We start from the raw sequence: 72,089 nt of genomic DNA on the forward strand, positions 1-72,089 counted from the left end.
TGTACTGCTGCCTGAAATTCAAACGAATTTTGTAAATTTCGCCTATGTATGTTGCTTGCGTGGAGTGGTTGGGGCTTGGCTAAACCGTTAATTTGACTTTCGTGTGTTCACCGTGATATATGCAGTCACCTATGAAGTTATTTTCATTTTTATTGCATGAATAATTTCCAATATAAAATCGAAATTTGTGGACAAATGTTTTTTTGTCGCTCATTATGAAATCGATGACGTCATTTGCGAATAGCCTACACTATATCTTAAAAATGAAGTTTTAGTAGATGACTTGTACTGTGTCCATAGCTACGTGGTATTGCTTAGTATAGTTTCGTTTCAGGTTTCTACGAATTTGACAGAAAAAGTAAGTTTCTCCAGGATTGTGCTGATTATCATGTTCGCATTAATGGTGTCTCGGAAGGATTCGTAAAAGTCGTCCCTGAGTCATGGAAAGGCTATACATTAGGCCCTATATATGACCTTGAAATCTGGCTCTCCGGGTAAATCGACGAACGACACCATACGGCGTTTCCATAGTATAGCAAGTACTGAGCTGGGCACTTCAATTAAATCTAGTCAATAATTTCTTGACTTTAGTGATCGTTTACATTCCTTTGATAAATATGCGGACCGCATACCGTGTCTCGATGAAATATTTTGAGGTGTGTTTTTGTCAGCCTGTGACCCTACTTTCTATCCTCTAACGATCATGAATACTTGTCCTCTTGTCTGAAGCCGAACACAAAAACGGTGCTGTTCCGATAACCCGACCTACCCTACTTTTTACCTGCCGACCCTAAACATTTTAGAGCTACGTAAACACTGAAGTAAAAAAAAGAAAGAAAACCCGTAAAATCACGCGTTCGTTACTTGGCATTTGATTTTTGCTTGAACAAGGATGTCTTTTATGGTTTTTTTTCTTTCATATGTATAATACATTTTTTGGAAATGTTGTGGCCAGTGTTTGATCGCCCTGAACCCCTGAAAAATGCATATTCACACAATAAATATTTTGGAAAAAAAATCCCTGCCGACCTACGTACCCTATTTTTGAAACCCATGTTATCGGAACAGCAAAATATTATGGGATGTACAGGATAAAGTACAGTAAAAAGATTAAGCATGATAAGATATTTCAAACACATTCAATCATTCTTCATCGGAGTCGTGCATTTTTGTTTGTAGGCAGTCGGTTTATCTGCTGTTTGGAAATTCCCCGGTCACTACCCAGCTATATCCGGACAAACAACATGCACACGGCACTAAAACCCTCCCCTGTCTGTAATCGTGACCTATTTATTGCAACGTTCCACTTTAGCAGAGCCAATCATTGCGCTCTTAATTCTACCACTAAAATTATTCGATGGTTAATGTTCTAACGTAGTGGGTTATTCCCCGTGCAAGGACCAATGACAAGTCACTTCTGAAAGCACAAATACATGGCAATCTCTTTGATCAGCGTGTCCGGGAAGTCTTTCGACTGTTATTTCCAATCAATCATGATCAAACAATATCCTTGCACAAATGATACATGTGTTTACTTTGTCAATATATATCAGCGAATGGCATTACTTCCCATAATTATTTAATTCGTTGTGTGACGGCATGTCTCAAGCTGATGTTATCTCAACAGTCACATATAAATTGGAGCATTATTTTTGCGTTGCAAACATTTTCTCCTACAATTTGGCTGGCGCTTCCTGCAAAATTGACCCCCTCTTGACGTCAACGACATGCAGCTGCCGAACGACAATTCATTCGCCTTCGGTGTGCAATACGTAAAGGTCGACAGAACAGAGTCGAATGCAATACGGGAATGTAAATTTGACAAATTAATTATCGTCTTAATGCATTTGGGCTACATTATTTCGCGCAAAAAAGTCAACGTGAAACAGTGAGCGGTATTTAAAAGCACTGATACCAACCGGCTCAGATACGTTAGAAGGTTCTGGGACATCGACAAGACTGTAGGCTGTGAAACTAGTACGGCAAGAGCGTACATCCGACGAGAAAACAAAACAATCGCAACGGCCATTTTAACATTCAGGCGAATTATTTGACTCAAAGTTGTATTAAAAATTGGCCAACTACACATCACGTTGCGGTCATCAGGCAAAAGAAAAAATGCGGAAGGAAAGTACGGAGCACCATTCAACATTTAGAATGAAACGATTTGGGTAGAACGCGCCTCGAGGACAGATAGTCGGACTCTCGAATTTATATTATTCTTTTATGATCTACCACTTGTAGGGGCTCATTTCAAGCTCTTGGAGATAGAAAAACGTTCACAGTCTTAATTTTTCGAAAATCCAAAATTTAATTTAGCTCCAAAATTTGTACGGTGAATCCGATTATTTTGTCGATTTGGTAAGAGGATAGTTGACAGTTTCATTCAGGAAAGTTTGAGCAAAAGTTCAAGTCTTTCACTTTAGAGGCGCTTACTACCTTAATCTGACAGGTGTCATGTGTTCTGAAATAGATATACTATCATCCCACGCAAAAAAAACCCAAGTTTTGATCAAGCTATTAGGCACGAGATGATCAGGGACATTCGGTCTGCCGCTTTATACGCTTGCTAAATGTGCTACAGGTAAGATGCGTCTTATCCGGACTTTGGTTGCTAATTACGAGGACACGTGGTTAATTCGACATGAAAGAAGGTGAGAGTGCAGATCGAATTGCATTCGCCTTTGGCAAGAAGGATATGCAGTTGCCGAGAGGCATAAACTATTTCGTAGCAGTGGTTGATCTGGGTGCACCATACGATAAAATGTATCTCACCTATCTTAAGGAGCCCACGCATTGTGTTGAATAACTAAATGTTTTGATAGCCTAGGGACCCTTTTAATTTAAATGTTTAAGTATACAGGAATGAAATGCAGCCGTTAGTTCAGTGGCCTACTCGTTGCCATTGCAATACTACTTGCGTAATAAGGGCTCCCTATGAGATGGTGGTCGATATTGCGGTGAATCCGGAATGCAAGGTGTCAAGGCTAATCACGGTGTAATGGATCTTGCGGTGATCCTTGTCTATCTGCAGTCACGACACGGCTTTGTTTGATGTAAGTTTCCCTATATGCGAGAGATTATGTCAATGATAGCTGTATTATCTCGAGGTGCGATTTTTCTTTAAATGCACTCACGCTTTTGCGGCACTGATCGAGGTGTCCAGGAACCATAATTTGATGGCCGATACAATAGTGATATTACTCAAATCTTCCCTGTTTTGAGGACGAGAGTGGAGACGGTGGTCAACCTTGTAACTTTTTGGTTTACAACGATGGAAATCCATAAACTGGTATTGCACCGTTTGGGTTTTTAATTTTCTCGAATGACGTATTTAAGGCAGCGACTAAAACATCTCTTCATAGACAATGACTTAAGTTTCTTTGACACAAGCCATCAAATTTAGTGTTGCAGCGTGCATGGCAACGCATTTGAGTTGTAGGTTAGGGGGAAACGTGGTATTATCATGTGCGAATTCTTGGCGCAAGTTTGACCAACACAAAATAATACCATGATTTTAAAATGCGTTTTTTCCGTAAGGATTTCAGTATAATTGTTTCAGCATATAGTGATTTCACTTCACAGTTTTACCAACTAAGTCATTTCGTACATAATCACTAGTGATAATCTTTTTCTAACACGATACTTAAAATTCCTCCGTTGCCAAGCACATTAAGTACACAGCGTCTATACCTGTGACCTAAAAGTAACCTTCAAATTTAACCTGTCTTACTCTTGTTTCAACTGATGGAACGTTCAAATGCAACGGCGAAACTCCAAGCGCAGGTGTCATTATAAATAGTGAAATTTATTGTAATGGCACCGGCCGGCATATGTAGAGCAAGACCTGTTGCTTAAGGTCATGGCATTATTGTATGCTATTCAAATCTATTGACTCTTACAACTATTGATTAAAAAAAAAAACACTTCCAGCCATAACTGAAGCAGCTATGATAGTAAACATACCGTTATGAGTACCAGGTTACACCTTTTTTGAAGAGCGGGTTAAATCTGAACAGATGGCGCTGCATAAATCATAAATGGCCCCATTGTAATACAGTCTTCCAGTTTCTGATTAAATAATCGTATTCTGTCGCTTACTTTTCCACTGGGCTTTAAATGCCAAATCAATTGATTCATAGATAGGTAAGAGCTATTTTAACCTAGTTATCCGTGCAAATTTCTCAATGATTGATTCCATTCACAATATGTAATGCCTGTTCCTTGATTATTCAGTCGGTTCATGTAGCTCACATTGAAAATAGCTTGGCTTTATTTATTGATGCCATGATACCCCTTCCTATTGATGACTGCAAATGGGTCGGGTGGGTCGAATCTAATTACCTTCTGTTTGTATTAACGGCGGTTTTTAAGTGATCAATAGGACTTCAACAAGTCCGGGAAATACAAAACACAATAAATAAACTATATCTCTCTCTCTCTCTCTCTCTCTCTCTCTCTCTCTCTCTCTCTCTCTCTCTCTCTCTCTCTCTCTCTCTCTCTCTCTCTCTCTCTCATGCAAACACACACGCACGCACGCACGCACGCACGCACGCACACACACACACAGAGAACCGTGTATCAACGCCGCATCCTTTTAATACTTACAAGAAAAATAATTGATCATTACGCCAAAAAATAATAGGTATGTTTCTGGTCATTGACACATGGCAAAAATGATGCGATGACGCGGTTTTTTTAATTTTTTTTTATCTTGGTGGAATTTGATACATTTATCCCTTTTTCCACAGGGGCAAATGAAAAACAGTTGACGCGTACACTGTGAAATGATGCTCTATGACCAGAAACAAATCAATTTATTTTTTTTCCTAACTCTGAAATTATTATATGATTGCGCACTTATTATCTCTTTTTTAGGCGGAAAAACGTGACGTTCACTCGTGTTGACGCTTTATTCAAAGAGTCAAATGTTCAAAGAAGCAACTTGTTCTATGTTTTTTTTTTCATTTTACAATCCGTCTTTAAGTTAGTGATATCACACAGAAGGGAATGCCCCATACTGAATAGGTCTATTTTATCTTTCAATGCAGATCTCATTACTTATGGATATGGAGGTAAAGCACTGAAGGAATCTACGATTGTATAATGGCCTCAAATGAATTTTGATGATTCGTTCACATACATGCAGGTAAGCATTGTCATAATTTCAATAACTCACAACTTACGAATAAGCCATCATACTCTTGAAGTACATTCAATATGTTAATTTTGTCTAACAATTTGTTCCACCCGACATATTTCTAGGTGTATCTGAAGTGCCATCTACACACGACGTTAGGTCAATGAATCTTATAATCACAGAAACAACGAATACACAATGTAGTAGCGATATGATGGAGGAATAGTCGATATACATGTTTATTGAGTTATTAGGATATACTTCCTTTATACCCGCTTATTATCGTCAATCATCATTGTCATCATCATCAACATCATTAGCTACTAAAGCAGCCAATTATCGAAAGGTTAATTAACAGAGCATAGGCGGCTTCTGCCATAGCGTCAGTGGACCACAGTTGGACGCAAACCGTGATAATAGAGGTTATTACCTATTATATCATACCAGTATATTGATGTCGCAAATACACCGATCTGATTGGTCGAGACGCGAAAAGAAACATGGTATATTGGTGATATACCACGGCAGGCATGCACGCGAGCTCTCAGCTTGAGTAAACATCCGTTTTTGACCTCTTCCTTAGCGATGTTTAGTATCAACATGAGAGTTAATTTTTGCTTCGTCAGACAAGTCGAGTATCTGACCGAGCACAAACTACATAAATGCTGATACAACACAAGGGATTGGCGATATTTACCGCAGTTTTCTGATGAGAGGCCCATCAACACAAAGGCCTATATGCGATTATTTTGTGGGTGGGCGCTAATTTTGATTTTAGTTTTGCTTGATCTTTACCAGAGACATCTCAATTTGCCTCGCCCCATCACTAAAAGTCACTAATGAGCTGTAATAATATTTCAGTTGTGTGGCGAACAAAATACAAATATTGAGGATTCTGGCTTTCCAACTTCAGCCATTCACAGTAGACGCCCCTACTGTGCTGAAAATAACTGCTGGTGCAATGATCCTGAGATAGACATTGATACATTGTAGCAGTTTATGACTAGCTGTTTTTTTGTGTTAATTGTTCATCGGTTTAGTTGTACTTTTATGGATGCATATGTGTGTAAGAGTACGCCTGTGCGTTGTCTACGTCATTCATCCATTAGCATGTGAATTTCAACAGATATTCCAGACTATTCCCATCTTTCAGGTAGGAATAGCCGAGACTTTGCCTAAAACATTTATACAGGTGGGTAATAAGTCACTCGGCACGTGGCCAATGGAGAAGTTTCAGATTAAGATAATTCGGATGCAGAATTTGTCAATATTTCATACGTTAACGATGTAGTTTTGTCTATTTATTTTTTTGTTCGATGTGAGCAGATATTATCCACGAGTTAAAAGATTTTGATTCACGAATATCATTACACTAATGCATCTATCTCTATATACACCTATTTATTCCGCCAATCAGCCCGTCCATTAATCCGTTCAAGCATCCACTTTTTCTTTCATGATTACATTCATGTATCAGATCTCGATGGATAACATATACATAGGAAAATTCATACATAGATACATACATACATACATAGATACATACATACATACATACATACATACGTATACACACATACATACATACATACATACATACATACATACATACATACATACATACATACATACATACATACATACATACAGACAGACAGACAGACAGACAGACAGACAGACAGACAGACAGACATACATATAGACATACATACATACATACATACATACTACATACATACATACATACATACATACATACATACATACATACAGACAGACAGACAGACAGACAGACAGACAGACAGACACAGACAGACACAAACAGACACAGACTGACAGACTATAACTATATTGTAGCTATTCCTATCACGCCATCGATCTTGTATAAAGCGTGTTTGTAGGCTTGCCCTGATGCTAGTGTCAACATTCGCCCTACTTTACATGTAGTACGATGACGTACTTGCCATCTCAGGACAGTGAATTTTTAATACACGATAAATGGAACATTTGCCGAACGGCGGAACTATACAATGGCTAACAATTCCTATCACGCCGCCGATCTCGTATAAAGCATGTTTCTAGGCTTGCCCTGGTGGCTAGTGTCAACATTCGCCCTACTTTACATGTAGTACGATGACGTACTTGCCATCTCAGGACAGTGAAATTTAATACCATTTTGTGGCCTTTAGCATATTGAACCGCGCACTAGCCTGTGGTGGCAGGTAGCAGGATGTAAATAGAAATAGAAGATCGATTGCAATCTACCGTATTATTTACGCTGTGAAACGTGGTCATGTCAACTGGTGATGACAATATGTGTATCTATTGAACGATTCCAAATGTCTCCTCATTTACGAGTATATTGTTTCTTTTATGAAATGAAACCATTCTTCCAATTGCTGTCACATTCGTAGTTTTACTTGTTGTCTGAAACCATGATCAATTAGTGCCAATAACATGATTTGGTATCATTTATGCAAGGATAGAAACATACATGGAGAAAAGTAAAATTGACACGAAACAAAGACAGTCAACATAAGTCACGATTAAGGTTGTTTTCGCTCGTGTGAGTAAAGCAGACTCTTTAGTTATTTCCACAATTCGAAAGGAAAATCGTAAAAGCATGCGTACACAGTCTCCATATTTGACACTATAACTATTAGTGTTGACGAATTAATTCAAGTCCTGTCTTGAATGCAATCTTGTACAATAACAATGGTATATACTTGCACATATATTGCCTTAGTTGAGAAGCTAAACACAGGGCTGGCTTCCTGCTGTTGGAAGTTGAACTGAAACTTAAGCTGATACAGACAACTCAATAGTGTAGAGCTTTACTAGCTTAACCAGTGCTTTTGCTGATAGAACCCCTTTTTACATAGTTCCAAAACCTTCATCCAGAAATAAATCATATTCTATAATTCAATGCTGAATTTTAGGTTCTACTTTGGTAATGTCACAGTTCTGTACAAATCTACAGAGTAAAATTATAATCTTTTTGAAAAATTCAACCCCCACTTGGTTTCAATCGCACCTCCAGATAAAAATGAAGGTTCCCTTAGAATTATACATAAGTTTATGCTTTCATTTTTCTCATTCTGGGTAAAATATCTTTGACATTACCTTCACGGGGAAAACGATAATCCGATAACTTTCAAGTTCGGTTTATAACCTCCAAGGATGGTCTCATTCAACTTGTTTTTGCATGGCGACATGCATGTGTCATTCGGGGCTGATTTCTCAGTGTTTGGGTATCATAATTTTTCGCTCCGACTACTAGTTGTAGTTTTCAATGGAAAACTTTGACTGCTTTGCTCAATTGATAAACATATCCAGTTCTTTTCATATTGAAGTGCCACTTATGTTATTATTTTGAATATTGTCACTACAACAGTAAGCAATTGACGGGTGTCCGAATCAATAATGTGCAACTATTGCTATATATACTGTTTGCGAAACCGTCGAATTTGATGTCTTTAGCATTGTTCAGACGCCTAATAGTTTCAGATAAGTGCAGTATATCCATGCCAGCAACAATAGAGAGATCACTGAGTGTTCCCTTTGGGACAACTCAATATCAGGCTATTCCCTGGCAAAGCAGGTCGTCCAGACTGAAAACATTGCATGTAGGTCACAATATAGGTCAGGCCCTCTGTACTCCCATGTCACAAATTTGTTTTTCGCACAGGGCAAGAGAAAAGGTCATACATTAGAAAGGTCACTGCGGCTACAGTCTCCATCCCTATACATATTTGCAGCGAAGATTGAAACTGCGAAGAAAGAATTAAGGAATCTGAATTAAAGGTACGGTCTCACAATACTTGTTCTGTTATATGTTTCGAGAATGCTGCTAATCATAGCAATTTCCTTCGAATTGTGAAAATGTATTAGATGTAATATGTTAAAAATTGATGTAATACACGGCTTTATCAACGTATACCGCGTATTTTAATGCTTTTACGGCTGCAGGGTGCAAGTGATGATCGAGATAAGATTGATAAGATTGATTTTATTCGGGTAAGATCTAGTGGGTCTTTTACTAATGAGATTGTTATCATTCAGGTAAGATTTAGTCGGTCTTTTAACTCCTCTTTTATGACTTGATTTTTATTGTATTTTCTTAATTTAGTTACTCGCACCAGCTCGTACCGCTGTCTCTTTTAAAGCCCACTTCGATTTTCTTGTGAAATCTTCAGAGCTCCACTCGAGTCGAGTCGAGATGTTATAGACGGCCCAACACTTTTGTATGTTAGAGGTGGTAACTAAGTGACGAGATAGTTCAATTTTAATGAAACTCCTTCGCAACATTATTTATCTTATCGGTTACGTTGACAGAGTCGATTCGTGTACAGTTACTTAGTTTAATTTACTCGCTGAATGCAAGACCTGATGACATTTTACGGATGCGTCAGTTTAATAATACTTGATTTGAGTTTTGATCTACTTATTTGAGGCATGGGAGTGCATGTCTTCCACGCCATGGACCTACATACATCACGAGGGATTGTCGTATCCAAGGTATTTATTACCATAACAGTTGCGCATTGTTCCTTATTCTCAGTACTAGCCTGGGGTGGCAAGTACGTCACTATCCTGTGGTGGCAGGTGACGTCATTCAGTGGTCTGTGGTGGCATGTACATTTAAGGCATACAGTATCTTTTTATACGGTAAAATTGAACTGAAAACCTTGCCACAAACACAGTTGCGATAAAAAATTAAAGAATTTGCACAAATTTAGAGAAAGGGAGGAAAGTCACCAGACAAAGTCAGAAATCGTTCGTGAAGACCTTCCTATATAAATTTGCAAAAGATCCACTTACAAATAACAGAAACCCATCTTATGCAGTATTCCTCTAATATCTATGAAGGCAGCTGTAAATGGGATAAAATTTTCCTAGCTCAAGAAAAATAAGGGCTTGGAAGTCTAAAGACGAGGTTCAACTGCAATAGGTTAATTCATTCTTGAAGGACAGACAAAAATGGCGAACAAGAGCTAAACACGCTCTTACAACATTTGTCAGTCTCTATTGCGGTATTATGATTAAATTTAACAATAATCCTCAACGAAAAGTTATTACCATTTAATGAAACAAAGCTTTACGTTTCACCCTGCAGTGTAATTCTTCCATAATTACACTTAGACGGGATTTCCTCCATTTTATGGTTTTGAATCTCCAAATATCCCATTTTACCATAGAAAGGTGGTGGCCAGGGAGACTATGTCAATGACAGTCTGTTGATTGAAATTGCAAACATGCAATACAATAGGACGAACATTTTTATCGAAGTCAGACCTGTTCACGCCGAAAGGCTGCTTAAACTTATTGATTGGTTTTGTTTTCGTAAGCAGAGGAATCAGATATTCGGCGAAATAAGTCATGGTCTTTGATACTTCCCCATTGACACATAGAGAATTATCGCATCATTATTTTTATATATCTTTTTGTTTTAACTTTACTTAGTCAAGCAACAAAAGTGGTCACAGTAGAAACACTGGAAACATTTTCAGACTATTTTAATGACAAAGACCTCTGCAAACCATACACACTCGAAACTTCCGCAGGTGCAGTGCATGTGCACGTAAATAATACCCTGGGAGCACTCGAGATCACGCAGAATAACTCATCAAGCTTATCGACTGATTTATGATTGCAGTCACAACTACATGTATTTCGTTGAAATTATTGGTGATTATGTGAAATAACCTGACGATTCAATTGAATCTGATGCTTTTTTCAAAAACAAAACCATTCTTCATGCTTAAAATTTAGTTAAATGCGATTGGTGAATTTTATGGTACATATGTCAGCTTGGACAAGTAGACCCTCGATGAAAGGCTCAGTGAATATTCTAGCCAGCTGCAAGCGTGTCAAGATTATGAGACTTAAGACTGATGAGAATCTCTTGCGATATTTTGTTTATTTTGTCGTAACCAGTCGTTTGCGCAAATTCTATATCAGCGTGCCACGCTAAATTAACTGCTACAGCTGTCGCCTCACAAATAGATTAGTCGAAGACAGTAATGCAATTGTCATGTTTGCGCACGTGGGTCTGTTTGTACCGTATGGTCCATTTGTATTGCGGGTTTACCCTATTGACAACGCAGAATGACCTTCATTATTGTATCTTTGACATAGGAGCATATTCAATTCATATCATGTTACATTTGTACGAATGTTTTAATGTTTTGCTCCAGCTATGAATATTCACAATCAGAACAAATCAGTCAGTTGTTGTACGAATTCTTCTGCGTACTACAGTCATCGAATTGACATCTATAGGTCCCTCTTTGTGATCGTTGATCCATACCGTAAATTATCTAGACAGAGGAACTTAATCGTCCATCGACCATAAAAACAGCCGCTGAGATAGATAATGTGTTGCTGAACACGTTTTTCGCTATAGAGAAGTTTGCCGCATTATCTCATGACCAGTCTGTCTGAACGGAATAGGCCAATTCCTCTTTCGCCTTCGTTATCGACAAAGCCAAGACTTCCTCTCATTTGACACAACATTCTGTAGCACCAACTCTTTACATTGTACATGTGTTCTATATATACTGTTTCCTTTTGACGCTTGCAGTCATATTTCATAGCTATTCCTTTCAGATTGATCATGTATCCGAATCGTACTTTTAGGCAGGCAAACCTATTACGTACGATCGTATGACAGCAAGCTTCCTTCTCATCTTTGTTCCACATTTTAACGAAACGTTTGAGTAATTAAAGCGCTAACCTTCCGATCGGAAAAATTTAATGTGAAAGACGTGCACTAATCTGCTGCATGTTTTTTTGTCATTTACTATCGCTGCGTATATACATGTACATGAACCGCTATCACCATGCAATCGGTATAGAGGCTGACACTTTTTGGAATAGCAAACATGCATGGAGCAAGAGATATTCTGATCATACGAATTTGATAAAAAATGCTACATATAGGTTTGTCAGGAAGGATGTCAAATATAAGACATCGGTGTGTTTTATCTCAAACCACGCCGTTCAAGCCCTGTGTGATTTAACTGGATTCTTAGTTTAAGACGATTGGAACTAATTTGGGATAATTGGATTTTCATATTTTTCAAATTTCTCAAAATTGTTAGGTGCCGTATAGCTGAATGTCGCAATACAAATTACACATAAAAACAATTGTATTGCTTAAAAAGAAAAGCAGATACGCTAAAATTTGCAGATTAAATAGACATTACTTCACTATCGAATTACCCAAAATCAGTTCAAATCGTGTTATTTGTACAATCTTGGCATCTCTAAAATAAACAATATGAGTAGTAAAAAGATGTCAAAATCGAGGCCAGTCAAATTGAAAATTTAATACACGTTATTGAATGAATTGTAGACATCACCTGACGCCATCACATGAAAACATTCCCAATATATAAAATGTGTTACCTACTTTATTGCGATAGATTTAAGAACAGATCGTTACCTATCTACTTTACGATTGAAATGATCGAAATCAGCACAATGTCGTTATATAACTTCGTTAACCTTTAAAAAGTCTCTATTTCGTTTATTCCCTACCATAGTGTACTCTATATCTGAAAAACGTCATAGTAATCTAACCGAATGAACTAAACTCGCCAACTCCATTTTTCTACATTTGAAAAAATTGGAAGAAGGGTTAACAGCCTTAGATACAGCCGTAGTGGAAAGGAGCCCTAGGGACTTGTCATGGTAGCACATTAATTATTTCAGTCTAGTGGAATTTCGTTTTAACCGTAAGACGACGGCAACCAAGTAGGCTCATGAAATCATTTCCATTATTGCTCAAAACTGAGCATTGGCCAGTCTTCTAGCTTTTTAGCATTTTTATTTTAATAATACATTGCATTTCCTTTGTTACTTTATTATATGTTTCATAAGTAAATTCATTTTTATTTCAATAGCAATTTTGACTTTAGATTTCTTTCCAATTTTGAGATTCGTTTTTAAAGTTAGATTCATTTTTCAAAATAAAATTAATTTTCATTTCGAATTTCGAATTTCAATTTTGATTTTTTTTTCTCGAAATTAAAATAAATTTCGATTTATTTTTCAATTTGATTTTGATTTGTAATTGCAAATGAAATTCATTTTCGTCTCAATTTTAATTTTGATTTTGCACTGATTTAAAGAGTAAAGTTGTCCCCACTTTAAGTTTCGTTCTGATTACATTTTGATTTTGATTTTCAAAATTAAAGCCATTTCCATTTTTTATTTTTATCTTTGCTCCAATTTTCATTTTGATCTATGTTCTGATTTAGTTTTTATTTTTGTTTCAAAAATTAAATTTACCCTAGTTTTGATTTTCACTTAGATTTTAACTTTCGCTTGCGTTTTGATTTTATTGTTCACTTTAAAATCAATTCCATATTCATTTCCATCTTTCAATGTTTTGACCAATCTGCCGATGTTACTATCTAACACGATATCGTTGGCCCGATGATCAGACTGAACAAGTTAATCAATGAATAAGTTTGGCCAGACATCCCGCATTGCATTGTGTTCCTGCTTCGTCAGGAGCTCATGTCCTGAAAACAGCGGCTATGTATATCGATGACTAGGACGAGGCGTTGCCGCAGGAGTATTGTACACGTCTTTAATCAGGTAGCTGACTCCCCGAACTTAAGACGGTGCTGAAAATTTTGTATAACGATGTAATGAACAGAATACCAAGCTTGAAGGTGTTTTTGTCACCCATCGTACTGAATAATTGGACTGTGCCTGACAGTCGATGGAGCATCCAGAACTCACTGAGATTTTAGTGAGTTACGACTGACACAGGATTCTATCCTACTAAAATAAACTTTAAAAACCCACCCAATTTGAATTTTTAACGAAATCTAAATCTGACGAGAAATAAAAATAAAAATAAAATCGAGTGTTAATTTAGCTTTAAAATAAAATGAATTTAACTCTGAAAACGAAAATAAAAACGGAAAGGAAACCTGAAGTCAGAATCGCCGTCAAAATTTAACATTGTTATAAATGACAAATAAAGTTATCACGGAAATGCAATTACTTTTGTTGATTTGGAACTATTTGGGGATAATTGGATGGTGAAGAAATGTCGATGTATAATGTACAAATGTTATCTCATCTGCTTTTCTTTTTATATTACACACTTGTTTTTATGAGTATTTTAAGATATTGCAACATGCAGCTATATGGCACCTAACACTTTTGAGAAATTTGTAAAATATGAAAATTCAACTATCCCAAATTAGTTCCAATCGTGTTCGTAGTTCACCAAATAGAAAAGAAACTTATCGTAATATTTCTGTATCTCAACCCTAAATTACGATTTTGCTGAAAGAATCGTACGCTGTGGCTATCTGAGATACTGTTAGCAACAATTTTATTAGTTTAAAATAACGTGCTAGTGCGAATTGTAAACGTGCTTGTACATTTATGGTTTTTTGGGGGGTTGGCTAGAAGTTATGAGTTTGGAAAAGTTCTACAATCTTACCACGATTATTGCAACTCTTAAGGGAAGCCTTCCTCAGAGATAGGAACATGGTCCCGGTTTCCTTACCGGGCGAGTTTTTTAGTCGAACGTAGGTCGAAAGGTTGAAGAATAATACTATAGTCATAGGATTTTATACTTTTAAGTAACATTTTAGTGACAGTACTTATAGTGCCGCTATCGTACTTTTCGCCCTTACGAAAACATGTATTAATGCCACGTATTTGTAGACACTGAATTTCCTATGAACGACAATGTCATGTGTTTTGTTGTTAAATTTACATTTTGACGTTTGCCACTGTGTACTCAAAACTTTTCTCAATTTTCAGATAAATGGAAGCTAACGGGGAATATTTGTTGCCATAGGATTTACTATGATAAGACAACAACTGCTGATCTACGGCGGGAACCACTTTGAGAACGGGTAGTGATAGACTACTATTACAACGGAGCAATTTGCCATCGGACGCTTTGATATTACCCAGAAAGTATACTGAGGAATCAGCGAACAATCCCAGCGGAATATCTGGACATGACCGGCCAATATGAAGTTGAATTATATGAATTTGACTGTCCATTTGACTGACCAACGTTCATTTGAATCATTTTCACTCAGTCGCAAATAACAGAATTTTGTGTGATTTTTTACAAAATGACCGATGATACCGATATTACATCGTCTTGCTTCCTGATCAAGAACCAAACGTATCACAAATTATACTGGTCATATATAATGTAAAACTGTACTATCGGCGTGGATCAGGAGAATATTGATGAACAATCCACCTAGTCCTGCTATATGTACACTTTTGACTGTGAAAAATATAACAAACATGCAATCAAAACGCGGTGCAAGTGAAAGGAGCAGACATGCCGATATGACGTTCATACTGATTGGATGGTCATTTGAGAGGTTAAAGTAAGTTTGCATTTTTGTCTTGCAATTTCATCTTGTATTTTGTTGTCCAGTCAATTTCTGTTGTAAATATGTTTGTATCAAAATAATCTATGAAAAGTCAACTTGGACTTAATTATGCTTTCGCGGACAGTGAATTTACTTCGTGTTTCTGGATATAGCCGTTCAAGCACGGTCAAAGTCAGTGTATCAATTTCGCACTTGCATTGGCCTTTACTATGTTTGTGTGGTCATTCACTTCAAACTAAACGTCGACTTTGCGTAATACCTACACTTGTTACCTTCAGTACCTTTCACCTGGTGACCAATAAGTCATGAAAAAAAATAGATTGCTATGTCTGTACGCAAATAGAGCCATTTAACTTTAGAAATACACAAAAGAACACAAGGGACAAGCAGGTGGTGGTTTGAAGACGATTAATGTACTTCACCAATGTCTGTAGCTCGGTACTTGTAAATAGTCGTAGCTTGACGAACTTTGAACAAAGCTCGTAACAAGGCACAGTGGAATGCTAGTGTACGAACAGCCACTCAAGTAGTTTGTGCGCAGTGAAGATTTTTCAGATCAACAACTTTGACGGAAAATGGACTGACCGTTCCCACCGTAATTTGTATCTGCCTCGATTCAGCACAAAAAATCTTCACATTGACTATTGCGAGATTACAGTCGTATGGTGGCAAATCCCAGTTTATTGTATCGACGGCTGTCCATACGAAAACAGCAGCCACTAAATAAACTTTGCATGCATTTACGAACACTGAATATTTTGACAGTTTTTATTCGAAAACCGTCCGTATAGTTATGATGGTGAGAAAAACAACACAAGGAATCTGGCGTATTTTCTTATTGAATTATTTTGAGCAAACCAGTTTGAGTGAAAACAATCATTCACATGCTATATACACGGTGATCCTTCAAGACTTCGCAGGTTTCTAGACGAAACGACTCGATCTCATTTAACTGTGTCCATGGTCAAGTACTCTAGCATAGAAGGCAGTGGGAATACGTATATGGAAAAGGCACAATACCCGGCAGTATGTAACATCCATCGTTAAGAAACAAACAGTGTAAACTTTGAAAACCTTGAGCCACATTGTTCTGTATCCCGACGTTCTCTCCCTATCTATTCCCCGAAGACGGTGAACAGAATATTTGTTTATGTTTTGTGATTGTCGATATTGTTTTTTTCTTCGAAAACAGTGATCCTGTTACCTTTAACAGTTAGTTTTAAGCTATCTAGAGATGCTTGCGTTCACATTATTTAAAATAGTGACAAAATTAACCATGATGATTTATTTTTGGATGGCATTTTCTTGTTAATACATGATAGAAGCCGATCATCCACAATTGGGCGAGCACTAAGTGTCGTACGATTTCTTTTTAGCGTAGTTCATCAAAATCATAACGAAATAATATTATCATATTTAGTAGGATATTTTTCACACAATTGTTTTTTTTTTATAATTTTAACTTCCTCGGATTTCACTCATAGTATGAGAATAAAGACAATTTTTCCGGCATAGTCTTCGGGGCAAATTATTGACTTCCTCTTTCTCAGTTTCAGTGCTCATCTCATACACTATGCAAATGACGAGACCCTATGCAATTTGTGGCCGAATGACAGCGTCGATTGCTCCGACGTTGTATGCATAAATGTAGGAACAGTCTGCTACATTCACGATGCATCTTATCACTTAGAAACGCACAACTCTACACTTTTGATACCGTCGATGTTTTTTCGTCCGTGAATCTTATATGCCGTTGAAAAGTAATTTCCATATTTTACTTAAATGTCAGCGAATGAGGCATTCTTATCAGAACTTTTTCGGGTAATTGTATGGTTAGAACTACATTTTAGTACCATTTACATCCAATACTAATGTCTAGTATTTGTGGCAGCGTCATTGACTAATGTCGTAATAACAGTCCGTATAGTAACTGTTGTAAAATTATGAGTTGTAACGTACATGTATTTCGCAAGTCGTCGTTTGTAGAATAGTCGCAAAGCGTCTAACATCGTTTGTGTTCGAAAGTAACGGGTCAGTAGCTCAACGACAGACAGACGTTGCGATCGAAAATCGGCCGAACTAGAAATTTTTGCTTTACTGTATAGGGCTTTAGCTCTAGCACGACAGGCTTGACTTTGAAGCGCTTCTAAATAGGCCCGTAGCGTGAGTCCGCCCCGGGACTCTTGGACTTCGCGTATCACTAGTAAGCTGAACCTCGGACTAGTCACATATAGATGGTAGCTAGCTTGAGTCTAACCTTACCAATTTATGAATTCATGTACACTGGTAAGTGTTTAGACAGAAATACCATGGATACTAGTCAATAGGAGTCTCTGCTATCTCTTATCGGTCATTTTCATGACAGACAAACCTGAGTTTGAACGTGTACTTTGCTTTTAAATACACTCCTTGATAAAAGTTCTGAAAACATGAGAAATTGCATAGTGTCTTCTGAATTTGTCGAGCTTTGTCCTGAATGTTCATTAAAGATATCTGAAATTTTCAATGTTCTTTTTGTGAGCTATATCGATCGAAGTTAAAGCTGCTGTCCTTTATCCCTTGGTCTCGCATTTGTGCTTGCGTTAACAGTAACTATAGTACTTGGTTTTCCTGTGAAAGTCGTATACACTTAAAAATCATACTTGTTTTGTGATAAATCTGACAAAAAGTCTTAATGTTGCCCCTTTAATGTCGTCTTTGGAGTAAGTGGTATATAAGATCAAAAGGAACGTGATACTATTTCACTCATTCGTGGTCTGCCTGTATTACTGAGATGATATTAAGCATTGGACAAAAATCAGTTAGAATTCGTAATTATTTGTCGTTTGTGATTCGGACGCCATAATTCATTTCGATGACTTTGACTGACCATTACCTACATTTTGGTGACCGAAAAATACATCATAATGTGCTTTACTCCGGCAAGACTTAACACGCGCTCTCTAAAACTTTGAGAAAGTTTGAAATGTATTTGAAATAAATTCAACAAGATGAATGGCGCCTTGGTCCTTGTGAACGTTCCTAAGATATTTTGTAAAAAGTTCAAAGTTTGCATTTCGTCAACTTAGGCATTGCAACAGTTTTTGTTACTCTATTTACGGAGCACTACGATTGGTCGAAGGAAAATTGAAATGAAATCTACATACGTGGACAAAACTACTATTTACACAAAGGTAGTAAGATTCAATTAGGGTGGATCCCATAAAATAGTCTACAGAGTAAACATTGTTTTACTTAAAGTTTCTGTTTTGCAGATAAAATACACTTGAAATTAGAAGTTTTGAAACCAAAATTAGGTTGAGTTATTGGAAAAATACAAGCATACTCATTTTGACCACCCCTCAATATGTTATAATGTCCCACTTGATACCATAAGAACATTAGTACCAGTATACATGATTCTGTTCCGTACTCGGCGAGTGAGAGAAAGGTAAGGCATATACGATCCTGATTAGCATATTGATGCTATGCTGTTATAGTTACAGTGTAAGTGTTATGTAAGATTTGTGCGACAATACACCGTTCCGATCACTTTTCATAGATATGGGAGGATTCATTTTCGATTGTGTGTCAAAGTTCAAATTCGATTCTGTAGCTGTATGTATACGATACAGCAGAACATACCAGACCTTCAAGCCTGTCAACAGTCAGGGGTGAACCACCACATTGTATCGATAGTTCACACCCTTCATTTTAATGTTTACGAATGGATCTAAATTTAGTATTACATGCAAATACTAAGTTTTGGACGCGGCCTAATGAATAGATTCTGAACTTTAATCCTTGTGTGCGCATGGGTGTTCCTTTCGCCTGTTTTCAAATCCTCTCAGAAAGGCCTGGGTATGTGTCTATCAGATCTGGAACGATGTCACTCCCCTGTGCAAAAACAAGCCTTGAAGTTGGCCTCACAAAATGGTTCGGGGACGTTAAGTTAGTCATATTTTGACCTCTGTTTCATTTTGCAAAATTGCAGAAGGATCATGAACATAACGCTTGCCAACTTATTTCCCTAAGCCATTCTATCATAGAGTGTAGCCAGCCGTTGCACTGCAACTTTTCATGTCAGGGCATATCAGTACATGTCTGGATCAAAACAAGTTTTTATCATCATTCACCGTGTGTTTCACCATTTACCGAGTAAAATGCTTCTGACTTTCCCTCGTATTTGCTAATTTATTTGGTCTTAAAACTTTAAGTAGATCAGAGCAATGTGATTGAAACTCGAAATTTATGTCGAAGTTGTTTTCGTAAATTATTTCCTTATTTCTTTCAACGTTACGCGGCCATTCAAAAACAAGTTAAGGTTCCAAGACAAGAAATTGACCTTTTTAAGCTAATCATTCTCTAGTGGTTAATAATCTCAGAACCCCTGTAAATTATATATTTTCGGAAAGCCTAGATATAGAGGAACATTTTGGTTACCATAGTGTCATAATATTTGCGTAACTATCACGTGACATGTAATTTGCATAATCTTTCATAAATCAGTTTTTCCCATGTTTTGTTTCAATAGTTTGCGATATGTGGCTGAAATTTGTGTGAGTGAAAGCTATCCTAAGGATCTTCCAAAGTTTGTCTCAGAATTCTTTAAACCTTCTTAAACAATTTTTATGTTGTTTTCTTTAAAATTGTGCTCATTAATACTAAGCAAGTAATAAAAAATCTGAGACATATTTTGGAAGACCGTTATGACAGCTTTCATTCCAGTAAGTTTGAGTTAGATATTTTGAAGAATTGAGACAAAACATAGGGAAAACAAATTTTTGAAAGGTTATGGCAATTACCTCACACGTAATAGTTATGTAAACAATAGTGACACTGTGGATACTAAAATGTTCCCCTATATCTAGGCTTTCAGAAAATGTACAAATTACGGGGTTCCGAGCTTATTAAGCACCAGAGAATTGTTAGATTAAAAAGGTCGATTTCTTGTCTTGGAACTGTAATGACAGTCAATACAGCTAATGCTTTCATCTTAACTTGAATATTCATCGATATGCATATGAGACTATTGAAGAAGGTTATCTGATTTTCCATCGCTTAAGCTAGTGCACGCCTCGAATTGCAACACTTAAACTTTTGCTAAAACTTGTCATGAGAAAAGTGTAAACCATGCCTCTTCGAAATCAAGAAAACAAATCACACTGTTGTACTTGGAATTCAAAATGGCCGCCTTCCCTATGTTAACGCTATGGGAGGGGGAAATTAATTTTCACAAACATAAGCTTGTAAAATTTTACTTACTCCACGAGCTTCAAAGCGACTCCCCTAAGTTGTGTACCCAAAACGTATTTTGCAAAAGTGTGAGGGTCCGAACAGCTGTTCCTGAAAAATGGATTCTCCCCTAGGTTGCTTTCAAGAACAGCAAGTCGATCTGACATCAATCTTTGAATTGTTTGCCAAGTGTCCACGACCTGGTACGACATGACATTTCTCAGGTGATGCCGCGTGATGTGTCAATGTGACAATGAGTTCAGCTGGCAATAAAAATACTGACAATGATACATGTTTGCAGAATCAACAAATCATGAAGAGTCAGCAAATTCGTTATCAAGAGATAGTGTGTCATTAGAATACAATGCATTTTACCTAATAAAGGTAGATTGTGTAAGAGAGTAAACTTAAATTGAAATGAGAAATGGCATTCATTCAGACTGATTCAGAGGAGAGACGATTATAGAGAGCTTAAGTTGTAACTCTGGCCAAGTTCTCGTGCTATAAATAAAGCCATCAACTCAATGCTACTGGCGTGTTCGTCTTCAATTACAGATTGAAGTATTACGGTCCCTTGGTACCTCCGATACATTGTAAGAACTGGACTACGTACGATTACTGTCCGCAACAGACAGGTTGAAGTCATCCTCAGTAAAACCCAGAGTGAAGGTGAGGACAGTTGCGATACAAGTTGTTACTTGAGCTGTTCACCACCCATATCATCCCGTGAGTATCACACGATGCAAATTTGAGATCACGCCACTCATACACATGACAAGAAACTCCACTTATGCAAGTATTTATGTACCTTTCAAAGTTATTTAATAATACTTATACTCCAAAGTCTCTCACTGAAGTGTAAAAGAACACTGTGTGTCGTTTTACCCTTGCTTTCCTTAGTCACACCCATTAAAGGGCAAGCTTTTTAGCTATACATGATAATATACATGACAATTTCTGACCATTATTATCTAAATTGTTTCATATTATATTAGGTATATCACTCTCTTTCCAAATGCTTGAGTCATTATCATTAGCGGATGCGCTGTGTGGTTTTCCCCGCATTTTTTCTAACATGCTTACCTAGGGTTGGACTATCTGATTTCCGGGGGGGGGGGGGCTGAAGGATTTCCGAAAAAGAATGTTGGAAGCCTATTATGGAAAACATTGTCTGACCAGTTGGGACGAGAAATGCTTCAAGCCTGTACAAATTGTTTCCGTGTACCTTGAGACCTTGCAAAGCTGACTGTTGTTGTAATATGGTCAATACAGTCGCCGGAGCCAAGTCTTCCTCACAAATCGTATTTTTCAAAGCCTTGTTAACTTACATGTACCTGTATACTTGCATAATTTATGTTCATATATACTGCATGTGTACAACTCCGTTTGTGAACTGATGTTCATTTTATCATCGTTGCTGTAACTTTTTTTGTCTGATTTGTTCGCTCTTTATTTATTATTTATTTATTTGTTTATTTGTTTTTATGTTTGCTTGTTTGTTTAATTTCATTTCACTTCTTAAGCAAACGTAAGGAGTCGTCGATATCCGCATTTTCCCATTGTTGTCTGTTGCTCCATATTGACAATTTCTTTCTCATTGTAGGTCTGCAACGCTTTTAAAAGAATTTATGTATCTTACAGTGATATTTGTAAGTATTATCTCCTTTCGATCGAAGCGAATCAGCTACCTAGAGTTTTTTATGCTTGCAGTGTATTTCAGTGCCTTGTAAATAATCCCATCCCACCCCATTATATCCAGTTCGTTGCTACTATCATTATGTAGCGTATAATTTGAGCAAATGTGTAACTTGCTTAATTGAACTTCCACACTTGTAATCTGATTTGGGGAGTACGGACACATTCTGAATACACTGAGCGACCGGCATTGCGTAAAGTGTGTATACTTGCTGTGTCTGACGATGGAAGCTTTGGAAGTCATGCCAGATTTCCCTAGAGGTCTACCTTTGGCAAGAAAATGCTCAAGCTTGCCCTTTAACAGAGCCCACTACTATTAAAGTATATAACCCTGTCATGACAGTGATTTATCACAATTATATTTACTATTACCCGAAGCAGAGGGTAAAGAATTGTTCTTTGGTTATTTTGTTATTGTTGATGTTGTTGTTGTTTTGTGTGTTTTTTCTTTTGTGTTTATTTGCCTTTTTGAGAGGGAGTTCTTAGCTTAGTGAACGAGAACGAGGTCGTTGCTCCTTATAAATATAAACGAAGTAATTCTCATGTGGAATTTGCACTTACAGACTATTGGAATTGTGAACGCAGTGAATCTGTATAGGTGACGTTATGGAAGGGAGTCTTGAAAATAGCAAACCTAAACCGAATGGATTTTCGCCACAGATATTTGCTGATCAACCTGGAGAGAAGTACAAAAGTGCAGCATGTATCAACGTGCCAAGGTATGCAGTTCAGAGTCATTGCGAACACCCCAACTTTGACACATGTTCAAAGAAGCCGTTTGGGTATTTTTCAACGCTGCATGCATTTGAACTATCATCGGGTGTAGTACATGCACTGATGCAACATACATCCTAACCGAGGGAAATCGCAACGAATAGTTCAGGATACCGCTGGTGGCACTGTGCTATACTTTCAAAATTATTTGTTACCCTGACAAAATAAACAGGCGCTACTTGAAAATAAATTCTCGTCATTTCCGTTTTCGAATTAATTTAAGTCGGTATATCGACGGTATCTTTATGTAGCTTTTAGTAGGGATCTTCTTTGGGTTCTCCTGGGTCGCCATATATTCTAACATTCAAAGTTGTATGATGGATAAACTTTAAATAGACCCTAATTTGAATACGTGAATTTCGATGACAGACAAATATTACGGAACTCAATGGGAAGACCTATTGATATTCAAGTAAATGATTTAACTTAAGGTGCGTCAAATTTGATAAAGTGTAAGAATTGGCGTACAGTGCTAAAGGGTAATAGTAATAACGCAACACCTTTATTTCAGGGTTCCAAATGCTGTCTGCAAGGCTTGTGAAAACGAAGGATGTCCTGACTCTTATCTCAAAGAAGGAGATGTAAGTGCAACAAACATTCTGAAGCAGAATCAAATGGTTGTTGCCAGACCAATGAATTATTCGTGTTCAGCTTATTATCAGGAATAAAGTAAACCAAAAGAAAACAATACGGACTCAAGGATGATAAATTCACACTTTGAAAATATATTAAAATATACATCTATACGCGGCACAATAAAGGAGCAGCAATTTTGTCAGCTACACATTCTCATTGCATTCATTCGGCGATTATTCGTTGTAGTGGAACACGTGGCTTGCTCAAATCCTTGTACTGAATGAAATCGATCTCTGACAATATAGTTATGAAGATCGCTTTTTGTATATTTCTCTGTTTCTGTACGTCTCTCTCTCTCTCTCTGCTATGCATTTCCTCTCTCTCTCTCTCTCGTCTCTGTCTGCCTCTCTCTCGTCTCTGTCTGCCTCTCTTTCTCTCGTCTCTGTCTGCCCTCTCTCTCTCTCTCTCTCTCTCTCTCTCTCTCTCTCTCTCTCTCTCTCTCTCTCTCTCTCTCTCTCTCTCTCTCTCTCTCTCTCTCTCTCTCTCTCTCTCTCTCACACATGGTGTGTACGAAAGGAAACTTGTAGATTATGCCAGTTTTTCTGTTGAAGTCATTCTGTAGATGACTTTGGAAAGCATCAAAATCTTTTAGAAACTAAAACACATCACCCTTCTCGTAAACGGTGAAAAGGTATTTGAACTCTTGCTGATGTTAGTTGATATTTTGAATTGGTAGGAGTTGAATTTTTCCGATCGTCACTTCCTTTTTTCATAGAGTTTTCCCGATCGTGCCATCAACCGAGAGCTTGGAGGGCTAGAAGTAAAGTGCATAAATGTAGATTGCCCCTGGAAAGGAATATTCAGGGACTACGAGGTTAGTCACAAACATTAAATATGTCAGGCTGTTTGCTCGCAGGAAAGAGCAACAGCCAATTTCTTACCCCTTGAATTCTGACTAGCAAATATGCATCAACAGCGGCTATCAATAAAGTTTTATAGGCATTTATCGTAGTGCTGACTGGACTACCGTTTGATACTGGCCTTGTAATTTCTACAACGAACATAATACGCTGTGGTAAACGAATCTCCAGACTCCTTGGTATACAAGCTGTGACTCTGATAAGAATGTCTTCTTCCTTATTAGTCAATATTTCATGTATTTCTAGAGTGCCCTTTCTCAATCTCATCTGTAAACACGTCTTTCTGTAGCTAACGTTCCTTCTTCATCATTATTTCGACTTCACAAGCATTGTCAGCTGTATAGGTATACACAAAGTGATCATCGTCTATCTGAGCTGTTTGTCTATCTGTATTTGTGTGCATGTATGCAATGCATGTATGTAGTATGTATGTATGTATGTATGTATGTATGTATGTATGTATGTATGTATGTATGTATGTATGTATGTATGTATGTATGTATGTATGTATGCATGTATGTATGTATGTATGTTTGTATGTATGTATGTATGTACGTCTGTATGTATATAGCATGCATTTATATGTGCTATCTATGTAATAATGAATGCATTTCATATGTAGCCTCGGGAGTTTAGTAACATGATCTTTCCTCAGACAATAGTGGCCAAGGGTTCATATTAGATTGTTGTTCGGATAGGTACTTTAAGTAATGCTTTAGGGATGTTGTGTAAACAAACTGCAAATAAATTGACTTTGTACAATGACAACGACGGTTATTTCTCAAAAGTCACGGATGTCCCCTTTTCTATCGCGTATATCGTTGACTTTGTCGGTGTGTTCCTCTCCATTCCTCATGTTATTATACATCCGTCAGTCGTTCATTTGCTAGGTGAGTGATGGCGTGTTGAAGTCTGTTCGTATTTTATTGCGAACGTTTATATAGCTATCTATACCAGTTTGATCTATTACACTTCACGTTGACTTGCTCTTTCTAAATGTATTAAAACCCATAAGCAGGCAAATAGCGTGACGCTGACCTATCGGCCGACCAGTGGCCATTTCTAGAGACAACTCTCACAGCTCGAATATTTTATGTGCAATTACAGAATAGTCATGAAAATCCTGTGACTTCGAGATAATTCATGTGACAAAGAAGGGTGCGGCACCTACACGCAGAGGAGAAATTTGGAAAACCATCGAAACACCGAATGTCTCATGAGAATTGTAACGTGCACACATTGTAAAACTGAATACCCGCTAAAATTGCTTAAGGTAATATCAACTTATCTAACGTTATTTTAAGGGCTCGTTTCATAGAAATTTTGAGAGAAAAGAGTGTGAAATATTGCAAGAAATTCCATTGAAACAGCCAAAAATCATTGACATAAAAAGTGAACTGAAAGTTACCAGGTTTACAGTGTAGCTTGGTAGTCTCAAAGTACATATGGTTTACATTTTGTGGTGTTAAATGTGTTCTACGCTGTCTCCATTAAGTATAAAACCTTAAGAAATAAATGTGAGTAGGTCACAATCGACACGTTTACATCCTACTAGTCAAGAATTTGGCTTTACTGTTTTTGAATTAGAAAAAAAGTAAATTAGGAAAAGAAGGTTCGTCTTATACGCTGAATATCTTTTAAATCGCGTTGGAAAATATGTGACTTTCTTGTGATGTGAAGATCGAGTAAAGTGTGATATTATCTAAGATATTTACACTATCTGCGTAATCCCTTGTATTCTAGAATCATCGACGGGAATGCCCAGAATATCCAGTGGAGTGTCAGTTTTGTAGAAAAATAACACTTCCTCGGAGAGAGGTCAGTATATTCAGCTCTGATGCTAGTGATATCGTTTGGAGACTACCATTTTCATAAATCCTATAATTTAGATACAAGTAACCATTCCAAGCGTTTTGTACTTTCGAACTTATTTCGTCTTCAAATATTTTTATGAGATTAATCCTCCTAAACAACTGTGATGATGGACTATATGTTAATTAAGTTTTTTGCTTCTATTTAAATTTTGCGGAATTTAAATACCTATATAGCTGACTTTTTTCTACACGTCCGTAGTCCAAAGTGGTATGTCAACGTTTTAGACGGTTAAATCTCTGAATCCAAGCATCTGACGAATTTGAAATTCAATTTCAATTTGGCAGAGTTTATTATAGAATGACCTTTTTCAGATGTTTGCAACACCAGATTCAGCTTTGACTTTGTCTGTGGCAAACATTGATATTAAAATGTCTCAAATATTATTGAACCATGAAAATGTTGATATCCCGATTGATTTGACAATATAAACCTCCTTTTTAGAAAGGTTTGATTGGCTTGATCCTCAGGCTTGCACATTTGAATTGATCAGAATCATAAAGTACTCATGTACCTAAAACTTCTATACCTGAAAGGAACCATAAGCATGAGAAAGTGTATATCTTATAAAATTGACTCCTTTCTAATTAAAACCTTTTCTGCAAGAGCTGTTATGTGTTCCATCTTTCAATTTAACCCCCTAGCTTGCACAGTCTACTGGTTAGTCTTTGCATTCTTCAGTTACTCTTTGGTGTGCAAAATATTGCTGTTATCACTAAATTACATTTTATAAAGGCTTCTAGAGCAATGTCAGAAGTATCCTTTAGAGACACCAGAGGAAATTAATTACCAAGATAGAATTATTACTATTAAATTTTGATAACATGATTTTTGTAGTGTCTCATAACAGGATATATAGAAAAAATATGAGTTTCACTCACCCGTAAGCTTATACACTCTGTCTACAGCTAACGAGGCATCAAGACCCAGAGAGGGGAGATTGCCCTAGCAAGTTGGTCACCTGTCCATTCAAACCTATTGGATGCAACGCTTTGGTGAGTAAATTTATTTAAGTTTATCTATCTGTCGACAGGCTATAGCCTTAATTCTTATACACGTATCATGTAGAGATGCCAATCTTATGAATATGTGCGAAGATTTTCCTTTGTTATTATTTTTTCACATGTGTTACCTCTTTTTCAGACACAAGAGGAGAAATTAGAAGAACACTGCAAGCAAAACATCATCACTCATCAGGACCTAATGTGCAATTGTATTTTAAAATTTAAGGCCGATGCTGAAGACGCCCCAGAAACATAGAGCAGCTATCGATGGATTAGAGACGCAGACTAAAACTCATGAAAATCAAATCAAGGAGTTACAAGGGGGTTTACGTGAATGTGAAGAAAAAGTACGCCAATCGGCTAACAACTATCTTCACACAGATCAGAAAGCTGCAGCAAATAGTCAAAGTAATTTAGAACCAGTAAATTTCAAGTTAGATGAACTAAATAGGAAATGTAAAATTTTGGAATCTAAGATCACAACTTACGAAGGGGTTGTAGCAGTTCTTAATAGTCAGATAGAAAGGGACGCACAGCAGTTGAGGACTTTTGAAAGGCAACACCGACAGGATAAGGAGATTTTAGAGTCATTAGAAAGGAAAATAAAAGCTCAAGATAGAATTATCGCATTGAAGGATGTTGCTCTTGCTGAGCAAGATTTACGTATTCAATCTCTTGAGATGACTTCTTATGATGGAATTTTAATTTGGAAAATCTGTGATTTCACAAGAAAATTAAATGAGGCCAGAAGCGGCAAAACAGCATCAATATATTCACCGTGTTTTTTCACCAGTCGCCATGGTTACAAAATGTGTGCCCGAATATACCTGAATGGAGATGGGATGGGGAAGGGTAATCACGTGTCACTGTTCTTTGTCATCATGAAGGGACCCTTTGATGCTCTTCTTCGCTGGCCATTCAGACAGAAGGTCACCTTTATGTGGCTGGACCAGAACAACAGAGAACACGTCATTGATGCATTCAGACCTGATCCTACGTCTAGTTCCTTCCAAAGACCGAAAAATGACATGAATATTGCAAGTGGATGTCCATTATTCATGCCATTATCTCAGATAGATAGCCCCCGCCATGCTTACGTCAAAGACGATACTGCCTTCTTAAAATTATTGTCGATACATCTGACATTGCTTAAACATTCGCGTTTGACTCTCCTCCGCTCAGGCTCTCAAGAGATATACAGCTCTAGCATATGCCCATACCCATACGGCTTTATCCCGGTGAAGTATATTGTAAAATATAAGCCATGATGTTATGCAGCAAACTTCATCAGTTTTGGATTGTTTCCGAACTAAAACTTGAAAGTAAAAAACGTAAACGAAAATTGACTGTCGCCCTCTGCCCACAATGTGATGTTGCCTACGTAAAAATGTGAAAAGCATGAGGAACAACGATGTTTTCGGTATAGCTACATAACACAGGGTTGTTGTCTTGTAATGTTGTTCAGTCATTGTTAAAGTATAGCTCTGGTCTAGCAAACATTCCACTAAAATCTCCTTCCGAACAGGAGAGCGTAAATGAGCCTAAAACTGAAGTCGCTCGGGCGACCCCTATTGACACAACTCTCACTGTAGTAGATAAACCAAATTTCGGCCTCCCTCCGCTCCGTATAGTACAGGATGATTAAGCGAATTCAAAATCGGGAGGGGTTTGAAGCAGAGGAGGGTTTTGGATTGGTAGCAATTATAATAGCACGAAAATAATAACATGAAAAGTTCTCCCCGATCGACGTTTTTAGTCGGTCACATTATCTTATGGAGTTCACCGATGTGAAAGTATTGTGGCGCGAGGTGTTGATTTCTGTAGAAACGTCGTATACATATGAATGAAACCCCTTTACATAGATGTATATTTTGATATTATACCGTGACTTAGTAACAAGTAAACCCCTAAATTCAGCCTTTCCCACATTTTACTGGGTATGGATAAATCTCTTATTACCAGCTACAGTCTGATCTTTGCGTCGTATTGGCATTCGATTCATTCAGTGCAGCATTCGTGACTTCATCTGATATCATTTCAAAAGTTAAACGAATGATAGTATCGTAGAAGAAATCACCTTGGCATAATTCAGCGCAGTAAATCGCGTATTACGATTAGAAATAATTTTTCATATTTTTATTTATTTATTTATTTATTTATTTATTTATTTATTTATTTATTTATTTAGTTTATAAATCATTGCAAGTCTCGTTCGACAATTGCCTTTCGTATTTCCGCGAAGTTTATTTTATCGGCACCCGAGTTCTACAGGACTAGGAACACTGAACTCGGTTTACCGATTTGACTTTCCCAAACCTCCATTCAGGACCTCTATGCACATTGTTGATGACCTTTTTCGTGATCAGAGACACGTATGGAGTCAAAACAAAATGTCATTAAAATGTCACATCTGTGTTGGGTCGGAATGTTTTGCTGCCGTATGGCTCTCAAGATAAAATGTAATCATGGACTTCGCGTTTTATGTTTTCACGGTAACGCATTCCATGTACTTTTATCTCAGGGACTGTAAAGTATGAGTTGTTACTGATAATTATTGTCATGACTGCATTTAAGTTTCATTTGTACTTTTATCGATATTAATGATTTACTGTGAATCTGCTTTGATTTAAGGGGACGCTACACGAAACACAGCGTATATTACTCAAAATAAGTTTTTTTGCAAATATTCATTCAATTTTCAGTAATTTGTTAACCAAATATTAAAATATTTGTTGGGAGTCATAAGTCATAAGATGGGAGATAAAAAATAACGTTATTATGCAAATTTATGCAAATCACCCAAATTTCCTGGCTTCTCTTTTCTATCAATTTCAAGATTTTTAAAAATGTAACTCCACTCTGCCTCAGTGGGTCAGATTTTCTGAAATTTAACATTACATTCTGTAAGTACTATTTGACAAAGCTATTATTTTGTTACCCTTGCCATTTTAGAATGAGGATAGATAATGCAAAATTAAATAGTCTTTTTTTTCTGCGTATATACTCTTGTTTCAAGTGAAATATTAAATTTCAGAAAATAGTATCAAGTTTTTGACATACCAAAATTGAGGTTTTGTACCCAAAATATATACTCCTTCATCCTTCGAGTAAACCATTTCTATCATACTAAACTTTAGATTCTCTGTATGAGGGGGTTTCTTTGTCATCTTTGATGAGAAAATGTTCCTTAAAAATGTGTTGGTAACGTGAAGCTCCACTTTGAGTGACGTCTAAAATGCTGAATATTGTCATTTTTATCAGTTGAGAATAGCTTAGAGTTTTGAAGCAACTTACAAGCTGGTTTCCATAGAGTTGCATATTCTTGTAGTACTTGAAATGTTGCAAATACAATAATGTGATGTTACTTCACAAACAAGGACCTGCATAACTCAATAATTGGCTGTACATCTGGGTTAAATTCGCTAAAGCTGTCAAAATTACAGATTATGTCATTTTTTTTGAGTTTCAGCACAAACAGTATCACAGACTCGAGTGAGGATCATAGTAATTTTGTGCTTTTGATGTCATTTATTCTGTATATTGTACGTAATGCTTTTAAGAAGTTAGGGTTTATTAGAGTTCAACTAAAAATATTGTTTCCTTGCTCTGGAATCATATTCTTTTCCGTATAGTTACTGTACTTCAGAGCAAAATGCTTATGCTAGAATATTTCGACTGAAGATTTATTAAAAGAACCCAAGCATGGGAGTTAAAAATCTGAAAATGTTTCCCTTATTTCTAGTTGTGTTGAATTTTTTCGACACATATATCTTTCTGACATGATCTGAGAGTGGATGTTATTGCAGGTCCGTGTACGTGTGTGTTCGTCACAGTGTCCTGCATAGATTGGCCCCCAGTGGGTACGTGAGCACACATACAGTTCCTACTGATTTCATATCGAGGGTTTTGATATTAGGACGATCGAAATTATAAAGAGTTGTCTCGTTTGATCTTCAATGAAAGAAATAAATAGGAAAACGAGGTCAGTAAACACCATGTAAGAGAAGCAGGCAAAGGGCGGTTCGATAAAAGTGGTTCGATAAAAATGGTCTAGACAATAATAATGAAAAGCCTAAAATCAGGAAAAGAAAAAAAGCGAATTTTGAAAAGTAGTACTCACGGATTTTTTCATGTAATATTCTTTTTAACGTATTTGAACGAAATAGTATATACTTGTTGACGCCCTTCCGCTGCGGTTTTCAATCTTCCCCTTCCTCCCTTTAGTTTTCCCGTTTTCACATTAACCGTCAGGAATCACCCCATTTGTCTCGGTAACTTCTTCCCGCCCACAACTCCAAACTGTTTACACATCGCAAGCTCTTCAACACAAGTTTTCTCCCTGCCCATCGACAAATAACCGAAAACAAACGAATTGTACACCCTGCTCGCCCAGTGGACTTTTAATGTTGTCCGCTAATCTTTAGAACAAACTTTCCTCGCCTACTTATGGGGTAAAACTGTACGTCCACCCGGAATAAGCCGCCTCTCAGAAGAATATAACTTACGGACATAGTTTTAAGCAAAGGGCGTGGCAGGAATTATTAGTGTAGAAGTTATGAATATGATCAATAAATGTCTTGATTAAACTATTTTTCATTATACAAGCCTTACCTGTGTCTAGTGTGTGCCTATTACTTTACGCTAGCTATCTCTGTATAGTATTTCAAAGAAAACAGTCTATATCTGTTAATTGCCCTCCCTAATCCCCTTCATTAATTTGTTCTGCCGATCACTGACGCGGGGGTTTATCGCCCTGACCAAATACCTCGTTAGCAGCTCATAATCCGTCTACTACCTTATGAGCTGCTAACGAGGTATTTGGTCAGGGCGATAAACCCCCGCGTCAGTGATCGGCAGAACAAATTAATGAAGGGGATTAGGGAGGGCAATTAACAGATATAGACTGTTTTCTTTGAAATACTATACAGAGATAGCTAGCGTAAAGTAATAGGCACACACTAGACACAGGTAAGGCTTGTATAATGAAAAATAGTTTAATACAAGACATTTATTGATCATATTCATAACTTCTACACTAATAATTCCTGCCACGCCCTGTGTTTTAAGTGAAGAGCCCTGTTTGCTACTTCTGCACTTTAATATGCAGAAGAAACGATAAAACAAACGGAAGACAACAAATACAACCTCCGAAAGTAATTTACTTACGTTATGCTCCCACGATGTCTTCAGGTGGTTGAACTCTTTGAAATGATCGAGCTGCATCGAACGCCTTGGTACATCACCAACACCTATAGCATTGATGGCGCTCTAAAAACGGCTGGCACGAACGGCAAAGTTGTCACGTAATTTACCACATTTTATGTAAAAAAAAAGACCAAGATAGTAACGATAATTTAACGTATACAAGATGACTGCACCTGTGACGTCTGCAATGGATGATCAAACAATCATTCATTAAATAATTTAAGTTCGATGAACCATAATATGATAATTTATACTAATTATGTAAATGCAAATTATTTCATTGCGATAAGAGAAAGTGTGCAGGCGCATATTAGTGAAGTCACTGCGACAAAGTAACCCAGAAAACATAAGAACATAGCGCCCTCTCTTAGATGGCTTTTATAATTGATAACTCGTTCAAGATGTCATATGAATGAAACCAACGCTATTTTGTTTATTTTTCACTAAATAACGACCTGATTACCTAAAAAAGTCTGGGTAAATTTCCCCTTAAAATTCCTCACGAATTTTACTTCTGTCTTTGTTACCTTTTTTGTAAATCGGTTTCTGTTATTGTTACTTGATATGTACTTTTAATTATTCCCTACATTTTATGGAGTGTATACTACGAAACGAGTGCTGATCAATGGGCCTTTTTAAGTACAGCACGTTGGGAAGATCTTGATTACTGGGTCGACGAGAAGTTGATTTCCAATTTAGCGAATACCGTCGTTATTCAAAAACCATATAGGATGGTGCGTTATGAGGAAATCGCTCACAAGGTAACCGGCCCTAACAATCACCCTTATCATCTTGCCGCACAAAGACCTTAGGCTGAAGCAGATTCTCTAGATATTCCCTTTTTGTCATGACGGGACTACGGGAAGATTGGATTACGGGGCCGACAAGAAGTTGACATAGTATAATCGTAGAGACACTATCGCTATTCACGTGTATCTGTATATAGTGCAAGATGCGATGTAGATAACTATTCCACATCGATAATTAATCGACAGCATACAATTTTAATACCGAAACAATGCCAATTAACATAATTTACGTAAATGAATACTAATCCACTGACTTCGAATCTTGCAGTAATTGTGGTCTGTTTACAAACCTTGAAGTCGCTCCGTGGCTGACTCAGTATGTCTTGAGTCTGTTTCGGTGAATCATAGATAATAGTCCCTGGATGTGTAGTCTCTTCTGCGATAAGATTGATCATTACACATATGAGTGATGATGACATCGCTTACCAGGTAGTTAGCGTTACTCGCCCTTGTGGCATCTTGACGCATAACGGCCTTTACACGTTTTAGTACAGAAGAAGATTCTCCAGACATTTCTCTTCCATTTGTAAACGGTCGGCACAGGAATACTTTTTGGGCCCTTGGAACCTGTCAAGTGTGCGTGAAGTCTGTAACCAAGACCGTGACTACATCGGGTAAACAGCTGGACAACTAGGAACGAGACTCACGGAACACCAGAATCGAGAAACTGCTGCAATTTATTAACACTGCAAAAAAGACAGGACATTCAATCACTCCTGATAACGTCAAGATAATCTCATCTGAAGCTCAGAGTGAAAGAGGCCATTGAAACCAAAGCTTAAAGTTCCATTAGCTGTATCTTCTTGCGATTTTTCCGTTAGTTTTGATTGAAATGATCACTGGCTCATGTTGAATAGCCTGTCAAATAACAGAGAATCGCATATTATTCGGAAACATTACGTGCCCTACAACTAAATAACATGTGATTTTACAACGAAAATTTCAATTTCTGTCCGGACAGAAATACAAACTCTGTTGACACGCGGATTGCAACGTAGGCATTCTTCTGCACCTGCGCGAGCCATTTACAGCAATTTCAAAATAAATATTCATTACTTATGCTAGGCACTTACGTCGTAGTCTATTGTCCGAGCACGTTGCGTAGCCAGATGTCTGGCAATCCACGACGCAATGTTGTTTTGATCCCGCAATAAACGTAAACTTGCACATCTGGCGTGATCGCGGCGTCACCATATCTGCGTTCTCCCCAGCACGCTGAGCATGCCAGACGTCAACAAACGAGCTCGGAAGGGCAACACGTTTGAACAAAAATTAGCAGTTTTATGGTGGCTATAACATCACTAATCAGTTGTTTTTCTTCGTAAAACAACATTTTGCAACAAATATGAGCCTCCAACATGGAATTTTCCGAGGTAAAAATGGTCAAAAGTTACAAATAATGGCCCAGCCTTCAATATGGATGAGGGGAAGGAAATTCCAGCAGTTTACAACGCCCTCCTGCGGTCAGTGGACCGGTTACGTCATCGTACTATTCACAATGACACAACAGCTGATGAAGGCTGAGTGATTCAGTCGAAATATTCTACCGTAAGCATTTCGCTCTAAGTTGCGGTAATTACGGAAAAGAATATGATTCCAGAGCAAGGAAACTATATTTTTTAGATGAACTCTACAATAAACTTGTTAAATATTTGCTCACACTTTGCTCGAGAACTTAAGCGATAGATATTCTTTCGTGATGCAGGTTATAGTGAGACAGAGAATGGTTTAATATTCACAAATATGTTAAATTCAAAGAGCTGTCACTGACCTGCGTGAATTTTGAAATGGTAAAGACGACAGAAATTTAATTCTGAAATGAGTTCGTTTATTCATGAAACAGTAAAGGAAACACAAGAGAAGACATTTTAAGATTTGATTGCTTTTAACTCTGTCTTGTACATACTTCAAAAATGTACAACTGAAGTCGTTGATAGCCTTGTTCTTCACTTAATAAGACGTCTAAAGTGACTGACGTAGTATGAATTACACATTATCTATTGATGGGGTTTAATAATATTCGAGTTTGGAAGACAAAATATCCTTTCCGTTATTGAAATTTTGTTATACCTTTAAGTACTTTCAAATAAAATGGCTCAGCCTAGACACTCCGTGGCCTAAGATCAGAAAATTGATGCCAACTGTGCGAGGGCGTATTCGAACAAAACAAAGCGCGTGGGTTATGTCTTTCAGAATGCCCATACAGCCTGAGCTAAGCGATGCGATTTTTTACGCTTTCAGTGCCTGCATTCATAAAATGTTACTTGCCTTCTGCCAATTCCAGCTATTTCATTAAATTATATGTAACTAATATTATTCTAAGTTTTTTTTCATACAATTTTTTTACCGTCAAAATAATGGAAAGGTAACGTGAGCATTTACGAATTCAGTTGACCATGGATACCTATAATCTAATCTCAGTTTAATTGGTGAAAGACTCGGAGACACCCAAAATATCATCGAAAAAAGGTTTAATGATGATATTTAAAGTCACAGAAACCCGCAACATTTGTGAATTATTTTAACCATGTACATTTTTAAAATACCGTTTTCGGCATACCAATGAAAGCACTCTCATGATGACATCATCTGTTGACGATGTTATCCTTACTCATACTCTTCGGAATAAAATAGATTAATCTCATTTCACGAAATGTGTTGATGCTTTACGAGTATCGATTAGATTCGTTTAAAATTGTTTATATAATTTTCTTTCCTTTGTCCTCTTGTTTGTTTCATTAATGACCCCTTTGTCTTGTTTTATATCTTGATGCCTGACGTCGTCCGAATACTACCTATGAGCATTGTTTTGTTGTAAAATTCTGGACTCGAACCAAAGACTCTCGAACCAAGTGATGTCATCGTTGCATTTAGTTTGTTTGGGTGTCACCATTGACAAATCCGTATGGCCCCCGGAGGTCCGGGGTTACATGGTTACTGATCGTGCATAATAAAAAATAAACCTAGCCCAGACTGCAATGTCACATTTGATGTATGTGGCCTGTGAGTAGACAAAATATATTATCAGAAATACAAGTGTGTATGTTGACTTCAATTCAACATCTTTGCTGAAATCTGAAACATCAGTCAAATTCAATATACTATAGCCTACATTGGTTTATGCATATAGTTCCTCTGCCTTGTGTAACCTTATTAATACGCTAATTCTTTCGAATTTTTGTTTCGCTTCCACACAGAAAATAGTGTGCGTCTTGAAAACTAACTCGCTATCCCAAATCAACATGGTTTCTCTCAAATATGTCAAATAGTGTAGTCCACAACAATGTTTATTTATCTCACTTTAACATGCAGCATTGTGTTTTGGCTGGATATAAATAGATTCCCGCATACTTCGAATCACAGTTCTTCCATTACCGTGGTTCCGCATAATTCGTCGACTGTTGGTGATTGTTTAGCTATACCGAGGCGTGACAAAAGCATTGACAAAAGCAAGTGATCAGCACATGCGCAGGAATCAACGCTTTTAAATTATTGAACTCGGGGAACAAGGGGTAATTCCCATTTGTAATGCTCAAATCTTTTGACGTGAGTTGTCCACCAGGGCGATTTTACGAGCTGATATAAAGAGAAATAGTTAGACTATTGGAGTAGCACACTATCTCTAGCAACGCATATATTCGATGAGACAGAATCTGCATCTGATTCATGTCCACATTTTGTCAACGTAGATAAGACAATTTAGTTTTAAATCATATTGTATTTGACGATAACCATTGTCTCAATCTCCATGTATAGTAGACGAAACTAAAGAATTATAGAATGACAATACCCATGACGCTGTAAAAAACAGCCCCATTATTTTCGAAAATAACTGCAGGCGGGCAGGCTGCTGGGATCGCAATTTTAAGATTTGAGCGAACAGATCTTTCCGAGTGATAGTTACTGACGACCCTTTCGATAGCTATTGATTTTCTCCTCGCAATGTTGATTAAATTGAGAACATAGGTTCCCAGTCAGCGCAAATGACACACACTAAAACACCCTAATGCTCGTTTTTTCTTTATTTTTTATTTTTATGTATGTATTGTATCAAAAACGCTTAGGACCGTTTTACCTCCATTTTGCCACTAATTGCCACCCGACTGTATTTTGCCTGTGCGTGTCAGTACCCCTTTCTAGTATCAAAGGCACAATCTGTTTAATAAAAGTAATTTTAAAATGCCACAATTTCATTCAATCATGATGACAGAATTACCGAGTTCTTTTGTTTAAAAATATGAGGGATTTTGCGGAATACTAACACATTTAATTTCAAGCGTATTTATTGCCAGGCGGAAGAACATATTTATAAGCTACAACAGACAGACATCAGCAGATCGGATGCAGGATACAACTTAGGTCTGTCCGATAAGCCTATATTTAAAGTCCATCATTATTGAATTAGCCTTTGTTGGCACGATAATTTGTAACACAAGTAACTTTAAAGTCACTATACACAGTCAGTACACGAGTATTAACCTGCCTCGCATTTTGCACTGTATAACACCCCCTACCAATCCAAAAGCTATTCCGTGTCCTTTCCGATAATTTACAAACTGTCACTTCTAGTGTACAAAGTCCACGCAGTCGGTACACATTTTCAAAATCATCGGCAAGGAGTCTGAAAAGCTTTGGGATGGAAGGAGGTCTGCGCGTAAGGCGGCCGACTCGGAAAGTATCATAGGAAAATAAAGGTGTTGTTACAAATCTGCAGGATATATGAGTTATCAGAGTAGCGCTTTCCGAACGATTGACGTGTAGTCGGTCTAACTTCATCTCTAAATTTCAGTTTCGAATTATAAGTGAGTTGTTATAGGAAATTTTTTTGTGCTTTATCTTGAGACTGTTGGTTCTAAACTATCAATAATTTTCTGATAGCTTGACCAATAAGCTGTTACTTTTAAGTTCGCAATCTCCGGCTCGAAACCCTCGAAGAGAGAAAGAACCAGTCTGAGTACGTGTTTTCAAGAATCCCATGGAAGGGTGTGGCTCAATTAAAAGAGACCTTTTCATGTCAATGTATTCGTTTACTTAGGTGTCGATGACAGTATCCGGGCAACCAGTCTATACTAATTTCTTCACTTTGAAGTACCGAAGGGAAAGCTGACATTTTTCTGCATGCGCAGTAATGTTTTAATGTGAGCTAATAGACCCAAATACATACAAAGAAAGCGATGCCATCATCTGAAAGTTATCTACCCCGACCTTCTTTCGAAAGAAAAATATATTTTTATTCATTTAGTGGAAAAGTATCACTCTACAGATTATCAGTACGACAGTGAGCTTATTTGAAAACAAGTCATTTAAAACATATTCTGAAACACATTCAAGCGATAATTATTTCAATAGAAAGAACGAGGCGGGTTAATAGAGACAGAAAAAAAGCGAGAGGGACAAAAATGAGAGGGAAGGAAGGTGTATTCTGTTTGAACTATTTTAGATGAGATGTACTGACACACCAGAGGTCAGAAAAATACCACTCTTTTTATTTGATAATTATTTTTACTTTTCGTAAAATTTCAGTCATTAATGAATGCAGTACAGTTGATGTCATAAAAATTTAATGTCTCGTTTTTCGGTTGGCTGGGGCTGAACCGCCCGAAACATCGCTTTCTTTCTGCTTGACGTCGATCGACCAATCAGAAACCAGCCAGAGGAACATGCGGAGATTGACCGTGACTATAAAAGGAAGCAAAGCGCGCCGGTTTCAGTTAGCGATGGAAGGATGCAACCTGACAACAAATGTCTGAAGACATCAAGCGAGCTTCCGACTTCCGAATCTCAACGGAAGTCTGATAGAGAGAAGTCTCAAAAACACTGAGAGAGGGACAGAAGAAAGAACAAGAAAAAGACAAAAATCCACGATGAACTGCTATTCTTCACTGTTATAGAGGTAAGTCATATTGAAAGATAATTGGCATGAGGTACCTGAAGTCATTTGAACCACAAATTCTATAGTTTTGCCGAATAAAATCTGTAGTGTTACAGCGGTACCGTTCATTGGTCAAAAGTGGTATTTTATTTGTAGTTATTATCATCACGTGAACTTCCATCAGTAAAGTTATTCTTGTCAAACTTTACCAGACAACCTGCTACGGAAGAAAACAAAGAAAAAGGTCGTGCTTTGAGCGAATGTACAATACCAACTCTTACATGACTATACACGAAAACCCACATAATACAAATATGAAGAGAAATGTATAAGCCTGGCTATATCTAAATTTGCATGGTGTAAAGCATCAACTGCATACTAATACATATCTACAACGCTTTAGCTGTAAGTACGTCATAATCATGTGCGAACACTGTTGCCAAACAGACCTCTGCGATCACCTGATTTAACAATGATTAAATTTATTACGACGCAATTTTACTGATACGTGTCACATTACGACATAATTTTACGACAGGAGCTATGTGTGTTACGTTGTCAAAACCTGAATTTTATATTTTAACTTCTGCATTTTGCAAAATGATGACTCCGGCGGGCATCATGCAATTGCAACTGTACAGAAATGTCAATGATCATGCAAATATTATTAAACGACAGGAATACAAACATAAATGGGAGAGTCAGCAACGGAGAAATGATGAACTTACTGAATAGTCTTGAATGTTAAAGTGCATTGCACTGAGTATGATATGGCGCACGCCATGGTGACCTTCGGACTATCATGGCGATTGTACGAAAAGGTGTACCACGAGTTAACTGCTGCTCCTACTAAAATACGAAGCGACACAACATAATATGGGCACGCTGACACAGAGAACGTTCTACACAACTGAATCTGCATGAAATGGAAGAGCTTATCTTTACTAAATTGGTCTTTTTAAATATCTCATATGCGCATGCGCTCTTTTGCTGTTTATCGCTATCCGAACCGTGTGATCAGAATATCATTGGGGATTTCCATTTCGATTTCCAAACTAATGTTTCTATCGTGTTCGTTTTTCAATGCTGTACGCTACCAATCATACCGTACAACCAAAATTAGATAGCAGTCGTCCCACAACACTGCCGTATGGGTATAAAACACACTAGACTCGTAGTATATTTCGAAAATTCTTTACAGCAGTGGCCGTACGCCCCTCAAAATAATATCACCACTCTGTGTAGACAGGACTGAGGTTCAGGGCAGGACAATTTAAACTTTACGTTACAGTGAGTTGTGCATTTTTCGCCATTGTAAAACCGTACTATCAACATCTTGGCTTTTTCAGGTGTACCCGTCTGAAGAGCCGTCAGATTGAAAACAAGAATCCATCACGAATTCCCCTCACGAACTGCAGCACTGGGGATCTACGTGGGTACTAGTACTCTCCTTGAAAGGCGTGTTAAGATGGCGGCATGATATTGGTTTGTATCCAGGTATCACACCCGTTCTTTGACTCAGTGTTGTGAGTCAGCAGAGGCTGTTAGTCGGTTCCCGCCAATCGGCATGACTGAAGGTTAGCCTGATGATAGTTGCCATCAGTACTTGAAGAATTCTTGAAACGTAAACATTGATATAGGTTGTTTTCTGCTAAAATGATAGTCGTGCTACCAAAATGCCCTCATATTTAGTGGATTAGCAATGATGGAACTAATCAAAGCAACGAACCACCCCGCCCCCCCCCCCCAAAAAAAACCAAAACACAAAAAGCGATGAAGTACTCGGCCAATATTTTTAATGAGTAAAATAATCTGTACCTGTTGTTACTTTACCAGTAGCTGTCAGATTACTGAAAGAGAAAAATTCCGTGCAATGTATGGCAGTCGGAAAGTTTGGTCTCATAGGCGATAAAGTCGCACGGTTCAGTAGACATTTGCTTCACATGCTGAGAGAGGAACTTTGCGCATGCGTGCAAATAAGGCTTGGGGATTTCCCGGGGCAAGGTCGCGACCGGTCGCGCACACGAAGAAAACTATAGCTAGAAACTGCGGGAGTTTACGCTAGTCTATTTATAGTTCTGCTTCGTGCTGGGACAGGTACAATGCGTCAAATTTACAAAGTACTGGCAGTGTTCCAGTGTATCACCGGACCAAGTGATATCGCAGATATCGGCGTGTATGTACGTGCATTTTCAGTGAATTTTCAATAAATTTCGAAGTAAACTCACAACGTACGGCACCCGGTGAACTAACGAGCACATCACGGTCAAAATCGCTCCGCCAAATCTCCTTCTGGCAGTCCCAGTTTTCATCAGTGTTGGTGGTATGGGTGTGCAGCATGTAGATGTTTTTTTTCCCAACCACTGGAGTTTTCAATAGATTCTCACTCACAGCGTGCGGCACTCAATTCAATCAACTATAATCATAGTGAAGACATATTCAAACCGCTCGGCCACATGCCATCCCTTAAGAAATAGTTGTTCAATAACTAAGTTGCTAATAGCTAAGTTGTCGTAATTATTCTCACTGCGACCCTTCCACCACACGCAATAGAGTTCACAGAACACTCGCACTAAGGGACCGTTCAGTTTTTAAGGCCGGGGGGGGCGGCAAAATCCAAGGGCGGTCATCATAATTTTGGAATCCGCACAGGGGGGTCATCGCTTTTTCACTGGTAGGAAAGGGGGGTCACCACATATTCAAAAACATAATACCAACAATAAAGTTCACTTTCTGCCATGGCCATCATCGACCCTATTTACCGGCAGGCCGCCTTCGGCGGCCCACTACCATAAATATACATTATGTATTACCCATCACCCTCTTAACGGGCAGACGCCTTTGGCGGCCCACTCTCATTAGGTTTACTTCATGCGATGGCCAGGATCGACTCTCTTTACCGGCGGGCCGCCTGCGGCAGCCCACTACAATAAATTGACTTAATGTAATACCCATTGGCAATCTTAATGGCCGTACGCCTTCAGCAGCCCTGTCCAGTAAAGTTTACTTTATGCAATAGCCATGATCGACCCTCTTTACCGGCAGGCCACCTTTGGTGCCCCACTAGAATAAAGTTGACTTTACGTAATGGCCCATGACCCTCTTAACCGGAGGGCTGCCTTTGGCGAACCACTCCAATAAAGTTTACTTTATACAATGTCCATGGACATAAGTTGTCTATGGAAATGAAGTTAAAATTGCCTTACAGTCGTCCTAATTAACAGACGTTTCAATGGATGTGGCTGAGAAGTTTGTGCACTGGCATCTCTGCTACACGAATAAAGTGCGCCGCGTACCGTAGTTCAAATCCAAACCATGCGGGTAAATTTGACATATGGGTTTGGTTATTTTTCAGCGGGGGGGGGGGTCATCAAATTTTTTCGTCTGACAAAGGGGGGGTCATCTTTTTTTCACGAAAAATGCAGGGGGGTCTATATTTTTTTGAACACCGGCGACAAGATTTTGTCGCCCCCCCCCCAGGCCGTAAAACTGACGCTCCCTAATACTCTGAGTATCACACATAGCACACAAACTTTATCGGTCTCAGAACAATCCCGCAATGGCTAACGTTATTATGCCTGTGCCATATGTGAACGCAGGCAGCAGAGCTGTTTTCGTGAAGAAAGGTTCCCAAAGGGGGTGGGCGGGTACTACATGTATATTTCGGTAGTCATCGGTGATCTTCCGGTGGGAGGGCAAAAGAATCACGAAGCGAAAAGAGTAAGCTGGAAGCGGAAGATAACTTTGCTGATGGGAGAGGGGGAAAGTGGTAAAGGGGACAAGCAGTGAAGGCATTTGTGAATAACTTTCACTTACCCTTCATGATTTTAATTACGTTCAAAATATATTAAACTATTATCAAATAGCATGTTTAATAGCATGTTTACGTGAAAAAACCAATCAGATACATTGCTCAAAGTGATAAAATGTGTTCACGAGCAATGACCTCTAAGCTTAATGTGCCTCGTCGTCACGGTTGTGATCAAAATCGAGGATGTCATCTCTGAAGCTATAACGTTTTAAAACTCCGCAGTGTACTTTTAGTACACTGTACTTGGAGTCTTCAAGACCCTAAAAGAAATATCCAAGAGTTCAACAGTGAAAGATTTGGCCAGAGAAACGTTTAGCTCATGTGAATAATAACCATCGTACAGTTGGTTATACCACAATAACATCCGAAAAAAACGGGCTTGACTGTCGGAAGCAGAAAATGGCAGCCTCCAGCGCGAGAAAAAGTGAGGAAGAGGAAGAAATATTTACAAATAAATGCTTATCAGTGGGATAAATCTTAACAGTGTGTTATGCAACACTATCAAAATCAACAAATATCGTTATCTGGATTTGTGCTTCAGAATGTTAAGTTCAATTCAAGAAACATTCGAGGAACAGGAGAGACAGACAGACACACGATCGGGCTGGATGTCAAGAATACCTGACACAGAGTCTGAGATATACTCATTGTCACTTAAGATCGAAACATGACGTTGTGGTTCATCTACCAAACTTGTGAGAATAACATGAAAGCGGCCGAATTGATGATTAAATTCGCATCATTTCTGATTCATGCGAAATTATGTAAATCTGATACTCACACTGCAAACTCACGTCGGAAACCTTTTAACAACCTTAGGACTGTCCGAATCGCCGACTCACTGCGGAATTGTTAATAGCTTCTGGGTTCACTATCCGGACTTTCAATCATATACTACTCCAGCAATGTCCGATACAAAGGATATTCACCAACTAAAGGTAAATGCACGAAAGAGGCCCACAAACCGGTCATATTGAATACAAATTAACATATTGTTATCTGATCAAATAAAAAACTTCTCAAAGAAATATACCGATTTAATTCAGGAATCTATATCGCAAAAATTGGACGATACAACATAGCACAAATGTGTCCTAATCCGATAAAGTTAGGTGATTCCCCTTATCCCATCCATGGAAAGCGCAAGGTAAAACCCTAGAACAAATCTCAGAAGACACAGTAAACCCCAAGGAGAATATTTCATTGAATTCAATGATGGAGAATGATATCAAACACATCATAAGAAATGTTTGTCCATCTGCCAAGCAAGCAAGCCTAAGACGCGATAAACACCCATTCGTGCTCAAGTCTTCACCTGCGTTTGCTATTTTCAATCCAAATGTCAAAAAGAAGTAATTTGACCTAAAAACGCCTTGAAGATTTACTTGACACTGAGAATAAAAAGATCTGAATTAGTTGACTTGTTGGAAACTTATTTTCTGTCATATTCGACAAGTCACCCAAAACTATACGCCAATTTGAAGACAAACAATGTAAGTGAGAAGCTGTACAGGTATGGAAGAAACTTTTGTTAAGATATTTGATGAACAGAAATCCACGAATATTCCTGAGTGTAATGATATGTTTCCATGGACATGGATGGTTATCATATCACAGTTATTTGCAATTGGCCTAGACTGAGTTTCACATTTAAAACAGCCAATCGAGTTCATGGTAGTTTACTACAGTTACACGCTTAAGAATTGTGCAACATCACCTTGTTCACTAAGTGAACAAAATTTCGTGTCGCAAACCTTTTATTAGTTATGTTCGACTATTCAGCATTGTTCAGATGCGAGGGAGAATGAGTCACCACAGCGAGTCACCACAGTTGTGTATATAAGGAGCAGAGTGGCATGGCTTCGTCAGTCTGGACAGAGACTCTGACGATTAACTTCAGGTAAGTGAAACAATATTACCATTTGACAGAAGACCGCAGGATACTTGAGCAAGGACAGACGAAATTTTAATGAACTACGAGAAACCGAAAACCATACAGCGTGGTAAGTCAAGTTCACGTATATTTGGCATAAATACACTTACTGAATCTTGCTGTCTGGTTCAAATTCCTTCATTTACATTTTTGTTAATCATCGATATGATAACATGTTTCATCAGGGAAAGGTAGCATATTGTTGACAAACAAAGCGGAGGCTGGATTTGGTTAAAAGACCTTAACTTTAAAACCTACTATCAAGGATTTCTTCACATTAGAATCAATCTGCAGAGAAAGAGGGTCCCTAGACTTTGAGTGAAAACGAACCAGCAATGCGTATGAAGTTAGCTGAATTCGAGCTACAAAACAATAAATCTACTTGTATTCCTGTGGCGTTTTCAGTGTCCGTCATAATTATGGAAATCAATTTGAAAGTTTCATATAACTATACTAAACAAAGTTTAACATCTTGAACATATCGTCGTAATAAATGTGTATAGCGACTGAAAAGAAGGAAGTGGTAGTTATCACACTATCGGTATCGTGTATTCACACTGTGCTCTCTGCCAACTGAACACTTTACACTCTATGCATTGTGACTTTTCCTGGTGTATTTTTATCTATACGAAGATCAAAGAATACATTTCAGCACATAGGTTTGAAACAATCAAAAATATTTCCTTGTCAGAAAGAGACGGCAAACTTAAAACTCAGAGTATGACGCAACAAAATATTTTGAATTAAGAGCCTCATTATTTTCAAAATATCTACAGGCGTTTGTCTGCTGCATTAGCAATTTGAAAATTGTGGTAAACAGAAAGTAGACCGATTGATGGTTACTGACGACCCTTTCGATGACTATCGATTTCTCCTCGCAATACCTATGAAATTGAGAACTGATGTACCCCATCAGCGTAAGAGGCACACATAAAAGTACTAGCTAATGCTTGTTTTTGAAGGATTGGCATGAGGACATAACGCATTTCACCACATATTCTATAGTTTTGCCGAATAAAATCTGTAGTGTTACAACGATCACGTTTCATTGGGCAAAGATGGTATTTTATCTATATTATCATTATCATCACGTTTACTTCCATCAGTAAAAGTTGGGCTTGTCGAACTTTATCGGTCAGTCGGCCTAAGAAGAAAACAAAGAAAAAAGCTCGTGCTCTACGCGATTGTATAATACCAACTCTTACAGATGATACACGAAAACGGCATAATACGCTGAATTCAAAACTTGAAAGGAACAACTTTGCATGACGTAAAGCACCTTGCATATATCTACAACGCTATAGCTGTAAGTACGGTCATAATCATGTGCGAACACTGTTGTCAAACAGACCTCCGCAATCACATCTGATTTAACCGTGATTTAATTTATTCAGTCGCAATTTTACTGGTACGTGTCACATGACGACAGAATTTGTACGACAGGAACTATGTGTGTTATGGCCCTGGAATCTTGATTTTACATTTCAACCTTTTTGCATTTTGCAAAATGACGCCGGCGGGCAGTAATTGCAACTGTGTATAGCAATGTTAATGTGCGTGCGAATATAACTGTATTACACTGAATGCAAACTTAAATGGGAGAGTCAGCAACAGAGGAATGATCAACCCACTGAATAGTATTGAATGTTAAAGTGCATTGCACTGAGTAAAATAAATAGTGCGGCTGAACGAGAAGGTATACCATAAGTAAATGTTGTTGCCCCTACTAAAATACTGCAGCTGAGCGACACATCCTAGTATAGGCACGCTGATAAGGAGAACTTTCTACACACTTTTACAACTTCGCAGAGACCTTCTCAACTGAATCTGCAAAAAGTGAAAGAGCATATCTCTACGTATGCGCGTGCGCTGTTTTTGCTGTTCATCGCATCCACAAACAAAATTAGATAACAACTAGAAAGCATTTGCAAGCAAAAGCGAAGTTCCAGAGACCAGAACAGCGGAAGAAACAAGAGAATGTGTGACAAAGATAGGTGCAGAATGAAAGAGTGCTTTGGATTTTAATATTCAGGGCTGATAGCAGTAAACACCATAATACAACTAAAAGCAAGGCAGTCCGGGGAATTACAGTACACAGATTACAAATGCCTACATGTACGGTAAAAACGCAACAGATACATACGGGGGCGACAACGCACGGAAATGTTTATCAGACGACATTCTCGCGAGCCACAGCAATAATTTTCGCTCCGCTGACCTACCAAAAATCAATCGCTTGACGGGTAGCGCTGAGTTGTTGCCGTAAAGAGGCGTGTCATTTACGACGATGATCAGACGAGAGGAAACATCGGACCTCGGCCGTTGAAATTGAGCCACATGCATTTTCATTTGATTAAAAGCACAGACTAAAACAATTTTCATTGCTAGTCGCTGTTTTCACAAGATACTGACCATTTGATCTTGGAAAGTTGAGTTGCTTTTACGTGCAGCCAACGCATGCCGGTGCGTGACAGACAGTATGTTCACTATGAACATGATGAATGCCTAGCTCTGCATGGCAGGGCTGTGTGTTACCGGCGTTAAACGGCCTCCCACCACAGCCCCGCAGACTGATATAGGAAAAACCGCTGGTGGCTCCTCAGAAATACGGCGGGCAGTTTCTCCGCCAAAACAGCCGATTTTTAGTCCAAATTTTGCATTGATCATCGTTTTCGAGCACACCCACCTCGCCTAGGTACACGATGTGCCAAGCCGCGCTTGTAAACTTAGGGAAAGGCTACTTTTCTCTCTGTGTGCGGAGCGTGGCGATCGATACGCCGCCATGTTGTCTCATGAGCATTCGGGCGAAACAGTATAGCGCCACGTACGGCGAGTATTTAGAGAAAAATAAAATCAAAAAGCAACAAAAAACAAAGCGAAAGAAAGCTAGAATTATTAATAACTGAACGCAATATGATAGTTGAGCAATGCCAAATAAAAAATAAATAAATAAACAAACAAGAAATGCCCGTAAAACCCGTCCGAGCTGAGCGATGACGTCATAAGCGTGTCGCAATGCATTCTGGGTAATTAAGGTAAAATTTGTGTATAGCATGTTCTATGGTAGTAAAACCGGAAATAGAGAAAGAAAGAAAGAAAGAAAGAAGGAAAGTGAGCAAAAACTAACAGTTCCAGAGCTGGTCTCTGGAACTAATTAACATATATTGTATTACAGTCGCCCCAGAACAATGCCGCATGGGATTATACAACAAGACAACGCCTAGTACATTTCGAAAATTCTTTTCGGCAGTGGTCCGACCCTCAAAATAACATCATCACTCTGTAGACGGGCCCAGGGCAGAACAATTTAAACTTTGCGTTACAGTGAGTTGTGCATTTTCACCCTTATACAACGGTGGTCGAACTGATGGTGACATCTTGTTAAGTCGGCTGTTTCAGGTGAAGAGCGGACAAAAACAATATAATCTATCACCAACTGCAGCGCTGGGGATCTACGTGGGTAATCCCCTTGAAAGGCGTTTCAAGATGGCGGTATGATATTAGTTGGTATCCAGGTATCACATCCGTTCTTTGACTCTGTGTTGTGAGTCAGCAGATATTTTTAGTCAGTTCCCGCCAATCGGCATTCTGAAGCTTAGCCTGATGATATTCCCTTCAATACTTGAAGAATTATTGAAACGTAAACATTAATGTAAGTTGTTTTCAACTGAAAAAGCCATGGACGTTACCAAAGCAAAGAAAATACCCTCCATATGAAGTATTTGGCCAATATATTAATGAATAAGATAATCTGTCCGTGCTTTACTTCCCCAGTCGCTGTCGGGATACTGAAACAGAAAAATTCCGTGCAATGTATGAAAGTCGGAAAGATGGAATTATGTTAGGTCTCGTAGGCGATGAAGTCGCACAGTTCAGTAAACATTTGGTTCACATGCCGAGAAAGGAACTTTGCGCATGCGTGCAAATAAGGCTTGGGGATTCCCCAAGGTCGCGCACACGAAGAAAATTATAGCCAGAAACATTTGCCGGGGGTTTACGCTGGTCTATTTATAGTTCTGTTTCATGCTGTGACAGGTACAATGCGTCAAATTACAAAGTACTGGCAGTGCAGTGTTCCAGTGTATAACCGGACCAGGTGATATCGGTTTGTATGTTAGTACGTGCATTTCCAGTGGGTATTCAATAGATTAGAACTCATAACGTACGTTATTCCGGTCAACCTACGAGCACATCACGGTAAAACTCGGTCGGCCAAATCTCCATCCTAAATAGAGTGGTTCAATAACTAAGTTCAGTTGTTACAAAACATTCGGCCTGCAATCCCTCCATACGCCTTAGAATTCAAGAAGCACTAGCACCAGGATTCGCACAATATACTCGTTATCACACATACTTTATCAGAACAATGCTTACCGGCAAGGGCTAACGTTATCTGCGTGTGCCGTATGTAAACGCGGGCAGCACAGTTGTTCGTGAAGAAAGGTTCCCAAGCTATTGCTAAGAGACGGACAGACTATATTTCCTCATAACAGCACAAAACCCAGAGGGTGGGCAAGGACTATGTTTCGGTAGTTATTAGTGATGTTGCGATGGGAGGGCAAAAGCTTCATAAGACAGTGGAAAGAGGAAGCTGGAAGCGGAAGGTTAAATTTGCTGATGGGAGATGGGGAAACTGGTAAATGGTAGTGAAGCTGTATTTTTTAATTGAGACGGACCGCGAAGGCGTTTGTCAGTGAAAAACTTTCCCTTTCCTGTCATGATTTTAATTACGTACAAAATATATTAGCACTATTATCAAATAGCATGTTTACCTAGAAAAACACTTAGCTGCATAACTCCAAATCTTTCGTTGGTGATAAAATGTGTTCACGAGCAATGACCTCTAAGCTTAATGTGCCTCGTCGTCACGGTTGTGATCAAAATCGAGGATGTCATCTCTGAAGCTATAACGTTTTTAAACTCCGCAGTGTACTTTTAGTACACTGTACTTGGAGTCTTCAAGACCCTAAAAGAAATATCCAAGAGTTCAAACTGTGAAAGATTTGCAGAGAAACGTTTAGCTCATGTGAATAATAACCTCGTACGGTTGGTTATACCACAATAACATCCGAAAAAACGGGCTTGACTGTCGGAAGTTCCTGAAAATGGCAGCCTCCAGCGCGAAAAAGGTGAGAAAGAGGAAGAAATATTGACAAATAAATGCTTATCAGTAGGATAAACATTATAACAGTGTTTTTATGCAAGACTATCAAAATCAAGAAATATCGTTATCTGGATTTGTGCTTCAGAATTTCAATTTCCCTTCAAGAAACATTTGAGGAACAGGAGAGACAGACAGACAGACCGGTTACAGAGAAAACCTGAAACTGAGTCTGAGATATACTCTCCGTAATATTTGATCGAAACATGGTGCTTCACCTACCAAACTTGTGAGAATTACATGAAAGCGGCCGAATTGACAAAAGCATCATTTCTCAGTCTAATTCATGCCAAATTATGTAAATCTGATACTCACTCTGCAAACACACGTCTCAGTGAACTCCTTTTAACAACTTTAGGACTACCCAAATGGCCGACGCACAAATGTTATAGCTTCTGGGTTCACTATCCGGACTTTCAATCATATAGGCCTACTACTCCAGCAATGTCCGATACAAAGGATATTCACCAACTAAAGGTAAATCCACGAAAGAGACCCACAAACCGGTCATATTAAATACAAATTAACATACTGTTATCTGATCAAATAAAAAAACTTCAGAAATATGCCGATTTAATTCAGGAATTTTATATCGCAAAAATTGGACGATACAACATAGCACAAATTTGTCCTAATCCGATAGGTAATTCCCTGATCCCATCCATAGAAAGCACAAGGTAAAACCCCAGAACAAATCTCAGAACACACGGTAAATCCCAGGGGAATGTTTCGTTGAATTCAATGATGGAGAATGATATCAAAAACATCATAAGAAATTTTTGTCCATTTATTGCCAAGCAAGCAAGCCTAAGACACGATAAATACCCATTCGTGCTCAAGTCTTCACCGGCGTTTGCCATTATCAATCCAAATGTAAAATCGAAATAATTTGGACCGAAACGCCTCGAAGATAGAATCACGTGACACCGAGGGTAAAAAGAAAACTTGAAGTTGACTTGTTACTCCTTCCAGATGGAAACTTATTTTCTGTCATATTCGACAAGTCACCCAAAACTACTCGCCAATTTGAAGACAAACAAATGAGAAGCTGTACAGGTATGGAAGAAACTTTTGTTGAGATATTTGATGAACAGAATGCCTCGAATGTTTCTAGGTGTAATCATATGTTTCCATGAACATGGATGGTTATCATATCATAGTTATTTGCAATTGGCCTAGACTGAATTTAACATTTAATACAGACCAATCGAGTTCATGGTAGTTTGATATGTGTATATATTAACGTTATACGCTTAAGAATTGTGCAACATCACCTTGTTCACCAAGTGAACTGAATTTCGTTATGACACACCCTTCATCAGTAACGACTATTCAGACAGATGCGTGGAGTGTGCGTCACCACTGCGAATCGTCGGCTGCAACTGCGTGTATATAAGGAGCCGAGTGGCATGGCTTCGTCAGTTTAGACAGGGACTCTGGCGATTAACGTCAGGTAAGTAAACGATATTACCATTTGACAGAAGACCGCAAGACACGGGAGTAATTACAGAGTAATAGTTCTGCAAGGAACCGAAAACCATACAGCGTGGTAAGTCAAGTTCATGTATATTTGCCAGAAGATAAACATACTTATCGTATCAACTGAATGCTCCGTGTGCACTCTGATTCAAATTCGTTAATTTTATGTTTTGGAAATCATCGATATGATTACATGTTTCATCAGGTAATGGTAGCATTTTGTAAGTAAACAAAGCGGATGTGGATTTGGTTAAAAGACCTTATCTTTAAAACTACGATCAATGATTTCTTCACATTAGCATCGATCTGCAAAGAAACAAAGCCCGTAGACTTTAAGCGAAAACGAATCAGTAATCTGACTGAGTGAGATGAAATTGAGCTACAGAATAGTAATATACTTGTATTGCTGCGGCGTTTTAAGTGTCTATCATTAATTATGGAAATCAAAGTTTCATATAATCACACAATAAATTGACAAGCGTTTAACAACATAATCGAAATTTCGTCAGTATGTGACATTAGACACTGACTTATAAATGTGAATAAGGAAAGGCGCACACTGTCAGGTATTTATCACACTATCGATATCATGTATTCACATTGCACTCTTGCCAACTTAACACTTTCGCTGACAGTCTTTGCATTGTGGCTTTACCTTCTGCAATTATTTTTATTGATACGACGATCAAAGAATACATTTCACCACAAAAAGTTCGAAACAATCAATTTAAAAATTATTACCGTGTCGGAAAAAGACGAAAACCAGAAAACAGAAAAGGCGTAATTGGCTGCGAAGGATAGTTGTGACAACGGAAACATTTCTTGAAAAGCAAACGACATAAAATTCAACTTACTGGTCCTTCATTCATGTCTAGTCAACAGAAAATGCGGATTACCTTCATTACACATGCACAAAGTAAAGTCAGTTTGACCCTAGGACTCTGGTGCGTGTGCGACAGTCTACCTCGAAGAGTGTGATCTGTGTGATCTTGGTCTGATCAGAACATTTGGTCGACGTCCGCGACCAACTGTGACCATGAAAGAAGAGAGAAATTTCTTTTTCCCAACCACAGGTTTGCCGCTGTCTTTTTAACTGAATCTGCATGAAAAGAAATTATGAACAAAAGGCGTTTCTGTCCGTCATCATTTTGCGCATGTGCCATTTCGTTATAGCATGCATTGTCAACGTGATCTCAACTGTGATCAGAATAGCATCGGGTATTTTGAGTATCGCAATTACGTGTACACCGATCCACTGATAATAAGTTGCCCTAAATAAGCTTACTGTTTGTTCATTGGTTAAAGCATCAATACGCATAATCACACTCACCCCACTTGTGTCACATGACATGGTCAAACAAAAACATGCTAGTAGTTTAACATAGTCACACTGATGATGACATCATTCCTTTTTAGCAGCTTTTCAGGTCTATCTTCCCAAGGAGACTGAACTGAAACTCAGCCTATGAATTCATCTCAAAATACAGCGCTGGGAATCTACGCAGGTAATTCCCACAGGAGGCCCTTAGAAATTGGCAGCATATCATAGGTTTCGACAGCATTACATCACTTTTTAGTATTTCGAGTCAGCTGTATAGATGTATAGCTAAAGGTAAGTTAGTATGTATGAGCCAAAGATACTGTTGTGTCTAAACATGATTTTATTAAAACTGTGGATTTTGCCCGTCTTACTGAGACTTCGAATTCGTTATCGATAGTGAGCTGTAGGCTTTTACCAAACAGGTGATATAATGCCGTTTTCAGTACTACCTTAGTTTAACTTTTTGAATTCACCTTTCATTGTTCAACAGGTTCTTTTCACAGAGTGCCAAGTGTGCATTTCCGTGACAGAAACCTTAACTTATTTCATTCGTTTCTCGGCCGTTTTTATCTGCATATTAAGCACTCTACCTTTACATGAGAGAGACCCTTGATATCATTACTATAATGGTCTTAGATCTATGAACTATTGGCTGTCTCCTCACTGAGACCGTCTGGAGCTCCAACCTGCCATGGGAAACAGATATGTCGTTGAACGAAACAAATTTATATTTTTGTAATTCCTTCCGTCAAGCAAAGTCTTGTATAAAGGGCAAAGATAGAAAGTTAAGATCTTCGTATTGTGCTGAGTCTGAACCTCCAAAATATAAAATCAGTGAAGTAAATGAATGCATGCGCACAAATAAACTGGGAATTCCCGAGCTTGTTGATAGAAAACGCGTAGGTCAGGCACATCACTGAATACACAATGTTTAATAGGCAAACATTAGATCTATTTACGGTGCGCGTAAAATGGCAATGCTCCTATGTGTCCGTGAGAGATATTATGCCTAATCGTGAGTTTGTAACTCAAACTTGTGATCTGGTTCACTAAGAGCGCTGTCTTGTTACTACACTAGTGCCGATCACCAAATCAAAATTAAATCGTTCAACACTACCATGAAGAACCACAGAGTAAGCTACATGTAGGTTGACGCCAACTTAATTTATCAAAAAGCGACGGCGTTTCAAGTCGAGTCAGCGAGTCGACATGTATACTCTTACTTGGGTAAAAGTGCACCTTCTCATGGCGGGAAATCACAAAAATCGATTGTAAATGTTTCATATCATAAACCTCTAAGTCCTTTTTAAAAGCCCCTAAAGATGGAAAATATACATCCCCACAGCTAAAATAGACTAATAACTTTACAAACATTGCATGAACATGAAAGGTGAGTCAAAAGGCTAGGAGTTCCAGGCCAAGTTGATGGCAGGTGAGTGTGTTTGAACGTTGTCAAGTAAGTTTAAGGTCAAAGAGCCAAATATATCACTTTTACAACCGGCACTTTCAATAAACACGAACATCCTATATGCAGAAGAACAAAGTTCACGATCAACTTTATACTAAAACATATATATGACAAACATCAGAAATAGACCATCGCCATAATGCTGGTTTTGTTATCTCATCCTCAGAATTCCGAAGCCATGCTGGACACGTTTCGAAACCCATGCAGTACTAAAATGGTTATACTGCTGTATTGAGTACACTAATAATACAAAGTTGGAAATTCCGGAGTGCTGAACAAATCAAAAACCCACCTTCTCATTGAAGGGTTCAAAGGTCAACCGTTGCTCTTACAAACCACCTTTTATTGTGTTTGTTGCACGTAGGCTGATGATTGGCTGGATCTGTGCCAGGTCACTGTGTCTACAACAATTTGCAACGGGTACAACTTACCGATCACATCGATGACTTTGAATTAGGGAATGCCACTGAAAATAATGCACAATCTCTCGGTAAATGAGGTATACAAATGAATAATTAGGGTTTTTGCAATGTAACAGATGAAGTTTCACTTTGACTCTTCTCTATATAAAGAATTGTTTATATCAAATAAGTGAGAGAAATATTATCACCTTACAAACATACATTAAAGGCGTTACGGAATTACGAGAAAGCTAACAAGAAGCCACGGCCATTCAATTCCGGAAGCGCAATCTTGGCAAGATATCATTCCTTGGCATGCGAGACTCAAATTGACGTCTTCGATAATGTTCCTTTTTTTATCAGACATCATAACTGTCTCTAAAATCAAAGCAGAGCTTTACACAATAACTATAATTCGTATATAAATTGGACAATTGTGGGCATTCATAGCATGGCAAAACACACTAATTCACGGAAAATGAAAATGTAACCCTGAAAACCTTGCTATAATCGAGTCATTTTCCTGAACTTCTGATGTCACAGAATCAAAAGTCCCATTCTTCGAGTGAGTTTCGATTGGAGAGTGTCGTTATACGCCCACATTTTAAGGGAGGTAATGGGGCACTTTTAATTTTTACGTGTCAATTCCACAAAAGTTTGACATTAAAAGTTGCTGATATGAATGAAGAAATAAAGAAATTGATCTATATTCATTACTTTTTTATCAACAGGCTAAAAAGCAGCGTGCAAAGGTGGCTAATGCGGACGACCAATAGTTATCGAAAGGGAAGAGCTCTACTTAGAGATTTTTTGAGTTCATGAGCCATACTATATATATACACTTTCCGAAACAATTTCATGAATTTTCAGTGGTTACGCTGCATTCACAAATACTGGAGGTTGGGGGCCGGGGCTGGAGAATATCAGGGTTGGGATTTGAAAATTTTTAGGATAGTAGAGCGGGGACTTGAAATTTTTGCTCTAGGTGTAAGGAGACTTGAAAATGTTTTGGTTCCCTATATTTATTATTTACATTTTCACATTTTTCAAACAATTCTAAAATTGTATGAATGCTATTGTATTTTCATAAGAAAAATAGCAAGTAGACCTTGTAACGTTGCAGAAGTGCAGCTGTTGAGAATTTTTCAAATTTTTATGCAATGTATCAAATATAGTATCTTGCTGTCTCCCTACAGCATGCTGAAACACACAACATTCAGTATGTCGATAAAGCCCGTATATATCAACACTATTGGTAATAATTGAATTATAGAGTCAGGACTCAAAAGTCATTTGTCAATGACACAAATGCACAGTACACAATCTGTGTTGGCAAGCTGAATGCCGTACACTTCAACATGCTGTGGGGAGTAGAGCAAGAATGCAGTTGTATAAACTGAACAAAATATTGTCAAAATTATGAAGGTTAATACAGCTACTGTCTCACTACTGCCTACGAGCAGTGTTACTCACTGTCATTGCGTACGGAAGTGACAGTGACAGTGATAGGTTTGACTCTTATGTAGTTGAAGAAAAGTTTAGTTCATTTGGCGCTCATGACAATGAATCATACTTGTACACATGATCAGGCCGGAGAGCAACACATGGAAGACAAGAAGACTGTACTTGACAGCTGTTAATAGACTGTGGCCAAAAGGAACAATAAATCCACTGTTCACAAAAAATATTGACTATGGCACACAAAAAGAATGCATCTCCTTGATTTTAACGGTACAGTTTACTTCTATTCTTATATGGCTGTCTGTATTTTTCATTTTACAATAAATATTTTGTCCATCGAGTGCAACAAAGATATAGGTGTTGATTTTTCAACATTGTATTGTTTATCAGCATCATTTTTGTGTAGTTAATTCTTTAAAATGGTGTTGAAATGCTTTAAACTTATTTGCACAGCCGGAGTATTAATATGCAGCAGTCTCTATATTGACATTTTACTGTATATGAAATACAACTGATTGCAATGTACGTGTACATAACACATATGTATTATTGTGTTCATAGGCTGAATACTTCAAGATTAAATAAGATGTAAAACAAGAGACTGGAGTTAATACAAAAAATACTGAAAAGTATATTGTTTGCGTAAGTGTATATGATCAGAAAAATTGTAGCTATTGGTACATTTTAGCATCGGGGATTTTTCAACTCTGGTCTATTAGAATAATTAAGGACAAAAAAAATGGGGTCACCTTGCTTGATTTCCTACAAACGCGGATAAAAGTACTATTTTCATGGAAATAGCTTGAAATGAATGTATAAAACCATTCATTTCAAGTTCATGCAGTTCATGAAATGTTCACACTCCCATCGTACAATAACACATTAGTAAAATTTTGAAATAAAGATAATTGAAATGAAAAATGTGAATAAAGTAATTTTTCACCAAATTTGCCATTATTACATCCAAATTTCAGAGATGAAATGTTTTATGTGATGGAATATTTAACTTCCCTTAAGCTTTATTGTCAATTTTGTAAAACTTTTATAAGTAGCATCTAGATTATATATGTCTGTACTTTTATCAAAAGATTTTCATCTATATATCACAGTGCTCAGTTTTTCACTATTTGGCAAAGTGTAGCCAGGAATTCACAATTTGCATACTCTCTCATGATCATTATTTTGGGTGCTTTTCAGTGGGTTTCATTGACCCGTTGGATTAACTCAAGTCGGATTAGACTAATGAATCCAAAAATCCATTGATTGCATTTAAGATGAACCGATTTAAGAACTTGCAAGATTTCTACAAATTTCTGACAACATTGCTATAACACTATACAAAATAGTTCTAATGACAAGTGACCATTGTTCGTTTATGTTCATACTTTTCCCACTATCAATCGATCGGCAAATGCATTAATATATCGTTTGATGTCGACAGATCCTTTTAATACTCTGATTAAATCGACACGTAAGGCAGGCACATTAAACAATACTTGTGGAATGAGAATAATAGTGTGTGGTCATGTGATCAAGGAGAGGAGACCATTGTAAACAAATACGTCTTTATCGGAAAACAAGAGATTATCAGAGATTGAAAACGGAGAATGGAGTGCATTCATTCTAAATGGTCTTCCAAAAGGGAGTATAGATATTGTGTACCCTAATTACCCAATAATTTACCTCCTCCTGGACCATAATGAAACTTTGTACATCAACTTAATGTACGAAGCGAAGCTGACCGAGTATTATGCCAGTTTGTTTGAGTCTGTTATGGGCCGGAAGGAGGTAGGTTATTGCTATTATTTTATAGTTTTAGCAATGCCAGGAAATTCGTAAACGTAGAAAATATATGAGACCAAAATACTGGATAATCGTGTGCATCACCTGGGGGTGAGAGTTGCATGACTACAATGGGTGACTACTGACTCAAAAATAGAAATTACCGTGACGTGACTGTCACGTGGTTACCACGTCAGGCAAGTCATTAGCGGCCTAGCAGTGACGACATGATCTCTCTACTCTATATAAAGCAGTGACGCTTTAGAATCTACACAACACAGAACACAAAATCTTCATGATGGAGAAGCCGAACATTTTGTAACAGGTATGTGAGTTTTGTCTTGAGAGAGATATTATATTATAACCATAGCCGACATAACGTCGAATTACTTCCTTATAAGGACAGGGCTGCTGCCACGCCGCCATGTTACTACTTACTACTCAGTTTATAGGAACAGCTCACAACCAAGCACTCTGCTATTTTCGTTGCATGACCAGACAGATTTGTAAGGCTAATGAAGAAGAACTCTTTCAGAAGAAACATTTTCTAAAAATTCTTTCACATTGAACATATGATATTATTTCAACGTTCATGATGTAGCATCTCTCAAACCCACAAACGGTCTGAAGGCAACGGAATAGGAAAATCCGGTTTTTACTACAAATTAACAGTGGGCACAAAAATCAGCATTTACAGGCATGTAATGTATTTTAGAGGCAAATTAGAATAATGGCACGGCCACAAACTGGAGGAATTTCTGTAATTACGTGGCCAGTGTGTTTTGTTAGGCAGGTATGACTTATCGATTTGTGACGGTACCTATCCGTAAATGTCGCCGTTGAAATATTAACAGCAAATGCAAAGTATCGAGCGTCTCCAAAAATTTGGCAATGGTCCCAAAGGTGCCTAGAAATAAAGAAGTGTGTCACAGAACAACAATGGTATTTCCCTCAACTGGCTTGACGTGGCATGTTGTAAATGAGGGGAATTCAAAACAGCGCTACATGAGGTCACCCGTGTACAGTCTATGCCGTCACGGTGATTGCTCAGAGAACAAGCATACGTGGAACAAAGTCGGGAATTTCCGAAAATCATGTTTTTCTTTCAGTTTATGACACATATACATACATCATTATTTGATGGAATTCTTTCTTCTGTAAAATCATAATCGTGAATAGATACCTAGAGTATCAAGCGATGTCTCTACGTAGTCGGGTTTCAGGTATAAAGGAACAACGTGGCGTTGATAGTATGAAAACTATCTCTAGGGCCAGCTGTTAGGGATAAGCCATATTGATGAAAGAATTTTGTGATTTACTTTGTATAGCGCCGCCTGTCGGCGACAATTTCTTTCCACAAAAATTTGTTAAAGTTTCAAACTTCACTGTTACCTTAATGTAACAATTCACAGAATTACTAAGGAACGTTAGAATTCTATGTTCAAGTATGCCACTGTCACAATAGGTATAACTACTACTATATAAGAACGAGCAATAGCTACATATATCTCAAAGCCCGAATAGCTGCAAAGGTGTAATAAACCGATCTCAAAATATCCTGAGTTTTCCAAGAGTTTTCTTTGAATAAGACCTATTAAAGACTGAAAAGGTGTATAACACTGTCATAAGTGTCTAAAGTGGCATGTAAATTCAAACGTTTTACCATCATTTTAGATTTCCCGCCATTTTCAAAAACACAATCATGTGACAGAGAAAATAAAGATTACGACAACATACTGTCGGCCATCATGTGGGTGCATTCAAGTAAATGGCATCATGCTTGTTTCTTGGATGATTACAATGTGTATGTGCACGAAATACTGCATTTTTGTACTTTTCTATGGGGCGCCATTTTACGGGTGCGGCACCCGTTTATATCTTTTAAAATATGCAGTCTTGGTCCACATCAGGCAGCAGTGATACGTCTATAAATGATTGTCCTTCAGTGAGCACATTTACACCAACCAACGTTGGTTTGAAAATAAAATCATGAAAAATTTCATATAATTCGCAGATATTGGGGCTTCAATGTCATTGTGCCAATTATATTTTGGATAACATCAATATTGTTTATTTCAAGAGTAAAACGAAAATAAACATATTTTGTAAATCAAGTGTAGTATCAAAGTGCCGTTCACACACAAGCCATTAAAATGCCTCTGCTCCAATGCTGACATAAAAAGTTTCGCGTGGACGCTGCCAGGTGCTTCTGAAACGTTTCACTTTGAGGCTGTTTAACCGGAAAGACCTGAGTCTGAGTGGGGATTAACTCTATCCGCAACTCGATGTGTGGACGGTCTGAGCACAGGGAACAGATGAAAGGACCCTGGGGTGGGGAGGAGATTTTTTGTGCAACGGTTCACCTTATTTGATTTTATTAATTTTGACTGTGATATTTCAAATAAAGAGTTTAACTCTACACCGTCTGACTGCTTTATATATTACCGACAAGTCCTTATCTCCTCTCCAACTTTTGTATACACCACTGTAATTGCTACGAAAACATTGCCAACTTGCTAATCCGCTGTCCGTATCAGCGGATTAAGTGATTGAGTCAACACCACAGCCGTCCCACTCGCATTAAAAAGTCCCCTTATTTGATTTTATCAATTTTGACTGTGATATTTCAAATAAAGAGTTTAACTCTACACCGTCTGACTGCTTTATATATTACCGACAAGTCCTTATCTCCTCTCCAACTTTTGTATACACCACTGTAATTGCTACGAAAACATTGCCAACTTGCTAATCCGCTGTCCGTATCAGCGGATTAAGTGATTGAGTCAACACCACAGCCGTCCTTATTTTAATGCGTGTGGGACGGCTGTGGTGTTGACTCAATCACTTAATCCGCTGATACGGACAGCGGATTAGCAAGTTGGCAATGTTTTCGGAGCAATTACAGTGGTGTATACACAAGTTGGAGAGGAGATAAGGACTTGTCGGTAATATGTAATGCAATCAGACGGTGTAGAGTTGAACTCTTTATTTGAAATATCACAGTCAAAATTAATAAAATCAAATAAAGTAAACCGTTGCACAAAAAACCTCCTCCCCACCCCAGGGTCCTTTCATCTGTTCCCTATGGTCTGAGCCGCTTCAGGGCAGTCTTCAACGCCCTCACGTGACAGGTATTTGTAACATATAACAAACAATAACCAACATTCACAATTTCCTTTCGCCATGGTTGCTGAATAGAGCACTACAGCTCATTGCAATAATTGGTCTTAAAATGAGATTAGTCTTCTTTATATCGCAGTCTGGGAGGATGAAATTATAAGGGAATGCTGAACGGAACCAGTAGAGACAGCCTCGTCTACAAAAAAAATTCTGAAAGGGCTGTACAATAGGGTTTAAACAGGACAGCTAATCAGTGCCACCGCAAGATAAAGGCACTAAAACTAAAGTACAAAGAAGCTGTTGACAGAGACAGGCAGTACGACAGTACGACATTATTCAGGTCAGCAATCTGTTACAATGCTGTATGCCTGGTTACATATACACCTTTTGAACTCGAGAGCGCTTAAACACCAAAACAAATACTTATTTTGTGAGTATGGGAACAAGCGGACGTCAAATTATTAACCCCCTATGTTTGCAAATGACAATAGTGTCACGAAAACTTTTCGGTGAAACAGTGTCAGAAGGCATCTTTACAACACGTCGTCGACCAACATGTACTTACGACCTTCTAAGTTTAAAATATGCCCTGTTACAAAATAGTAAATAAAGACTGCAAATGGTTTTCTTTCCTATCAATAGCTACATTGTTTAGAAATCACCTGTTTCCAGCTCGGGTTAAAAATGAAATGCAATGTTTAACAGTTGAAAGAATATCTGTTGGCCAGCAGAACAAACAGTTACTTGACAACGCCAAGTGATCCTATTGAAATACATATTGTTACAGTATGAGTGGATAGTTATCATACTATAAACAGGGTCATAGATCTCGCGATAGATGTGCAAGTAAATTCATCCTTCTTTACTAAAACCGACAAATAATTATAATAGTTGTGGCTACTGCCACCTGGCATACTGAAACTTTCGATATCTTTTAGGCGCTTCGAACGCGACCTATCCAGGGTCAGAGGTCGCATACCTTCAGCGCCTGCACACAATTGAATCTTTCAGTCTACAGTCGCTACGGGTGACAGCAATCAATCTGGTTACCTAACCAATTACCACCACTTGGTGCTCTGTTCCAAGTAATATGACTAATTATTCACCATCATGCATTCTGACGAAAATAATAGGCCAGAGATGATGAAAAGTGGTGTTTGTAGAACCTGGAAAGAGAAATTGGAATATAGTTGGCGGTGCACGTTGAGACGTCCCATGTTTGTACCGTCGTGAATGAGGTATTGATTACCATTCTTGAAGTTAGTCGACTGAGTAGCCAGCTATTTTTACATTGTCTGGTTACTACAATACTTCAATAAGAAAATAAAAGGTTACATTTGTTCTCAATCTGCACCTAGTAATGTTTCCGATCGGTACGGTCGCCTAAGTAACCGTATCTACGCATAACTTACCAGTATTTGCACAACTGTATTTATTTACCGAATTCAACATTGACAATGACATATGCCAGAATCATTGCACGATTTGGCTTCAAATGTATACAAAATCCCTGAAGGTCGTAACATGACTACGACTGGATTTAATGTAATTTTTTCTCTTTCTATTTAAGCAGAGATCTGCACTGGTTGGGGCAGATTCTCTTGAGGATAGCTGAGTGACTGACATCCGACACCCTACTATCTTCTTTATACTTGACAAGCTGTAAATCAACTCCCTTTGCAACTTATCAAGTAAGAGAATCTAGCCTGACAGGTAAGCACTGTATATTTTTTGTACTTTCTGGTTGTCTATATTGTTTCCTCTTTGTCTTGTACAGTTTAGATTTAAAATGTGCTGATATCTATTCGACATAAAAACCTAATCACACACATTCTTTGGCCTTATGATAGTGGACTAAGTGGCCAACTGTTTTTACATTGTCTGGTCACTACCATAGTTCAATAAGAATATACCAGGTTGCATTCATTCACAATCTAATCCTATTATCGTTTCAATCGGTTCGGTCGCCTAAGTAACCGCATCTATGCATAACATACCAGTCATTATACTTCTGTATTTATTTGCCTAATTTTACATTTACAAGCACACCTGTCAGCATCATTGCGCCACTTAGCTTATAATATATACAAAACACGCTGAAGCTTAAGGTTGTAATTATGACTGGGTTCACCGTAATTTATTCTCTTTCTATTTAAGCAGAGATCTGCACTGGTTGAGGCAGATTCTCCTGAGGATAGCTGAGTGACTTAAATCGGACACCCTACTATCTTCTTTATACTTGACAAGCTGTAAATCAACTCCCTTAGCAACTTATCAAGTATGAGAATCTAGCCTGACAGGTAACCACTGTGTATTTTTGTACTTTCTGGTTGTCTATATCGTTTCATCCAAGCCATGTTCTATTTAGATTTAAAATGTGCTGATATTTATTTGACATAAAAACCTAATCACACACATGTTTAGGCCTTATGTTAGTCGAGTAGCCAACTGTTTTTACATTGTCTGGTCACTACCATAGGTCAATAAGAATATACAAGGTTGCATTCGTTCGCAATCTAATCCTAGTATTGTTTCCGATCGGTCCTGTCGCTTAAAGCCCCCACTCAATTATCAGATTTATCTAATATAAATATTATTCACTTTATGAAATATTCAATGGAAAACAAAAGAATGACAAACTGTTTATGGGCTGTTGACATATTCGCTAATGCGAGAACATGGGATTGAGATGGGCGCCCTTAAGTAGCCGCATCTATGCATAACATACCAGTCATTATTATCTGTATTTGTTTGACGAATTTAACATTTTGTCATTTACAAGCACACCTGTCAGCATCATTGCGCCACTTAGCTTATAATGTATACAAAATACGCTGAAGGTTGTAACTATGACTGGATTCAACGTAATTTTATTCTCTTTCTATTTAAGCAGAGATCTGCACTGGTTGGGGCAGATTCTCCTGAGAATAGCTGAGTGACTTACATCGGACACCCTACTATCTTCTTTATACTTGACAAGCTGTAAATCAACTCCCTTTGCAACTTATCAAGTAAGAGAATCTAGCCTGACAGGTAAGCACTGTATATTTTTTGTACTTTCTGGTTGTCTATATCGTTTCCTCTTTGTCTTGTACAGTTTAGATTTAAAATGTGCTGATATCTATTCGACATAAAAACCTAATCACACACATTCTTTGGCCTTATGATAGTGGACTAAGTGGCCAACTGTTTTTACATTGTCTGGCCACTACCATAGTTCAATAAGAATATACCAGGTTGCATTCATTCACAATCTAATCCTATTATCGTTTCAATCGGTTCGGTCGCCTAAGTAACCGCATCTATGCATAACATACCAGTCATTATACTTCTGTATTTATTTGCCTAATTTTACATTTACAAGCACACCTGTCAGCATCATTGTGCCACTTAGCTTATAATATATACAAAACACGCTGAAGCTTAAGGTTGTAATTATGACTGGGTTCACCGTAATTTTATTCAGTCTCTTTCTATTTAAGCAGAGATCTGCACTGGTTGGGGCAGATTCTCCTGAGAATAGCTGAGTGACTTACATCGGACACCCTACTATCTTCTTTATACTTGACAAGCTGTAAATCAACTCCCTTAGCAACTTATCAAGTAAGAGAATCTAGCCTGACAGGTAAGCACTGTATATTTTGTACTTTATGGTTGTCTATATCGTTTCCTCCTTGCCATGTACTTTTTAGATTTAAAATGTGCTGATATCTATTTGACATAACGTACATGTTTAGGCCTAATGATAGTCGACTGAGTAGCCAACTGTTTTTACATTGTCTGGTCACTACCATAGTTCAATAAGAAAATACAAGGTTACATTTGTTCTCAATCTGCACCTAGTAATGTTTCCGATCGGTACGGTCGCCTAAGTAACCGTATCTACGCATAACTCACCAGTATTTGCAAAACTGTATTTATTTACCGAATTCAACATTGACAATGACATATGCCAGAATCATTGCACGATTTGGCTTCAAATGTATACAAAATCCCTGAAGGTCGTAACATGACTATGACTGGATGTAATGTAATTCTTTCTCTTTCTATTTAAGCAGAGATCTGCACTGGTTGGGGCAGATTCTCTTGAGGATAGCTGAGTGACTGACATCCGACACCCTACTATCTTCTTTATACTTGACAAGCTGTAAATCAACTCCCTTTGCAACTTATTAAGTAAGAGAATCTAGCCTGACAGGTAAGCACTGTATATTTTTTTGTACTTTCTGGTTGTCTATATCGTTTCCTCTTTGTCTTGTACAGTTTAGATTTAAAATGTGCTGATATCTATTCGACATAAAAACCTAATCACACACATTCTTTGGCCTTATGATAATGGACTAAGTGGCCAACTGTTTTTACATTGTCTGGTCACTACCATAGTTCAATAAGAATATACCAGGTTGCATTCATTCACAATCTAATCCTATTATCGTTTCAATCGGTTCGGTCGCCTAAGTAACGCATCTATGCATAACATACCAGTCATTATACTTCTGTATTTATTTGCCTAATTTTACATTTACAAGCACACCTGTCAGCATCATTGCGCACTTAGCTTATAATATATACAAAACACGCTGAAGCTTAAGGTTGTAATTATGACTGGGTTCACCGTAATTTTATTCTCTTTCTATTTAAGCAGAGATCTGCACTGGTTGAGGCAGATTCTCCTGAGGATAGCTGAGTGACTTACATCGGACACCCTACTATCTTCTTTATACTTGACAAGCTGTAAATCAACTCCTTTGCAACTTATCAAGTAAGAGAATCTAGCCTGACAGGTAAGCACTGTGTATTTATCTGTACATTTCTGGTTGTATTAATCGTTTCCTCCTTGCTATGTATTATTTAAATTTAAAATGTGCTGATATCTATTTGACATAAAAACCTAATCACATACATGCTCAGGCCTTATCGGGGGGGGGGGGGTAACTCCATGGCTAATAGTACGAGGGGGCTCCTCACGAACATGGAAACCCAAACTGTTGTGATACCAGTTTTGAGCAAAAAAACCTACCCTTTCTGATACCATACAATATAATAATCTAATCAGTCTAAGAACAGTCGGACTGTTCTTAATCTGTGTGATCGTCTCAGTCCACTTCCACTGTCATTGTGTGTTGATGGAGGCACTGTCAACCGGATGATACCATCATCACCCCAGGCACCATCAGCAATATGATCAATATTATTAGTGACTGTCTCTTGTCCAACTTGACGTTTTGGACGTTTTCCGCTGCACCAAGTCATCCAAAATGTAGATACATGGGTTTCCAGTGTTGACAGCATGATTTTTTAACAAATGTCAGTTTGTGTTTAAAACCGGACCCTTTTCTATACCAACACCTCGTGAAAAGTATACCCTTTCTGATACCAAACAGTGCAAAAAAACGACCCCTTTCGCGCGGACCCTCCCCGTATAGCCATCTCTGGGAGTTACCCCCCGGGGGGCCTTATGATAGCCCTTCTATTGAAATGTTTATTCTTTTCGTAAATGTTTACCAACGACTGCAAGTCATCAGTCAATACTTCACAATTTTATTCACAAAAATCATATTGTCGGCCTTTTCCCTGATTTTTAAGCATGATTAATAACGGTCACATCAGAGAATACTGTAACATGGTGAGATGTTTTATAGATATCGGAGCAAAACGGAAAAGCTAAATGCTACTTTCAGGTACATACAGGGTTTCGTTTGGTTACCATAGCGATTACTTCTGCAACTGTGACATGAAATTCATGTACCATCATTACAATTATTGAAACCATTCGATGTGGTTAACTGTACTTCTGAAGGACAAACTATTCGTCGTAGAGATTTTCCATTCAAGAAACTTCGATTACCGGATAATGGGTATTGTTTTGAATAATTTAGATATATGAGTTATGTAATCCATATCTTTGAACTATTTGCAAGGCATATTACATATATATAGGAGGCAAGACTTTAAAAAGGATACGTGTACATGTAAGCCTGCGCACTAATGCTCAAATGCAAGTAGCAGTAAACGTGGTTACGGTAACGTGTAAGTTGTGATGTTACATGATATGCCATTATTTTGAATAAGCTTAATTTGATATTTCAGCATTTTATATTAAATTTTACATCCTACAGTAAAAGCCCGCGCACCTGGGAATGGTCAGAACTTCACTGACAGGCTGACCAAAACACACAATTGTAAGGATCTTTCAACATGGCGGCGGGTTACCCATTATCAATATTCAAGTCGTCTCTTGGAGACAAATATATTTGCCTGGAGTGTCAACTTGTAATCAGAGATCCCATTCAAACCTTCTGTGGCCATCGCTATTGCAAGTCATGTTTTCAACGACTTATCAATGGGTAAGCATCTCTACATTTAATGTTGAAAATTAAACTATATTGATGCAAAAGAAGCTCATCTTTGTCTCTTTTTCCATCGCAATTTTTAGCACCTGCTTTTCAAACCTATTACTCAAATTCTCTGTAAAATAATCTTGACTACAACATGAAGACGGCTTTTCCATTTTGAATGAAAAAAATGTAATGTCTTCAGGAAACAGAAACAAAATACATCCATAATCCAAATTCAGCTTTTAATTTTTGAATAACGTGAGCTGAACATTTCATGAAGTTGCCTATTTTTCTTGTACAAAATCAACAACACTCTAACAGACAAAAGTTTGCTACAATGTTTGGCTGATTTAAGTCACAGAATGTTAACTCCTGATTTTCACTGACATTAATAATATCGAATTTCACCGAATACACCCGATCAATGAAAGAAATATTACTTTCATGGCATTTTCATTATTTTACTTTACTCTGTAGGCAATTGGATCCAGTTTACTGTGTTGCTGTAAGAATGAAGGCGTGCCGGATTCAGCCCTTAAGAGTGAAGAGGTGTGTTTTCCAAAGACGTTTTTGAATGTGCATTTCACAGTACCATTTTGAAAGAGAATCACAAATACAAATTTATCATCAAAACCTTTTTAGATATGTTCAATAAATACGGCGTTGTCCTTCGTGGGACAATGCGGATGAATGAGTGGTACAATGATTGAGAGACAACTTTAAATTATATATTCTGAACCGATTACTCATTTGTTATTGCAGATGTACCTCGACAGAGCTATAATGCGAGATTTAAGCGGCTGTTCCGTGCAGTGTCTGAATGATGGCTGCGAGTGGAATGGACCTTTTAAAGGCTATCAGGTAAGTTGTAGATAGACACTTGTTATTGGTCGGTTCTTCTTTCTCTTTATGCGGGCGCGTAACGCAATATTTGAGTTAAAAAAGTTGTGTGGAATCTAAATAAATCAGTGATCGTTAGAAGTAGTATGAACAGCGTTTGATTAAAATAACACCACATTGATGAGCGAAGATTAATGTGGAGTACAGTATAGAATTTCATTCCTCTTGCCGACTAACCGTACCTCCAACCTTCTTTCATAATATCAGCAACATGTAGAAGCCTGTAGCTTTGAACTTATACAGTGTCTACATAAAGAAGGCTGCGGTGCCTTGATTAAACGGAAGGATTTGTCTGCACATTTGGAGAGAGAGTGTCCCATGAGAATGGTTACCTGCCAACACTGTAAAGAGGAATATCCGTGGAAGATATTGCGACAACACTTCGATGAATGCGAAGAGATTTCCAGCGAGTGTCAATTCTGTAGAAATATTGCACTACCGAGAAAACAGGTGAAGAATGGATCAGTTTGTTGTAACTCATCTGTAAATACCTAGGAGTATAACAGCAAATTTCCTTTCATTAATGTCACTATAACTGCACTAAAACAGAACAGAAAAGATAAAATTGTAACACACACCATTCTGTACTTTTCACTTAGTTCACTCCAACTTTAGATTCTTTCTTACAATAAGTCACACTGAGTCGAAATCTGTCAAAATATAGATTTAATGGTTTATTGTTCGTCTTAGCATAAGCATATTACTGAGATTATGCGAGAAGATCTGTCGCATGAGGGCGCTCGTACACTAGCCTTCTCTCAACAATCTCCTACCCAATGGATAATTCAGCGTCCTTATCTGTTGTCAAGGAGTTTTGATGCATGTGTTTTACTTTTTACTTTTGTGCAGTTAAAAGTACATCAGCACCCAGAAACCGGAAATTGTCCAAACAGGCCAGAAGCGTGCAAGTTCAAAGCAGTCGGTTGTACTCTACTGGTAAGGGTCGCATTTTATCACACTGCAAAACATGTCGTCCTACAATTACCGCCATGCTCACTCATGTACTTTGCACTTTATTTTAAATCTTCAACCCTGTTTTCATCTCTGCGCCAAGGAGGCGTATCTCGAGTATTTCACAGACTTACTCCAAGCAAAGCTCAGTCAATTTCACAGCAATTGCGTACCTACTTTAATGATGTATAACTGCTCATATTACTGGATTAAACAATAATCTGTAGGCCTAAATAAGCTATAATGTTAACTGTGTCATGGCATGCGTCGTCTAAAACATCTCGACTTCGTGTAAACGTCATTTTTGTTACTCGAATCGCGAAATAGCATCATCGTGATTGCGTCATATTTGTTTTTCTTCGGGTTGTTGGCCTCGTTATGACGGTCTACATGAAAGCGGACCAGTTTGTCGACTTTTTTCCGAAAACACGGATTTTTTCTGCAAATTCAAGACGGCCGCAGCCCAAGAGTGGTTATATTTTGGTAAAATGATAAAACATATACATCACTAACACTCATAAACAAAGACTCACAAACAAATCAACCTCATAAACATTGCATTCGAAAACACGTTATTCAGTAATCAGCGGCTGCAACTGAACAAAGTATATAAAGTTATACAAAAGAATTAAAACAAAAACTCTAGAATCAGTAAATGTGATTGGTGCTACTTTGAAGAATATTGGTCAGCACGAGAAAGTAAAAATATTATAGTCTTCTTATAATCTCAATCGCACAATGTGTGCACTCATTGCCATGGCGTCATTTCTATCATTGAAATACGGTAAAATCTTATAAGTATGTCTGCGATACGTCATCTAAATACAGCTTTATATCTTTGGTTAAGTATTGAAATATCTTGCGCTATCAATTGAACTCTGTCGCTCAGGTGCATTACTGTTTAATAGACATGGTGTGATTTTTAGGTTAAGCAGTTACAGTACTGGTTCACTGTCCTTGCATGCACTGTCCACTAGCCCTTTGATTTTGCGCTCCTTCTTGTGATTTTTTTGGCACTTTCTCCCATGTTGGTTCTGTAGTTTGGTTCTGTGGCTTATGTATCCTGTCGGTAACTTACTTCCTGCCAATAACTTCTGCTTAACTATGGTTTGTCCTGGCATCACTGCATCATCCATTATTTCCCATCGTTCCTGTAACATGGCGGCGGTCCAGCTAAACATCTATATGCGCATCTTGCTGTAAGCCTAACAACTCTGGAGATCCACTGTATCGGTATGTCTGTAATGAAACAAAAACACGTGACACAGCGAGAGAAAGGTCAACTTCATGCACCACCAATCACCATTTTACGTGGATGTTGCACGTCACCCCATTAAGTGTTCCACTGGCAACTTTCAAGCTATTCGGTCAGTCGCCAACTGTACATGTTAAAAACTTATTTTAACGCAGATACCATCGGATGACAAAGGAAGACACGGTAAAGAATATATTGAGAAACACCAGGAGATGCTTTGCGAGTCTGTCGTGAGTATGCAACCTGTCATTGAGCAGGCAAAGAGAGACCAGCTCACCATAGATGCCACCAAAGAGCTGATGACAAAACACGACATAGAATTGACCAATCTTCAAACAGCTCTTCACTCTCTCCAGGACGAATTCCGAAAAGTACAAGTCAATAACTCTGATTTGAAGTCGAAAACAAACCATCAAGAATTCGAATCAGAGTTTAAAATGCATAAAAGTAGATTGTCTGAGACTGAAAATAAAATTTCTGTACTGGAGACACAAATGTCAACTTATGAAGGTATAACAGCAGTGCTTAACGGACAGCTAGAAAGAGACACACAGCAATTGCAAACTTTTGAGAGACAAAGAAGACAAGATAGGGAACTCTTAGATTCATTAGAAAGGAAAATAAAAGCTCAGGATAGAATTATCGCATTGAAGGATGTTGCTCTTGCTGAGCAAGATTTACGTATTCAATCTCTTGAGATGACTTCGTATGACGGAATTTTAGTTTGGAAAATCAGTGATTTCACAAGAAAATTAAATGAGGCTAGAAGCGGCAGAGCAACATCAATCTATTCACCATGTTTCTTTCCAAGTCGACATGGTTATAAAATGTGTGTCCGGATATACCTGAATGGAGATGGGATGGGGAAGGGTAATCACGTGTCACTGTTCTTTGTCATCATGAAGGGACCCTTTGATGCTCTTCTTCGCTGGCCATTCAGACAGAAGGTCACCTTCATGTGGCTGGACCAGAACAACAGAGAACACGTAATTGATGCATTCAGACCTGATCCTACGTCCAGTTCTTTTCAAAGACCTAAAAATGACATGAACATTGCCAGTGGTTGTCCATTATTCATGCCATTATCTCAGATCGATAGTCCCCGCCATGCTTACGTAAAGGACGATGTAGCATTTTTGAAAATCATAGTAGACACGTCTGACCTAGGTTAATAGACAGGTGTGGCTACACGTTTTACGTGAACGTGGACGCTGAGATATCCACGTTGGGTCGTTG

At 38.0% G+C, this 72,089-nt stretch overlaps 1 protein-coding gene, 1 long non-coding RNA gene and 1 pseudogene across 3 annotated transcripts in view; all 3 read left to right on the forward strand.

Annotated features, from left to right (window-relative positions):
- Window positions 1-2,372: 2,372 nt before the first annotated feature.
- LOC139131097 (uncharacterized) lies at window positions 2,373-21,741 on the forward strand. The gene is made up of 5 exons (XR_011552047.1): window positions 2,373-3,056; window positions 5,052-5,149; window positions 8,829-8,944; window positions 14,936-15,525; window positions 21,301-21,741. It is a non-coding gene; the product is annotated as an uncharacterized lncRNA (long non-coding RNA).
- A 1,502-nt stretch (window positions 21,742-23,243) lies between these two features.
- On the forward strand, window positions 23,244-31,310 carry LOC139131096 (TNF receptor-associated factor 2-like; annotated as a pseudogene).
- A 26,936-nt stretch (window positions 31,311-58,246) lies between these two features.
- LOC139131098 (TNF receptor-associated factor 2-like) overlaps window positions 58,247-72,089 on the forward strand; it is a 15,991-nt gene continuing 2,148 nt past the window's right edge. The window contains exons 1-13 of one of the 2 annotated variants that reach the window (XM_070697048.1): window positions 58,247-58,614; window positions 62,983-63,122; window positions 63,570-63,709; window positions 64,303-64,442; window positions 64,895-65,034; window positions 65,468-65,607; window positions 66,055-66,193; window positions 67,529-67,756; window positions 68,225-68,296; window positions 68,510-68,608; window positions 68,855-69,097; window positions 69,497-69,583; window positions 71,009-72,089. The exon at window positions 71,009-72,089 is cut by the window's right edge and continues 2,148 nt beyond it. In XM_070697048.1, the coding sequence (XP_070553149.1) occupies window positions 67,733-67,756; window positions 68,225-68,296; window positions 68,510-68,608; window positions 68,855-69,097; window positions 69,497-69,583; window positions 71,009-72,025 (1,542 nt within the window). In that variant the 5' untranslated portion in view covers window positions 58,247-58,614; window positions 62,983-63,122; window positions 63,570-63,709; ... (3 more) ...; window positions 66,055-66,193; window positions 67,529-67,732 and the 3' untranslated portion in view covers window positions 72,026-72,089. The remainder of the gene's footprint in view (window positions 58,615-62,982; window positions 63,123-63,569; window positions 63,710-64,302; window positions 64,443-64,894; window positions 65,035-65,467; window positions 65,608-66,054; window positions 66,194-67,528; window positions 67,757-68,224; window positions 68,297-68,509; window positions 68,609-68,854; window positions 69,098-69,496; window positions 69,584-71,008) is intronic. The other variant, XM_070697050.1, reaches the window with a different exon arrangement.

The sequence above is a fragment of the Ptychodera flava genome, chromosome 4, assembly GCF_041260155.1.
Source record: "Ptychodera flava strain L36383 chromosome 4, AS_Pfla_20210202, whole genome shotgun sequence".
Lineage (NCBI taxonomy): Eukaryota > Metazoa > Hemichordata > Enteropneusta > Ptychoderidae > Ptychodera > Ptychodera flava.